Source organism: Gastrolobium bilobum, unplaced genomic scaffold, assembly GCF_033153095.1.
Source record: "Gastrolobium bilobum isolate Gb01-03AN ecotype WA unplaced genomic scaffold, APGP_CSIRO_Gbil_v1 utg14709, whole genome shotgun sequence".
In the NCBI taxonomy this organism is placed as follows: Eukaryota; Viridiplantae; Streptophyta; class Magnoliopsida; order Fabales; family Fabaceae; genus Gastrolobium; species Gastrolobium bilobum.
In genome coordinates, this window is record NW_026897963.1 from 66,600 (window position 1) to 138,145 (window position 71,546).

The 71,546-nt window shown below is 33.4% G+C and overlaps 7 protein-coding genes and 1 pseudogene across 11 annotated transcripts; 4 read left to right on the forward strand and 4 right to left on the reverse strand.

The window, feature by feature from the left end:
• Positions 1 to 2,482: 2,482 nt before the first annotated feature.
• On the forward strand, positions 2,483 to 4,168 carry LOC133311814 (cyclin-D3-1). Its single transcript, XM_061512922.1, has 4 exons — positions 2,483 to 3,072; positions 3,187 to 3,388; positions 3,530 to 3,660; positions 3,831 to 4,168. Exons 1-4 carry the CDS (start codon positions 2,548 to 2,550, stop codon positions 4,113 to 4,115), a joined length of 1,143 nt encoding a protein of 380 aa, XP_061368906.1. The 5' UTR covers positions 2,483 to 2,547; the 3' UTR covers positions 4,116 to 4,168.
• A 9,382-nt stretch (positions 4,169 to 13,550) lies between these two features.
• On the reverse strand, positions 13,551 to 19,283 carry LOC133311796 (cyclase-like protein 2). 4 transcript variants are annotated; one of them, XM_061512901.1, is made up of 7 exons: positions 18,910 to 19,283; positions 18,663 to 18,707; positions 17,584 to 17,656; positions 16,900 to 16,997; positions 15,283 to 15,353; positions 14,209 to 14,338; positions 13,551 to 14,016 (listed from the first exon to the last, which is right to left on the reverse strand). In XM_061512901.1, the coding sequence occupies exons 1-6, from the start codon at positions 19,253 to 19,255 to the stop codon at positions 14,210 to 14,212; spliced, it is 762 nt and encodes a 253-aa protein (XP_061368885.1). In that variant the 5' UTR covers positions 19,256 to 19,283; the 3' UTR covers positions 13,551 to 14,016; position 14,209. The 4 variants fall into 4 exon arrangements, with proteins under 4 accessions (XP_061368885.1, XP_061368884.1, XP_061368883.1 ...); XM_061512900.1 differs by having other exon boundaries at positions 13,553 to 14,016; positions 14,192 to 14,338; XM_061512899.1 differs by having other exon boundaries at positions 13,556 to 14,019.
• Positions 19,284 to 20,439: 1,156 nt separating this feature from the next.
• Positions 20,440 to 25,980, reverse strand: LOC133311797 (cyclase-like protein 2). The gene is made up of 7 exons (XM_061512902.1): positions 25,520 to 25,980; positions 25,313 to 25,357; positions 24,224 to 24,296; positions 23,530 to 23,627; positions 22,783 to 22,853; positions 20,942 to 21,088; positions 20,440 to 20,780 (listed from the first exon to the last, which is right to left on the reverse strand). Exons 1-6 carry the CDS (start codon positions 25,869 to 25,871, stop codon positions 20,960 to 20,962), a joined length of 768 nt encoding a protein of 255 aa, XP_061368886.1. The 5' UTR covers positions 25,872 to 25,980; the 3' UTR covers positions 20,440 to 20,780; positions 20,942 to 20,959.
• Positions 25,981 to 29,903: 3,923 nt separating this feature from the next.
• LOC133311804 (uncharacterized) lies at positions 29,904 to 34,915 on the reverse strand. Its single transcript, XM_061512908.1, has 5 exons — positions 33,893 to 34,915; positions 31,336 to 31,528; positions 30,791 to 30,899; positions 30,497 to 30,638; positions 29,904 to 30,407 (listed from the first exon to the last, which is right to left on the reverse strand). The coding sequence occupies exons 1-5, from the start codon at positions 34,913 to 34,915 to the stop codon at positions 29,904 to 29,906; spliced, it is 1,971 nt and encodes a 656-aa protein (XP_061368892.1).
• A 3,661-nt stretch (positions 34,916 to 38,576) lies between these two features.
• On the reverse strand, positions 38,577 to 44,117 carry LOC133311795 (cyclase-like protein 2). Its single transcript, XM_061512897.1, has 7 exons — positions 43,691 to 44,117; positions 43,427 to 43,471; positions 42,996 to 43,068; positions 41,680 to 41,777; positions 40,344 to 40,414; positions 39,069 to 39,243; positions 38,577 to 38,963 (listed from the first exon to the last, which is right to left on the reverse strand). Exons 1-6 carry the CDS (start codon positions 44,097 to 44,099, stop codon positions 39,118 to 39,120), a joined length of 822 nt encoding a protein of 273 aa, XP_061368881.1. The 5' UTR covers positions 44,100 to 44,117; the 3' UTR covers positions 38,577 to 38,963; positions 39,069 to 39,117.
• A 7,162-nt stretch (positions 44,118 to 51,279) lies between these two features.
• On the forward strand, positions 51,280 to 52,937 carry LOC133311815 (probable inactive leucine-rich repeat receptor kinase XIAO). Its single transcript, XM_061512923.1, has one exon. It carries the CDS (start codon positions 51,747 to 51,749, stop codon positions 52,893 to 52,895), a length of 1,149 nt encoding a protein of 382 aa, XP_061368907.1. The 5' UTR covers positions 51,280 to 51,746; the 3' UTR covers positions 52,896 to 52,937.
• A 6,230-nt stretch (positions 52,938 to 59,167) lies between these two features.
• On the forward strand, positions 59,168 to 59,669 carry LOC133311821 (ethylene-responsive transcription factor RAP2-2-like; annotated as a pseudogene).
• A 4,382-nt stretch (positions 59,670 to 64,051) lies between these two features.
• LOC133311817 (uncharacterized) lies at positions 64,052 to 70,772 on the forward strand. 2 transcript variants are annotated; one of them, XM_061512925.1, is made up of 5 exons: positions 64,052 to 64,154; positions 64,239 to 64,291; positions 64,564 to 64,613; positions 70,086 to 70,234; positions 70,328 to 70,772. In XM_061512925.1, exons 1-5 carry the CDS (start codon positions 64,135 to 64,137, stop codon positions 70,527 to 70,529), a joined length of 474 nt encoding a protein of 157 aa, XP_061368909.1. In that variant the 5' UTR covers positions 64,052 to 64,134; the 3' UTR covers positions 70,530 to 70,772. The 2 variants fall into 2 exon arrangements, with proteins under 2 accessions (XP_061368909.1, XP_061368910.1); XM_061512926.1 differs by having other exon boundaries at positions 70,089 to 70,234.
• The last annotated feature ends 774 nt before the right edge of the window (positions 70,773 to 71,546 follow it).

The window sequence follows — 71,546 nt, forward strand, 5'->3', positions numbered from 1 at the left end:
AGCCGTGATGTAGTGGTAAGAGATTTGGATAAGTTGTAATAGGTTATTTGTTTAATTTTCCTTTATATCAAATAAATAAAAATAAAAAGATTAACTATTCCATACGGGAAAGGATATTGTAACAATAACGTTGTGTTATTACCAAGTTACTACCAATCAATCTCACCGTTAGATCGATTATGTTGATCTAACGATTATATTTATTTCTATTTTTGTATGATCATGATTTCTCAAATTTAATACTTTATATTTATTTTCACCTTTGTATGGTTATGATTTCTCATATTTAATGCTTTCACTTTAAATATAGGAAATCATAATCATACAAAGATGAAAATAAATATAACTGATTGGTAGTAATATAATCGATCTATCGGTGAGATTGATTCGTAGTAACATGGTAGTAACATAACTTGATTGTTACAATATCCTTCTATATTCCGTACATCGTAATAAAAAGCGTTTTTTCTTTTTTGGATAAATCACTTGTATTTTTTTTTTTTTAAGATTAAAATTTTAAATTTCACTTAAAAATAATACCGAAGAATATCGAATAGATATTCTGATCTTCTTTTCACTGGTAAAAATTGGAGGTGAGCCCAGCCCATGAAACTGAGAAAAGGGAATGATGGAAATTTAATTATTAAATAGCAGCATCCCACTAGCACTACACTACCATAGCATCCTGTAATGAAATTCAGATCAGGAATCAAAACCAAAAATGGCAGGTTAATAGATCTGACCGGAAATAAAAGTCAAACAAAAAATGGGTGAATTTTTTCAATTTATGGAAAACCAAACAAATTTGCGGTTGTAACTCTGTAAAGTTTAATCATAGTTTGATAGCACCAATTGAGCCTACACTCAAGTGCTAGCCAGTCTGTACTTCATAAAAATTGAAAATGATGCCACGGGTCTTTAAATAGGTTTAAGTGTTTTTTAACTGATTAATCGAAAATCCGATAGTATAGTTTGAGCATTATACCCTAAATCCATTTATATAGAGTTCACATAGTTATTATAACTATTAGTTGATTTCAATTATATTTAAAGCGGAGGTTATACTTATTATTTATTTTTATTATTAAATTTTAACTGTTGATTTTTATTAATATAATAATTATAATTTATTGAGTTACATTTATTAATTAATTATTAATTTTAAAAAAAATTATTACTATTAAATTAACAAAAATTAATGATTAAAATTTGATAATAAGAGATAATAATAAAAATAACCTCTCATATGTTTACAAAAAAAAATAACCTCTCATATATTTAAATATTTTAATTTATTAATCATATGCAAATGGAATCATATAGGAGCAGTTCTCTCACCACAATTTTTATGTGGGAAAGTCTCAAATTTAAAATCTTTAGTTAAAGGAGCTTGTTAATAATTAAACCAATCATTGTTGATTATTATTATTATTCTTTAATATCATGAAGCTAATCCCTTCAAATATGGAACATATGAATAAATCCTTCTTACAAATAATATTTTGAGTAAATACTCTTTTTGGTCCTCAGCAAATTTTACGATGCCCGCTTTAGTCCTTAGCAAATAAAAAAGTCCATTATGGTCTCTAAGAAATTCAAAATTGACTCATTTAGTTGAAATCGTGATTCCTTACAAATTCAAAAGAGACTCATATTAGTCTCTAAAATGACTAAAATGGATTCATTTTAAATTTTTCAGGGACCACGATAGACTTTTTTATTTGCTAAGGATTAAAGCGAATATCGTAAAATTTACTGAAGACCAAAAATAATATTTACTCTAATATTTTTAGTATATGAATATTTATCTTGTCCTCGTAACCTACTTTGCTTTTAGTATTGTACACAATATCTTATGAGTTTTATAAATTTTTTTCCCCCAAGGATGTCACATCATACTTTTAAATGAGATTAATTTCTTTCGTGGTATCAAGTGTTTACGGGCTTCAAATTGCTTCCTCTAAAATTTAAATTTAGAGATTTTTAACTCCAATAATTCATATGATCTTTGAGCACAACTCGCTTACTAACTGTGCCCTGCCACCTCTTGAAATTTTATTTAATATTTTACTATATCATTAATTTACATAAAATACTAAATTCATTAACTGCTGTTGTAAATAGAGTAAAACTTTTTTCAGAGGCATTTAATCAAAATGTGTGAAAATTAAATTCATAGGTTTATAAGAAGTAGTTTTCATGGGTCCAGCTTGAAACAAACACACCGAAAGCGCAAAGAATTCCAAATAAGCAAAGTATTATTTTTATTTTTATTATAAATATATGAAAAGACAAGCATGAAACCCACTCAGCTAAAAATCAATCTCTTTCTCCATAGCCTTCTTACCTTGCTACTTTTCTTTCTCTGCTTTCAGAGACTCTCTTTCTTCTTATTCTTCACTCTCCAATCCATCCACTCAGAGAGAAAGAGAGAAAGAGAGAGAGAGAGAGAGAGAGACAGAAAGAAAAAGGGTGATGGGTGTGAAACTGTGTGTTTTCTTTTTATAATGAACAAAGGATTAGAGACCCTCTTCTTCATTGAAGAAGATGGCAATAATGCACCATCACAATGATCATAATAATGAAAATGTTTCATCTGTTCTTGATGCCCTTTACTGTGATGAAGAAAAATGGGAAGAGGATGAAGATGAGTTATCTGATGAAAGTGATGTGACAACAAACAATGATGATGGGGTTCACTTGGACACTAGTTCTCTTTTCCCATTGCTCTTGTTGGAGCAAGATTTGTTCTGGGAAGATGAAGAACTAAACTCTCTCTTCTCCAAAGAGAAGAATCAACAAGAAACCTATAACGATCTGAAAAATGTGAATTTGGACTCTTCTCTCTCTCTGGCTCGTCTTCAAGCAGTAGAATGGATCCTTAAAGTCAATGCTCATCATGGATTCTCTGCTCTCACTGCAACACTGGCTGTTACTTACCTGGATAGGTTCCTTTTAAGCTTCCATTTTCAAAGGGAGAAGCCATGGATGATCCAGCTTGTGGCTGTCACTTGCATCTCTTTGGCAGCAAAAGTTGAAGAAACTCAAGTGCCTCTTCTCTTAGACCTTCAAGTAGGTTTAAAGACAAAAACTTTGTTCTGTGTAACTGAATCTTGAATATGTTTCCTTTTTCTCAGTTATCTTAGATATCAAATGTGTTGTTATTTTGTGTTGTATATATATCAGGTGCAAGGCACCAAATATGTGTTTGAGGCAAAGACTATTCAGAGAATGGAGTTACTAGTTCTCTCCACCCTCAAATGGAAGATGCACCCTGTGACCCCACTCTCATTTCTAGATCACATTATAAGAAGGCTTGGATTGAAAACCCATCTTCACTGGGAGTTTCTCAGGCGCTGCGAGCATCTTCTTTTATCTGTGCTTTTAGGTAAGCATTAAGAATGGCTAGCTCTCCCTCTTTCATTCAGATGCTAAAAACTATTAACTTTACCATCAGTACAAAGAATACATAAGTAAACTGTCTTGATTTTCTTAGCTTTTGATATGTGTGTGTTTTTTTTGAGTCTAGATTCAAGATTTGTTGGTTGTCTTCCTTCTGTATTGGCCACTGCAACAATGCTGCATGTTATAGATCAGATTGAGCACAATGATGGGATGAAGTACAAAAATCAGCTTCTGGGTGTTCTCAAAATTAGCAAGGTCTGTGTCTGGATGTTCATGTCTTTGTTTTAAATTTAAATAATATATATTTGTTTAATATTAATCTATGTCCATTAGAATCTTAGATTTAAATATAAATAAATGCTGCTATTAATGTACATCATAAGCACATTATTTGATCTTAATTACTTTTTCCTGCATTTTTACAGGAGAAAGTAGATGAATGCTATAATGCCATTCTCCAGCTCTCAAATGCCAATAATTATGCTTATAAGAGCCCTAGCAAGCGCAAGTATGACCAAATACCCAGCAGCCCAAGTGGCATAATTGATGCTGCTTTTAGCTCTGATGGTTCCAACGATTCGTGGACAGTGGGGTCATCATTATGTTCACCATCAGAGCCTCTGTTCAAGAGGAGTAGAATCCAAGGACAAAAAATGAAATTGTCACCATTCAACCGGGTCATTGTTGGAATTGTTGGAAGCTCCCCTTAATACCCTCAGCTTTCCCTTTCTCTGTCCTTCACAAAAGAAAGAGCCCCAAAAAAAGAAAAGAAAAAGAAAAAAGAACTACCCCAAAAAGATCTATATTTATTTACTGTGATAATTAATCTTTCCATGCATGTTGCTAAACTATATTTGCCCTTTCCTTTTTATCTCTTCATTTCCAACAATGTCCAACATTCATTTACATCTCTTGGAGAGGCATGGTGATACAGGAAGGAATGGTTTATGAGGGGAAGAGGAGGACAAAGTTGGCAATGAAGACTATCAGCACTCTATAATATGTTTCAGGCACTTTCTTTTTCTTCAATGGATCTCTTCTAGACCATACCAAATTTGGACATATTTATATCATATTTCTATAATAAATTGGGAACAATTTTGTTTATTTTGTATATGCTTTTATTCACTTCCTTGTGTGCCTTAAATCTTTGGCTGGTGGGATACTGTGTGACTTAGAGATATGCTCGTCCCAAATGGTCCACCCAAAGCTTTTTACCACAATTTTTTATTTGTTTTATTAAGGAAAAGAAAGGATTTTGGACAGATAGAGGGGTGGGATTTGTTTGCATGTGAAAGGAGAACTAGTTTGTCGGCCAGTGGGACTCAGATGAAGGGTTTTTGGTCATAGGGTAGGGGGGGCGGGTTTCTTGATTGGGGGGTTCGAGTCTTTTGACCTCGTAACAAGGGCCAACACTTGGTCTTATAATATTGAACTGACACTAATCCTCTCTATATAAACTAACCCCCTGACCTATTGAAAACACTAATTATTGCTCTCATAGATTGTAGGCTTTGCCTCAAAGTACTGCACCTCATTCATTATTAGTCCTACAACTTTTAAGTACTCTGAGAAGGGCGTGAGCAACAGCATGGTTTGTGGGGCCCTCAGTTTGATATGTTCCTAGTTAAATTATACATCTATTGTGCAGCACATAGTTGCCTTTGCCTGTCATTATTCAATAGATTATAGTAAGATAGCATTAATTGCCTATACCGTACATTGGAACCTTTTAGTTGGAAACTTCAAAAGAGTTGTTGTTGTGCTTTATTAATTGCAAGACTATTCCTTCCAAACAATCGTAGTTCTTCTCATGGAGAGAGGCACGTAAGGACGAATATACTAGCTTTATATTAATTAAATATGTTGCTTTCTGATATGAATATGATCACTGTAAATATACGGCATAATTTTATAGTTTCTGTAGTGTATTTGAAAATAAAGTCTGTAGATACACATAAAGTTATAAACCATGTTTACCAATTTTATTTTATTTTTACTATTAGCTGTCATGCTTTATCTGTTCAATTATAAAGTCTAATTGCACAACAACTTATGCAATTGCGGTCAACAGTAGGAGACAATTGATTAATCACGTTTATTAGCACTAATGACAAGCAGAGAACATACCAAAGAACATGGGGAAACACTTTTACAAATAATTCAAAGTAGTGGGATACATAGCATTAACTTTTCAATACTTGTACAACCTTTCCTTTGTTAGTCGTTTAGTTGGATTAGACTAACTATGATTAAGTGCACACTCTTTTTAAAGAAACAATAAAGGTGACGTACCCCATGTGGATAACATTCCGTAGACTTTCCCTTTCTCTATATTGCGTGGAGATTTTTTTTTTCTTTTTGTTTTTCTTCCTACCTCTTTTTCTTTTATGAATGCAAAGATTCATGATGATCATTCTATAGTGGATTGATTCACTATAGTGCATGCTTCACCTTTTGGTTGTTTTCTTTGCATTTTTTTTTCTCTGTCTTTGTTCTCGTGTGAAAATAAAAATAAAGTTCATTCTGCTTTTTTCACGTGTATAACACAGATAATTTCATAATGTATGGGAGCCAAATGGAATAAGAATACCATATATTGGTATAGTTTTTTTAGACCAATTATTATTGGAGGAGTTTAAAAGCATAATGCCTTATTTGTTTGTCTCCATTGAGTAGAGTGTGGGCTCTAAACAAGAAAATAAATAACTAGAAACAAAATGCTTTTGGTTTTGTAATAGCTTTGACAAAACACCCACTAATCCTAAATTATGATACATTGCACAAAGGCAGGGGATTTTATTATGGGGGACAAAATCTGATTTTGTAGGAGGATTGTCTCTGATATTTTTCTACCTTTAAGTTTGGTAGATTATAGATTGTACCAGATGGATGCAAGCTATCATCACTTCACGAGTGAGAGAGAGAAAAACTCAAAGAGGGAAAAATGTTTTTCCAAAAGGAAACAGCTTACACCAAGGGACCAAAGCTTATATGTGATGAGTAATGTATGCAATGCCCCCACACCAATAATTGTAGAATAATATGATGCCTTGGGGGCTTAGCTTGATGATTTTGAACTTTCTTTTTTGACCTAGTCTCATATGGTGTTTTAGATTATATTATTGTTCATAAATTCACATGGATACAAATTTGGACTAAAACCCTCCATTGTAATTTTCCTCGGTTCTTTTCTTGCTTACAGCTGTAAAGTCTAAAAGAACAATAAAAAAGAGGACCATATATGTCTGTGGACCCCTCTCTCTCATATTTTTCTGCATGGCAAAGGTTATTATGGAGTACATGGAAATGAACAGTGCATAGACTGCACAATAAAACATACTCTTTAATATATGTTTCCTTCTCTTCAGAAGAAAGCACAAAATAGCCGCTTTGTAGCTGCAGCCCTTGCCACTCTTACAGTAAACCTTCCCAAAATGCTAAAATCATCAAAACCTTTAATAATATTTTCTTCTCTGATTATACTAAGGATACTGCTATTTGTTGCAAGTAAATGTGAAAATATTATAAAAACAATTTACGGTGATTAATTGGTATGTTTGTCAAAGAATACAATAATGTAATGAAAATAACATTTATCTAAATATTTCACTCCATCTGTGACAAAATTTCTAATTGCCTAAAAATGGGAATAAAAATGTAATGTTAAGATAGTATTTAAGTGAAGACTCGTCATTTCTAACATGCCCCATGATGAACGGTGTTAATAATATTATGTTTCAAATTTGTGTTTTTCACCCAAATCAAATGAAGCAGAGAAGAATTTGAATGTTCCACGACAGAGATAATCAGGATTCGGGACAGAGGGAGGTAATCTACTCTATAATTATGTGATATGTCACATCATTATGATATAATTTACCATATTATTATGAGCTAAATCAACTAAAAGACTAGAGTCAACATTTGAAAGTAACTAAATTCTTCCACGAGTTGAAGAAAAGTTTAGAAATTCATGTCATTACCTGCTTCACTATTGAAATTCATTACCAAATCTTCTTGTTGCCTTAAGTTATTGTTTTTAATTTATAGATAGTTCATCATAGGTTAGATAATATCTAGGCTTCAACAACAGCGGTGTCTTTTATGGTAAGTTTTCAACGAGTAGTTAATAGTAAGAGGAGGTCAAATATGCAATTTTATTATATCTGAAAAGCAGAAAAAAAAATTCTGATTCTTTCCATATGACACTATGATCTTTTACAAGTTGATGTAAAGCTGCTTCTAGCAAGACAAATTAACACCCAACGTGTTGATGTGTGTGTTTCAAACTCTCAAGTATGTGAAGGAACTATCCAAGATTGATATGGTCCCAAATACCAATGGGATTCCAAGCAGTTGATGCATCACTATTTTGAATGGCCCCAAGGGATCAGAAATGGAGGCCCCAAAACCTCTGTCAACTAGCATTTCCACACCTAATCCGTGAACCAAATTATTATCACAACGTTCCTTTTTAAATTGTTACAGTTAATGTTTGCTACCAGCAATCGGCATCCAATGTGCTTGGAGTATCATCTCAATCAACTCAAGCAGAGACAAAAACACCAACACTAGAATACATATTTAGATTTGGCCATCTTATACTGAATTCGTACGAATTAGTTCATTAGGACCTATGTGTATAAATGTGTACAAACACTATGGACATCGCTACATTTTATTTTTAAATAAAACCAAATTTCAGAACTTCCAATACTATACATTGTGGTCCAAACTCCAAAGTCCAAACATTTATAACCACTATAACAATATTAGAACTATAGGATGGGAAAATCTTGTTAAGTTTTGTAACCTGGATTGGTCTAGGAAGTTCTGGCCTCATGGTTAGCAAATTAGAAAATTGAAAAACGTCTCATTGGTGAGCTGGACTGTTCTAATAAATAAGGGACTTTAGTTCAGTATGCCAAACATTAAATGAACTGAGCACAAGTTCTTTTATGGCTGTTTGGTCTTATTAACTAATTAGAATAACCATGTCCAGAATATCAATAAATTGAGCAAAGCCTTTGAGGTTACTTGTTTAGGACCTCAAATGTCTTATATGGGTTCAAATAATCTTCTTGGCGCCTCAATATAATTATATGGGCTACCCCACCATATTCTTGTAACGTCTTATATGGAAAAGAAAACGTTTATAAGTGAGAAGTAGATAAGACTAGTAGCATTGAATACCTAAACAAAAAGGCATAAACAGTAATGCATCTAGGTGGTCCTATGCAAAGACACAAGGGTTCCTTGCTAAATCTCTCTTTTCTTTTTCTTTTTCTTTTTTTTATCAAGGCAGAATTTATTGTTAAGGTCTCTTTGGTTCCTTTACAAAGTCAGAAGAAAAGGACAAGTGAAGTTTTTGATGTTTACATGGCCCAGCGATGAACCATGGCATGGCTTGTGTCCCATATCTGTGAAACTTGGCTGCAACGCTGCAAGCATGTCTGCCTTATCAGACAAAGATTTGGGTATCTTTTGACAGGCAAGAGTGACCCTAGCACTATATATCACCAGTGAATTCTTCATATATAGGTTTAAAATCTTAAGCCTTCCCTATCCTAAAAATGACCTTATATGTTGTAATCATCTTAAGCGCTTGTTTGTGGTTCAAAAACACTCTTGTTATAAAGCGACAAGTAGCGAGGACACCAACAAATACTCAAAAACAAAATACATGCATGTGTTATGTACGTACCTCATATCATAAAAAAGTCAAATTCCACGGTAGTTAAATGTTACCAAGCAAAGGATCTCCTACAGTGAATATTGTTTCTGTTGGTACATACATACAAGAGAAACAATAAATGAAAACAGTACGCACGTAGGAACAGATGATAAAGCAATTAATTAATCATACTTTGTGTGTTTTTTTTGAAATTTTATTTTTCTTTGAAGGACCTCATTCAGTGAAATAATTAAGGCTTTGGTTGTTATTCTATAAAAGCAACCAGGAATATGACAATTATTAATCTTATTTAGTGTGGAAGTTTTTGGTTTAACAATTAATCTTATTTTCATCATGTGACTAGAAAATAAGTACGTGGATGACTTCAGATATGGTCCAGTAAATTAAAGAGTCACATTGCTTGGGGCATGTCATTTCATACTAGCCTCTGCAGGTCGTATTGCTCGACCCATATGGCACATTTCATCACAGAAAGATAGAACCCGTGACTCTTTTTAATGGTACATTTTTAGCTGTTGTGCATCATGGTATGTCAGTAGAAATCACAAATCACAGCTATGATAATTGGATAAATAAATGGACAAAAAAATATGAAAAGTAATGGATTTGATTCTGGTTCAATTCTTTCCTTCCATCTTGGAATGTGAAGATAGGAACAGACAAACTAATCCTGAACAGTAGTAGGTAGAGCAGTCCTGCTTTCACTGCCAGAAACGAATTACTAATATACAGTGATCATTCTTCAATTTGACTATTGCTTTGTTAGAACTTAGAATTCAACCTGTTTATTTCTTGTCCTTTCCATCCGTTCAAAGCTTGTTAAGACCTCACCTGGTAAACAACTGAGTTACTATTACAATTTTCCGTGGTCAATTTGAAGAAAAATCTCCTATAAATTCATAAGAGGCCTTAATTAAGCCAGTGGATTCAACTGTAAATATAAAACTGAATTGTTTTGCATTGATTCAACAAGTCAGGCTTGCCAATAACTTTTTTTTTTTTCTTGAGTAAATACTATTTTCGGTTCTCAGCAAATTTTACGATACCCGTTTTAGTTCTTAGTAAATAAAAAGACTATTTGTGATCCTAAGAAATTTAAAGTGGATCCATTTTAGTCGATTCATCTTTTAGATGTTATAAAAGGGACAATTCTCCCATGACCATTTTTTCTATTTTCAGGATTTAAACACTAGACTTGTGGTTAACAAGTTACTTGTTGCAATTAATATTTGGTGGCTTGCCAATAACTTAGGCAAAGCATTCCAAAGATTTGCATGGGATTGAGTATAACTTTATTTTATATTTAGTAATTTATTTTAAGAGCCAGGTTATATTTACAAACTTTTTTGTTTACAAACTACACTATGTAGGACCGGTCCTACATTAATCACACAGTGTATGACCGGTCCTACATTAGTGTAATTGTAAAAAAAAATTGTAAACAGATCATGTCCCTTATTTTAAACAAAACATATGGATAACTCAATCACACCTGAGTATCACATCATACATAAAAAAAAAAAATAAAAAAAAAAAAGCACAGATCTCTGATATACACATTCAGCCAATTAAAATCATATTTATTATTTTCAGTAGTTCTCATCTCTTGTTATTAAAACATGCGACAAATGCTACTTGCATTATCTTTTAAGCCAAATGAATGAATCGAATAACATGATTCAATATCCCGGGCGTTCATGATGGCGGGGAGTGATTGTTAGTGTGAAAGGGTATGGGGTGAAAGGGCACAGAAAAGGAGCTGCTCCGGCTCAAAGAGTCGAAGCTTGTGGGGATACCGAAGGGAGCCAACTCGCCTCAAAGAGGTAATTAGGGTTGGGTAACTCCAAAAAAAAAAAAAAGGAGCTGCTCCTTACAGGCTTCGAGCGTGGTACATAAATAAATCGGAAAAACTCCATAGTTAAATGTTGGAGCAATTCTGGGATTAGTGATCTCGTGGGAAAGAGTGTGTGAGTGAGGATAAAGCACGTTGAAACATCACGTGTTAATATGTGGAGATTAGGGGTGTCAAAACAACACGAATTTGACACGACACTAATACATCAACACTAACACGACACGAATTTTTATTCGTATCAAAATCTTCAACACTGACACGACACAGATTTTTTGCTGGTTGACACGACACGACACGAATAACACGCAAAATAAGGGTCAAAATCATAATTGACAAAAAAATTAAAAAAAATGGTTCAAAATTAAAATAAAAAAATAAAATAATAAAATAATTAAAAAATATATGGGTCGACACGAACACGACACGGAATTTTTTACTGGTCAACCCGAACACAAATTTTCGTGTCGTGTCGCGGGTCGACCCACGTGTCATAACCTATATTGACACCCCAGTGAAGATATTCATTGATTCTTGAAGCGTTTTTTATTTTTTATTTTTTGTAACCTACCCTTGAATTTTGATCACAGAAAAAACAGCAAAAATGAGATAACTCATTGAAATCAATTACTACAATAACTTGTAAACATATGCCAGCTGCCTAGGTGTAATGATAGATCATCAATATCTAACATATTTACAATGGGAAAATTATTTATTTTTTTAAATAACACAACTTATATCTTTTCACTCTCACAAAAAGGTGGGACCTACACTTTTATATTTTTTCTGTTCATACTCTCTTCTCCTTTATTTATCTATTTCTCTCACTTAAAATAACATAACTTTACATCCTTTAAAATAATACACACTTCTCCCATTTAGAATTGACTTAAAATCGTGCATGTCTATATGTTGCTTTGGGATTTAGGCTTATCATTTTTAGTTTTTTGTTTTTATTTTAACTGTGTTTAATGCTGATTAATTTGTAATCCACCTAATTATGTCATATTCTTTCCTTGTTTTTAATATTTATGTTTATCTTTAAGAATTTTTTTATTTTTAAAATTTAAAATTAATTTAAAATGAATGATAAAAGGATGCTTAAGAACACAATTGTAAGAGTTGAATATTTTTATGTTTTGATAATTATAATTGACAAGAGGGAATTTCTCTTTTATCAATTCTAGTTCCTTCTATTTAACCACTTTTTTTTTATGTGTTTTCGGTATCAATACCCATATAAAATATTTCTGTACACAGTGAACCCAGATTTATTCCTAAAAGAAAAATCAACTTTTGTTGTTCTAAATAATTAACCAAATCTTAAAAATTAAAAAATTAAAAACCTCCTGTTTATTATGCAAATCAATTAAACACAGAATAATGTATGAAATCCACCCACACACCCACTATCCCCTCTCCCAAATATATATATATATATATATATATATATATATATATATATATATATATATATATGAGCTTATTATTTATCAAGCTGCTTGAAATAATTTTATCTCCGGCTACTAAATCATAACCGTACAAAGATAGATCAATGGTGATAAAGGAAGAGAGAGAAAAAGAAAATCATAATCATTCAAAGATAAATCAATTAATATAAGAAAATAAATAAATAAAACGACGTAGTTTTGAGGTGGCCTCAAGCTGCTTGAGAAATGCTTTTCCATATATATATATATATATATATATATATATATATATATATTGATAAATATATAGGGTAGGATATTGTAACAACCAATTAGTGTTACTACCAATCAATTTCACCGTTAGATCGGTTATGTTGATCCAACGGTTATATTTATTTCCATCTTTGTATGGTTATGATTCCCCATATTTAATATGAAAGTATTAAATATGAAAAATCATAACTATACAAAAGTGAAAATAAATATAAAACATTAAATATGGGAAATCATAACCATACAAAGATGGAAATAAATATAACCGTTGGATCAACATAATCGATCTAACGGTGAAATTGATTGGTAGTAATACTAATTGATTATTGCAATATCCTTCCCCTAAACATATTATCTAAATTCTACATTTCTCCCCATTTCAAATCCATCCATGTAGATGAAAAAATTATACAAGATATGGAATAGACCAAGCGTTGGACTGTTTGGTCAAAATAACCAAGAAGTTTCATCAGGTTTGGGTCTGTGTTGTTTAGGGATTTTTATTTTTTTTCCAATGGTTTGTGTTGTTTGATCGTGGATCAACCTCAACCTTAATAGCAAGGCTTTTCTTATACTAGATACTACCGTGCTACTTCCTGTAAAAGGTAGATTGATTGAGGGCAGAAGAGGGTACTAAGTAATTGTTTACACTTTTATATTGTTAGCCGGGGCAGTGGAATCTTGCAATGATAAGGAGGTTCAGGAATCATGGTAGAAATATTTTAGCCAGGCACTTGGACATCTACAGGGGAGTGGGGACATAGGTCCATATTGATCAGCATAACTCAATGGCATGCATGCACTAATTATAGCAATATTTGTTCAATCAATCAGGCACCCTGCAGTGCTCGGATACATGTGAATTCATGGTCAATGTATTGCAGCCTTTGCTGCCGCTAGTAGAGTTGACTAGTTGAGCACCATACCAGCCATTGTCAACTACGAACTGAGACCAAAACATGCAGTTGTTTTTGAAAACGATAATAGGAAGGAAAGGGATCACTACAGGAAAAGTAAGAGACACGGTATCCATCTACTTCGATCTAGCTGCTATGTGCAGATGATCTATATACAAACATTCTGTACTTTATCAAAATGCTTATTGAAGTGCTTATACATGTTCCTAAGTTCCTAATAAATGTAAAAACGTCACTAAAGTTGATGCACAATATTGATACTATCTTGCTCCACAAGGACACCACTGTGCCAATTTATTCGGTTCCAACATAGCTAGCATACAGAAGAAAATCACATTCAACGTAATGCTATTAAGATTGCTGCATCCTCCTTGCTCTAAACACACATACGCTTCTGGGGATCCACAACTACTACAGCATTAGACACAGCACTGTTTCCTGCTGCAATTTCAACATTGTGTTAGATTTTGACTCTGAAAAGAACCAAATTCTTTAATAGAATTCACTACAAAAACAACGATGAACAGATTAGCACATGCCCCTTTCAACAAAAAAATAAAAATAAAAATAAATAGATAAATAAATTTGCAACAGGAAGCCCAAGTTTGCCCACCTCAAACTCAAACATACCCTAATCTTTAATCAGAATGCATCGTATTGGTGATCCTTCAGCACCAGCCAACCTAAGAGGTAAGCAATGGACTGAATATACTCCTGCTGGGACATCATCAAGCTTCAGGGCTTCCACAAGAATTATTTCCTGAAGTATTTGGAGTAGTTAGTTCATGTCGTGTTGATTCTGGTTCTTATCCAAGCAACAAATGAATCATATTCAATCTACGTTTGCATAACGAAATCTGAAGACACAACTAGCAATCTCATTTCAAACTGCATCTTGTACCAACTAATCAGCAATTATCTTTCAAGCTAAAAAGTTAAATATTTTATCAGAAGAATAGAAACCAAATCGACCACAAATTGAGATTGATGATGTGACATAGAGTCAGGGTCAAATGTTAAATTGAGAAAATAGTAAGCTCATTATGAATTAATTGCTATAAATTACATTTAAAAGTAAAGATCATTGGAGCAAGAGTTAAAGCCCTCATTGAAATATGCTATGCCAAACTGTACTAATTAGGATGTCCTTTTTTAGAAACTATATGGGTATATCCAAAGGTTAGGTTCAGCTTGTCTAAAGTTGATAAGCTTAACCAACTATTAAGACTGCAGCAAAGAGAACATCAACAGCACTGGTCATTCAGTTTTAAGAACTTTCAACAATCTTCAAGAGGTCTACTGTCAGAACTAAAATACTTACTAGTTACCAGTTTGACTAGTGGATATTAAAGTTACAAATGAAAGAAAGAGAGAGACAGAGAGACAGAGAGATTAACCAGTATCTGATAACCCTCGGGGGTGGAAACACCAAATGATGTTCATGGTTACAAAGATCACAAGTAATTAAAACGAAAGCTCCCACTTGTGTACAGAACCCACCACAATGAATGATACAGAGATTGAAAATTATTTTAGTGGTACTTGTAAAGAAAAATCCCAGGCTTAGGGGCAAGTAATGTACTTTGACCCTAAATGCCTCAAGATGTAATTTGTTTTCGCTCAAAAGGGTAGGGGATAATTAGCTAACCAATAGTGAAACGTAACCCATATGAATTCTCAACCATAAAAGGAGCTTTTTCTTACCCTGTCTTTTAAAAAAACAAGGTGAGATGGAATCAAGTGATCATACGAAGCAACAGATAGGTAATCAATTCCTACATTGCACCACACACAAAAAATGTCAGGCACCATTACTGAGCAGAATAAGATAAGATAAGTATGTGAAGAGATGAACGCGAAAGAAAGGGGATGATATTTTTCAGCTAAACATACATTGAAGATGCAAAACCTAGTGCGTCACGGTGGCATATATCATAAAGGGTGTTGAAATTATAGGAATTTAGGCATAGATGGAGGTGAAAAGATAGAGAGAATAATAGAGACTGAATATTATGTGTTATGCAGTGATTGATGCGATTACCAAAGACAAAGCAATAATCCATATTTATACTAAATAGGAACTCCTAACATAAGGAAACAAAACTAATCCTAATAGATCTTCTAGAATACTCTAAACCATATTAACATATAATCTTAATAATATACAATATCATCTAGATATTCTAACACTTCCCCTCAAGTTAAAGCTTTCTAAGATTTAAGCTAGTAAGCTTTAACTTGTCACAAATTAACCCTTTGAACAAGAAAAAAAAAACACCAACCAAATAATATATATGGACTCCACAAAACATGGTTGCAGATGGATGCTGAAGACGTCAGAGACATGAAAACTGATGGAAAGGCAACTCGGCAAGATGGCCAAAATGACCATCGGCCTTTAGAGCTATTTTAAAATATTGCATGCTATGTCTCAACTAAACATACATTGAAGATGTAAAAACTAGTGCATCACAGTGATTGACCTAGATCATAAAGGGAGAGGGAGATCAAGATTCAGAGTAATCTTCTGGAACTACTTCACTTGCCATAATAATTTTACAGAAAAATGTTTCTGCAGTTACGGCATATAAGTTATCTGCATTTATTCCAAAAACGATATCGTTTTGGTATTTGAAATATTAAAAAATAATTATAAAGACTATTACAACCCTGAAATAAATTAAAATTACAAAAACACCTTGATTTCCGTCCCAAAACGACGTTGTTTTGGACTCAATGCAGATAACTTATCTACATTAACTGCAAAAAAAACAAACCCATAATTTTAATTCAATACTTACAATAAATGAAACGGTGAAACATCCTGTCACCTGTTAAGATTCAGTAAGACTTCTATAGTTTTATTGCAAACAAACTAATTGCAATGTTAAATTTCCTGTTGCGAATAAATAATGTAATAGGTAGAGGCACCATAAAGATAAGGCCACATCAAGTCCAGATCACTAGTGTCTAGTTGCTCACACAGGTAATCAAAATTAAGCCTCCCTATCTTAATTAAGAAAAGGACATAATTATAGCTGTTCAACTCATTAAAAGCCCTAACTGGTTTAGGATAAAGGAGTTGTTGATATTGATGATTCAACTCATTAAAAGACAAAAACTTGACCAAATATTTATCTTTATCTAATTATCTTACATGAAAGGTATGAAACACCTATCAAATCAGAGTCAAAGAAAACAAATAAAGTTGCAGCAGTCTATAAATGCAAAACTGGACCCAGCCACTGGAATTGGAACAAATGACAGAAAAAATGCCCATGGGAAAAAGCAGCCCAAACGTAGAAACACAATTATGCTTACCTACAAGTTTGATATCAGTGTTCTCCACTAGCCATTTTGCTCCATCCACCGTGAATGCCACATAGCTTGTGTCACATTCCTTCCGAAACATAAGCCGCCTAATAATTTAATAAGTTTTAGTTCCACATTTGGCTTCAAACGAGCTATGCAGTTCAAAGATTGTGAAAATGATATTATAGCTTGGACATTGAGGTCAAAATCTAAGGATAATATCAAGCATATATGTGGACTATCAAGGTCTACAAATCACAACTAAATATTTCTTTTGCTTATCATCCACCCCCATTTTAATAGCCTATTCATCATGGAGAATGTAGCCATTCATATAAGTACAATGAATAAAAACATAATAGGCTACTCTCAGCCTCACACATACAGAAATTAAAAAAGCAACAAAAAGTTGACAAAGTGTTAAAAAGAATTATTAAAAGATGGAAGAAGCACGTAAAAATAATCTGTTTCCCCATATGGACACCTAATGTTGCAATGATTTCAAAAACGTATTAGAGATAAACACATACTCGGCAGCTTCAGGAATGCCTTTTATTGCATTTCAAGACTGTTTTTTCAAAATCAATAAATTTAAACTATCAGCAGTACTGTTTGAACCGGTCTTGTGTTAACAAAATTTTGTAATACTCCCTACAGCACAGCAGTACTAATCTAATCATTTGTAAAGGTTACCTGTCGGTATTCAGTGTTCGGAAGAGTACACGAGTTACACCCCGAGGAATATTTAAAGACTTCATAACATCAGCTGGAAAAGAAAAGGACATATTTTCATTTGATCAACAGTTGTTAAGAACAATGAAATAGCAGCAGAAAATCTGGCGCCCGCTTATTTCCAAAACTTGAGGTAACCACCCCAAAAGCTAGTTCAAGGGGTGGGAGTGCCCAAAGCCTTATATAGGCCATATTAGTTGCCCATCCAATCAATGTGGGACTATATGTCTCAACACGCCCCCTCACGCAAGAGCCCTTTAGGCTAGAAGTGTGGAAATTGCACAGGCCCATTTTTGGTTTACCTTTTTGTGCTTTTTTTTTTTTAATTCCACATTTTAAAGCGGGGGACGGTGAGGCTCTGATACCATGTAAAGAACTTTGAGGTCACCACCCCAAAAGCTAGCTCAAGGGGTGGGAGTGCCCAAAGCCTTATATAGGCCATATTCCACTTTCAAGTGGAATTAAAATAAAAAGCACAAAAAGGTAAACCAAAAATTAGGCCTGTGCAATTCCATGCTTCTCGCCCAAAGGGCTCTTGCGTGAGGGGGCGTGTTGAGATATATAGTCCCACATTGGTTAGATGTGCAACTAATATGGAGTTTATAAGGCCTTGGGCACTCCCACCCTTTGAGCTAGCTTTTGGGGTGGTGTATCCCAAGGTTCTTTACATGGTATCAGAGCCTCACCGTCCCCCGCTTTAAAATGTGGAATTAAAAAAAAAAAAGCACAAAAAGGTAAACCAAAAATGGGCCTGTGCAATTTCCACACTTCTAGCCTAAAGGGCTCTTGCGTGAGGGGGCGTGTTGAGACATATAGTCCCACATTGATTGGATGGGCAACTAATATGGCCTATATAAGGCTTTGGGCACTCCCACCCCTTGAGCTAGCTTTTGGGGTGGTGACCTTCGGTAATCAACATATAAGAGACATGATAAAATAGGCAAATTCTTCCATAATTGCCTAAGGTATCCTATCCTTGTACACCACACGAGACAAAGAAAATAAATAAGCAAAATCACAAGTTATACATACATACATACCAGTTATGTTACTATCTCTTGGAACATCGACTAATAGAGCAGGGCCTGTATACAGAAACAAGCTTAATAAATAATCAATCATCATGACTCAACTAACGCGAGCAAACAAGTCACTCCAAAAATATAAAACAGAAAAGAAAAAGAAAATAATAATATGATATTGAAATATTCATATATTTAGATATAACAAGAACAATAAAAGCATAAAAAATAGGGATGTTGTGTTGGGGGCAGGGTGACCAATGACCATTGAGGACGTGTAAGTCAAGTGAGTCGACATCGAAGCCAGCATCGAAGTAATGGTCGAAGACATGACCAGGGGCATCGACATGGGTGCCTGTGTGAGTTGGGAGCTTCATCTCCGAGTTGTTAGCGATAGAACCGTTCTTCATGCTCTTCGGAAGCCATAGGAACTGCCCGATGCCATCCTTCGACTCAAACTCTGGCATGTCTGGATGGTATCTGTGAGTGATATCGAATATTCGGCCATTATCGTACACTTCCCGCCGAGGAGGGACAAGGTCTTCGTCGCCGCCAACACAAAGCGCGACGGCGAAGACGCACACAATCACTGATAACGCTCGATTCTTCATGCTTAAATTATTTTTAAGCTAATGTCAATTGTGTCCACTAAAATCTGCTTCTCGTATGTATATATATATATAAGCCTTCACTTTTGCTGCAAAATATCAGCCACATGCGTCTTTAACCACTTTTACTCTGATAAGTTTAGATGATTTTATGGAAATTAATGAAACAAATTTTAAATAAATTATATCAACACAACTTATTTATTTAACTTTTTTGGTTGAAATAAAGGCCAAAGGCCCAATAAAAGCAAAACTGAAACTATAACAATACTTGTCTAGTTCTATTGACAGAGGTGACAAAAACAGTAATATTTTAAAACATTATTTTAGTAATAAGTTTAAAAATTGTTATTATTTTCCTTTCAATTTTGGTTCAGATTATTTTTATTATTATTATTTTGAGATAGACGGGATATTAAAGGTTTAAAATTATCGAGATTGTTAGATAAATGTGCAAAAGAGAGAAATATTTCGTTATTTTTCAAAGAGAGGTTAATATTATTATTGGGAATGTGTATGCATGTTTAAAGACAGCATTTGATTTATTAATGGTAAGTATAATGCACAGAAAAGATATAAAGCAGCTAGGGGTGGTCGCGGTCTGGATTAGATCGGTTTTGGAAGCAAAACTCATCCGATCCAATCCCTTCGGTTTGATCATGTAATCATTCATTCGGTTTAGATTTTTTTTCAAATCCGATCCGATCCGATCCAATTTTTTTCGGTTTGGATTGGATCGGTGTTCGGTTTTTTGAATATCCTAAAATTAGTTTCATGATTATTGTGCAAATAACATCTTTTGTATATATTGGCTTTGTAAAAAAAAAAATTTGAAATACAAAAATATCAGTAAACAATACTATAGTTGATGAGATGTGACTAAGTTTTTCTTGGGTTTAGTTAACGAATTAATGAGTCTTGAGTTTAGAAATTTTTGGGTTATAATTGGGGAAATGACAAGTAGGTAGAGAATTATTAATATATTGGATAGAGAATTATTAATATATTGGATCGGTTTGGATCGGATCGATTTTCATCAACCCATCCGAAAACCGATCCAATCCAATTAAAATTTCCGGTTTTTTTTCAGTTTTTGGTTTTTCGATTTATTCGGTTATCGATTTTTCGGTTCGGTTTTCACGGTTTGAATTGATTTGGATCGGTTGATGAACATCCCTAAAAGCAGCTGCACATTCCCGTCCAAAAAGGGGGGAAATAAATACACATATAAGAGAGACACAGTATCCACATACTTCAATCTAACTGCGATGTGCAAATGACCTATATACAAGCATTTTTTTTCTTTATCAAAATGCTTATGAAAGTGCTTATACATGTTCCTAATAAATGTAAACATGTCACTAAAGTTGCTGCACAACATTGATACTATCTTGCTCCGCAAGGAGACCACTGTGCCAATTTATTCAACGTAATGCTATAAAGATTGCTGCATCCTTCTTGCTCTAAACATACATACACCACTGGTGATCCACACCTCCAATACAAGCATTCGACACAGCACTGTTTCCTGCAGCAATTTCAACATTGTGTGTTAGCTATTGACTCGGTGAAAAGAAGTACTCAATTCTTTTAATAGAATTTACTATAGAAACAACGATGAACAGATAGCACATTCCCCTTTCAACACAATAAATAAATAAATGCTACAGGAAACCCAGGTGTGCCCACCTCAAACTCAAATACACCTTAATCCTTAATCAGAATGCATCGTATTGGCGATCCCTCAGCACCAGCCAACCTAGGAGGTAAGCAATGGACTGAATATACTCCTGCTGGGACATCATCAAGCTTCAGGGCTTCCACAATAATGATTTCCTGAAGTATTTGGAGTTGTTAGTTCATGTCATGTTGATTCTGGTTCTTATCCAAGCAACAAATGAAGCATATACTCGACTCAAAAATGTAATTAAGGTTGGGATTGATGAGGAGATGTTGATTCAGGTTAAAATGTTAAATTGGGAAAATAGTAAGCTAATTATGAATTAATTGCTATACAATAGATTTAAATGTAAAGATCACTGGATCAACAGTTAAAGCCCTCATTGACATGTATTATGCAAAACTGTACTTATTAGGATAAGGAATCAACAGTGTGTTGAACCCTAAGGCTACTAAGGCTAAGTACTTTAAATTTTTTATGATAACAAAGCACCTACAAGCTCAACATGAAAGCACAACTTGGAGAATAGTGCAACAAGTCCCAAATGGTGTTGACCAAGACAACATGCAAAAGTAAAAGGACAATTCAAAATGCCAAAGTCAACCATAAAGTCAAAGGTTTCAAGTGAAGGAAAGATTCCAAAAGGTTCAAAATTGAAGATCATTGAAGTCAAGTAAAGACAAATACTTATACAGTTAGATATATAGTATTTTGAGTAGAGAAACTTAAAGAATAAGTATATTGAGCTCTATCTTGAAGAAATGCATTTATAAGTCATGAAACATGCATTATAAGAACCAACATGCTTGAATCATGCATACAATATCACATACACATAGAAAGTTTGTTAAATTGATGTTAGAAACATTCATTAATGTGTTAGAAGTGATTAGAAATTATTTAGAATTGATTTGGATCGAAAATGGAAAAAATAGGCTTGTTGTCATTGATATATCCAGATATGAAAAATCACATATCACGATACGCATATCGGATACGTGAAATCAAATATCTGGATATGCATATCCGTATACGCTTTGTTACACATCGGGATACGCATATCCGGATACAAGCCCGACAGATATCCGGATATGAGTCTATTATGATGTTAAAATTCGAAATTAAGAGTCCAACGGCTATAATCAGCTATAATCTTCATAGGACGCCTATATAAACATAATATTAAGGTTTCTAAAAAGGAATTAAGAGAGAAAAACGCATAAACACTGAAAATTCAAGAATTACCCTCATTTAAGCTTATTTTGCATACTTTGAGAGAAAAGCTCAATTCACTTCTATTCTTCATCTTTTTTATTGATTTTTTTTTGTAATTGTGAATGTAGAGAGGTTGCTCTACATCTGTTTGAAGTTGAATTGTTGTTGGATTTCGATTTGGTGGAGTGGAGTGATCCTATAGGTGTATAGGTTGAGATTGATCAAAGGTTTGATCAAGATTCTTGCGAAATTCCATTGTACATCAGTTTCTCAGGCATCGATTGGAAGTTTTGAGCATAATGGATGATGATCTACCTCAGTCTGGTTGTAGCCCTTTAATGGTTTGAGGATGAATCAAGATAAATCACGGTGTTTAATCTTCTTAACTCTTATCTCTTTATTTTTCATTATTGATTACTTGTTTATAGTGTTTATAACTCTAATTTGATACTGTTTTCGGGTTGGTAGGGGTTTGATTTCTGATCTCTCACGTTTTCTTGAGGTTTATTGTTAAAGGGGCTTGAAGAAGAAGTAACCACAATTCATCCCCCTCTTGTGGTATTTTAGCCATTCCTGTTTTACATAGTGAAACGTAAAATTATAAATTCCAACCATAAAATGAACTTTTTCTTACCCTGTTTTCTAAAAATACAAGATGAGATGGCATCAAGTGATCAAAAGAAGCAACAGATAGGTAGTCAATTCCTACATTGCATCAACAACAAAAAATGTCAGAAAACATAGCGGAGCAGAAAAGAAAAGCATGCGAAGAGTTGAACAAGAAAGAAAGGGTATGATACATCTCCGGTAAACATTCATTAAAGATGCAAAAACTAGTGCATCGCAGTGGCCTAGATCATTAAGGGAGAGGGAGATCAAGAATCGGGGTAATCTTCTGAAACTACTTCAATTGCCATAATTATTTTAATTCAATAATCACAACAAATGAAACGGTGAAACATCTTGTCATCTGTTAAGATTCAGGAAGAGACTTCTATATTTTTATTGTAAACAAACTAGTTGCGATGTTACATTTCCAGTTGCGAATAAATATAGTAATCGGTAGAGGCACCATATAGATAAGGCCACATCAAGTCCAGATCACTGGTTGCTCACACAGTACTCAAAATTATGCTGCCCTATCTCAATTAAGAAAACAAAATAGTTATAACTATTCAACTCATTAAAAGACAAAAAGTTGACCAAATATTATCTTTATCTAATTATTTTGCATGAAACGTATGAAACACCTATCAAGTCAGAGTCAGAGAAAACAGTTTTAGTTGCTGCAGTCTACTAACGCAAACTGGACCCAGCCACTGGACTTGAGACAAATGACAGAAAAAAGCAGCTCAAATATAGAAAAACAAATTATGCCTACCCACAAGTTTGATATCAGTGTTCTCCACTAGCCATTTTGCTCCACCCACCGTGAATCCCACAAAGCTCGTGTCACATTCCTTCTGGAACATAAGCCGCCTAATAATATAACAAGTTTTAGTTCCACATTTGGCTTCAAACAAGCCATGAAGTTCAAAGTTTGTGAAAATAACATATAGCATGGACAAGATCTGATCAAGTATATATGTTGGATTATCAAGTTCTATATGAACAGTAGCTATCAGGACTCATAAATCACAACTAAACGTATCTTTTGCTTAACCTCCACCGCGTTTTAAAAAGCCTATTTATCATGGAGAATATAGCCATTGATATAAGTACAATGAATAAAAACATAATTAGCTACTCTCAGCCTCACACGTACAGAAATTAAAATGAATAAAAGAGACAACAAATTCTTGACAGAGTGTTAAAAAGGAATTATTAAAATAATGAAGAAGTATATAAAAATAATCTATTTCCCACATGGAAACTTAATGTTGCATAGACTTCAAAAACATATGAGATAAACACATACTTGGTAGCTTCAGGAATGGCACGAATTGCATTTTAAGGCTGTTTCTTCAAATTCAATAAATTTTAAGTATCAGCAGTACGTTTGAATTGGTCTTATTTTAATAAAATGATGTAATACTCCCTACATCACAGCAGTACTATTCATTTGTACAAGTTACCTGTCAGTATTTAATGTTCGGAAGAGTACACGTTTGACACCCCTTGGAATGCTTAATGACTTCATAACTTCAGCTGGAAAAGAAAAGGACATATTTTCATTTTATCAACAGATGTTAAGAACAACCAAATAGCAGTAGAAAATCTGGCCCCCTCTTATTTCCAAAACAAACTTTTGGTAAATAAAAAAGAATTTCAGTGGAAACATGCTACAACCAATTCAACAATTCTACGAATAATGGAAGGAACAGTAGCGAAATTGCTTTCAAACTCAAAAACCAATACTGAAATTACACTAAAAAAAGATGAACATACACCAGAAATTGTAAAAAAGTAAAGATAGATTCAGAGGAGTTGGAGAGCCTCTGATCTCTCCTAAGCGCCCAAGTAAGAAATGTCCCAAAAGATAATACTCCAAATGCCTCCGCTCCCTCAATATAGCATTGTTCCCCATTCTTCCCACCACTTTCCTTGCTTAGCTGTTTCTCCTAACAGAAATGCGCTAAGTAAAATTACCCTCAAGCCTTGCTGAGTCAGCAATTGGGTCTAACTGACTATAGGTAGGTGATTCCCTAAAGTGCTTCCTATGGTACACTCTCATCTTAGGAGGGTTGTATCAAAACACATAAGGGCACTATATAAAAACCACTCCCCGACCAACGAGTGTAGGGGGGAGGAAATCTTTGTACGCAGCCTTACACGCTTGCATAATTGCAAAGAGATTGTTTTTTGAATTCGAACCTATGACCTTTCAGTCATGAAGGAACAGTTTTACCACTGCTCCAACTCGCCCCCTTACATAAGGGCACTATATAAAATGTGAAATTTTGCCAATAAATACGGACCACCTCCATCTGTTCTAATCATCCCATTCCCAAATAAAGTGTCTGCCGAGTGTTTTTAGAGAGGGGTAATTCCCTTATCTCAAGAGAGAGCCTTATTGTTTTGTCCATACATTTAGAGAGAGTTTATAATTCCTTCCATTATTTTGTTTTTTTCTTTTCTACCCTTGGATGTGGTTTTCTCCCTTATCAAGTGAAGGTTTTCCATGTTAAATCTTGTTTGCAAGTTATACATACATACATACATACCAGTTATGTTAGTATCTCTTGGAACATCGACTAAGAGAGCAGGACCTGCATACAGAAACAAGCATAATAATCAATCAGCATGACTCAATTAACGCGAGCAATCAAGTCAATTCAAAAATATGAAACAGTGAGAGAAGAAGAAGGAGAAAATGATATTGAAATATATAAATATTAGACATAAAAAATAGGGATGGTGTGAGGGTTGACCATTGAGGACATGTAAGTCAAGGGAGTCAACATCGAAGCCAGCATCGAAGTAATGGTCGAAGACATGACCAGGGGCATCAACATGGGTGCCTGTGTGAGCTGGCATCTTCATGCCGGATTGGTTAGCGAGAGAACCGTTTTTCATGCTTTTCGGAAGCCATAGGAACTGCCCGATGCCATCCTTCGACTGAGACACACACTCTGGCATCTCCGGTTGGTACCTGTGACTGATATCGAATATTCGACCATCATCGTACACTTCCCGCCGAGGAGGGACAAGCTCGTTGTCGCCGCCCACACAAATTGCGACGGCGAAGATAGACACAACCACTGACAAAGCTTGATACTTCATGCTTCACTTATTTTTAAGCTAATGCCAATTGTGTCCTCAAAAATCTACTACTCATGTATACATACCATACGTGTCCACTTTTGCTGCGAAGTATCAGCCATTCGCATAGTTAATCATTTATGAGAAATAATTTTCTCCACCTTAGAGAACTATCTCGTGTCATTGAGATATAGAAAAATGTGCTTATAATTTTATTTTTTTCTTTTTTTTAACTTGTATATTTTCGGTTAGTGTAAGAAAAAAAAATTTCTATGAAAAAAAGTTTTCTTCAACTGTAAGAGATAACTATCTCATGTCTTATCTATTATCACTTAGACATAAAAAGACGTGCTTATGATTTTTATCTTTTTTATTTTTCTTTAACTTGTAGGCTCTACATTTTCCTATTAGTATAAGAAAAAAAACTTCCCTCGTATTAAACGAGAGAAGTATTACCCATCATTTAGTATACTTTGTTTGGATGTTTTTATGCAATTGAACCGTACGAATAATAAGGGAACATTACCATTTTCTTTTCCCCCTTCTCTTCAAACTCATCCGTTTCTTTGATCGAACAAGTATCTGTTGACACAATTTATGTGTGTTTTTTATGTAATGGATTCGAATTTATAACCTCAATCAGTCTATCCAAATATTTTCCCACTAAAACAATTTTAATGGCTTATAATTTAGGGTTATATTTATCTTATGTTATAAAAAAATAGTTGTATCATGTTATAAAAATATAATTACAAGTGAGACTCACATGTAAGAAGAGAGAGAAAAAATAGATGTGGGATCCACTTCCATTTTTTGTATGTAAAAAACTTGTTTATTTTATATAACATAAGATAAATATAATCCTATAATTTATGTGTTTTATGTTAGTATATATATAGTAGCATGTCAAAAAGAGTCATAATTTAAAAAATTATATTAGTAACATTTAAAAAAAAAAAAAACATTATTTTCCTTTTCAATGCAGGGGTGAACCTACATAGAGCTAGAGTTGACCACCGCCCCTAAAATACGAAAAAACATATCTACGCCTCCCAAAAAAACTCATATTAAGGTGGTGTTTGTTTCTAGGTTTTTGTCAAATTTTTCTGGGGAAGTGATGCATGCATTCTAGTAACTCCATGTTTGGTTCACTGATTTCCATTTTTTTACCCATCTTTTTTTGTTGTCCATCTATCTTGCATTGTGTGTGATTTGTCTGAAAATCACTGTTACAGATTGCTTCCTAGAATGTGGTATTTTGTGTAAAAACTGGAGAAGTTAAAAAAGTGACAAAAGTGGTATAAATGGGTGAGTGTATTACCCCTCACACTGGTCAACTCTTGCTTACTACTACAACTCGTGGCTAGCGTATATGTTCGTCTATATAAGGATCAGCTCGAGATATCGAAAACAGGTTGGTCACGACTCTCTTTGGATTGGCGAGATTCATTATGAACATTCACTTTACCTCACCTCTCTCCATTACTCTATTTTTTAGCTTTTTGACTGATTTGTTCGTTGATAGAAAGTTCCACCTTGCCGCTGATTTTGGGGTTTAGCTATATCAAGTAAGGTAAGGCCACCTCTGAAGAGAACCTGCTGGAACTTGGATTGCTGAGGCTGCGTGGATATTACCGTTTGGACAATTGTTAGTATAAAGGGCAATTTTTAAAAGGATAGTTTCGTAATTTCAATTAGTTTCCCATCAATATTTTTATATTCAACCAAACACACTCTTCAGGAATTTCACTTAATTTTTCTGGTAAAATTGTACTCAATCAAACAATTTTTTTTACATTTTCGTACCAAACTCACTTTCCATCCATTTCCCTATCAATTACATTTAGTATTCAAAAAAATTCTCCTTGACCAAACACCCCGAAGGTTTTTGAGTTCCACAAACATACTGATTAAATAAAAGCTCGTCTACTACTTTCTGACCATACTTGGCTATTATTTCAGCATCATTTTCAAAAATCAAAATATCCAACATTATTAGTTCCCTTACTTAACCAAGAACAGCAAAACCATAAATCACCAAAGCCACCATATCCCTGCAACATCACTACCAATGACCCATGAATTTGACCCACAAAATATTTCAAACCCCATAACCTATAGCTACCACAAAACCCAAAAAACTACAATATTATTTCACATAGAGATCTTTATCCACGAACCACCATTTCGCCTCTAATATATAAGCAAATCCATACAGAGAATTTTATTCTGAAAATGGGTGGTTGAGAGATACAAATAGGTCTTGAACCAGCCACTTTTAAAAATGGGTTTAACTTTTACTTGTATTTAAGATAAAGCCTGGCCCTGGAGGTTAAGCTTCATGTAGAATTCTTATCTCTTTTTGACGTTGGACATGATATACTGGCATTTGAAGCCTATGCTTGTTGATGTTTCTGTACATGGATGGTTGACTTGCGCATAATACCAAATGGCTATAACTGAAAATATTGTAGATAACTTACAACTATCTTGATTATTTGCCAATCAATCAATTAGATATAAAAAAAAAAAAAAAATAACAGAGGGAAATTGAATGGAAAGAAGAATCTTTAAATTTTCATCTTGGATTGTTCCAATTTTTTGTATTATGTTTCGGTTTCTATATTTCTGCCGGTGATATACAAAGAATCTCATTGAATCCGTTGTTTAAACTTTTCAGGTTTGGAAGAACTACGAATTAGTGAGTTATCTGAATCTGGTATTTGCACCACAGTTGGCAGGGTGACTCCGGAGATTTACTTGCAGTTAGTAGCTAGCTGCAGTTAACGAAAGCTATGCATTAGAACATTATACTCCACTTTTACTTAAAGGCCTTCGGAATTGCAATTTTGTCAGGGATGCGTTCACAGGAATCATCACTTCAAGTTACTGTCCTCCATTAAACCATTACCTTAAGATTATCAATGTAGGATTGGGTCTCATCTCAGTTGGTGTCCAGCTCTGCCTTGTTCTCTGAATACTCTATGCAAACCGCCCCCAAAGGAGAGAGGTGTTTGTGAAGCTATCCTTATCAGAAATAATAAAGAACAGGTTTAACAAGAACCGCAACAGTACAAATTTATCATTGTCAAATGCAGATATTGTAGTATAGTTTGTGTACAAGTAGAAAGTTGATAAAGTAGACTATTATTATACTGTACAACCCCATATTACGGGAAGAAACAAAGTGGGAGCGAAATTCTTCTTGGGTTCGAAGAGGATAGCCAAAGCTAGTGTCCTATACATTTTGTCTATAAATAAAAAAGCAATTTGTTTTGTTTTTAGCTTTAGATGCATGGCTTACTTATTTTGTTACGATTGCTCTGACCGGTGCTTCCCTTCTAAATAATTGCCACCATATCATGTTGGATGTTAATGATCATATATTAAAAAAAAGAGTATAATTAAATCAACAAGTTCACAGTTGTCGTGGGATGAAAAAATTGCACTTATTATATTATCGAATAAGTAAGCTGCAACGTGGGTATCCAACTGTCTTCAAAGCTGTAACTTAATCCATAACAGAACCTGACATAAACTGATAATATTGGATTGAGATCAATTTATCTATATATTATGAAAAAATTTGTGACGCTGAATATAAATGAATGATTTTATTATATTTATTATTGTTTTTTAAATATAACATTTGTAGCTAAGAGATGAACAAAGGGTGATGTTGAAAGATCCATTATTGGTAAGAGTCATTTTTATATGGATTTAAATTTAACTGTGGTCGAATTAAATTAAATTAATTTAGATAATTGATGAAGGTGTAAATTTCTTTTTTTTTTTGAAATAAACCATAAATATTTTTTCGGTGTCAATCGTGTGGAAATATTCTTGGAGTTGGAGTTACCTCTCCGTGAAGAAAAACTTGTCATTCACAACCACAAATAATACGTAAGGCGACATTAAAAAAAAAAAAAAAAAAGCCACAAAACCAATCTCTGCAAAGTAAAAATTGATTCGGATATGAACTAAGTAAAAAGAACTGTTTGGCAGTTGTACAGTAAAACCAGTAACTAACTATAATACTAGTCTAAAAACTCATCAAAAAACCACACGCTTTACAAATGTTGGAATTGCCCAAACTCTGACAACACCATCAGAATAGCCACCGAACAAAGTGTTCCCATCTGCACTCCAACTCAAGCTTGTACAGTGGATAGACTCGTCATCATTCTCCTCCTCATTAATGTCGATGGGAACCTTCAAATCCTGAAGAATATCCTTACTCTTCAAATCCCATATTCTGATGCTGTGGTCAGTGGCAGCACAGAGCCAATACCTACTGGGACAGAATGTTGGGTTAAATTTTAATGAGATAAAATAGAAAATAGAAATGTGAAGAGTTTTCTGGTGAAGAGTCATACCTCCCACAACCTTGATGAAAGCAGGCCTAGAAGAGATATCCATCCACCAAGCCTTAAGATGGGGATGATCATTGATCATTGAAGCACAAGGGGTCTGCATAAAATAGTGAGTTTCAATATGGCTAAGATCAGCAAGGCTATAAAAGTCCCCAGCAAGGTACTTGGTGTTGCTCAGATTGTCCTCGTACACATCAAGCACATTATTCAGCTTCTTAACGTTAGTGTCAATCACTGACTTGTTGGGTTCTTTGCCTTCAAATTGGGATTCACATGCTTAAGCTTTTTGGTTGGACTCTCAAGCTTAGTATCAGAGGGCCTCTGTGACATTTCCTTAAGCATTGCTTTTGGGGAAACCATGGAATTATTTTCCTGCTTGGGTGATGATGTCTGGATGTTGGAACTAGCTCTTTTCCTTCAGTATAAACAAAGAAAAAGACAACATAGTTAAGTATCACCAATAAAGAATTGCCTATTACATATGTTACAAGTTGTTATAACATATCGTGAGAAACGTTCAATCAAAATCCAAATGCAAGTAATTTCCATTTTCCAAGCTAAGCTTACGTTGATTGATTTAACAAACTATAAGCTGACAACTTTGGACTTCCCATGGCAGTACCATTTTCCACAAATTCAAGCAATTGAAAAGCTTCATTGATTCTTCTTGCCTCACCTAACCCCTTCATATAACATTTAAAATAAAATTACAATGAAGCTCACACATAACAGATAATTAAAATGCGCACAACATTGAATTGTTAGATAGAGGACGAGACTATCTGTGAGACTACAAAGGTTCAGATAAAAAGGATATAGAGGGTTAATTTTTCATTTTTGGAATGGAAGTCATATAATGATTATAAACAAAATAAAATAAATATAATTGGAGGTTATATGCTAACATCTCCTTTTATTCCTTTCATTTTAAGAACATTCTCAAATAATAGATTATTTTCTTAAAATGAAAGATTTACTCTACTCCACCATCCAAAGATACCTTAGTTACAGAGTATCATTCGGTTACTTCATCATTTCTACAACCAGAATACTTATAACAAAAAAATCAACGAATATTTTGGAAAGAAAAAAGGAATTGCAAAATCACGTACATCCGAATCCCTTCAAGTGCGTAGCATATATGACAGTATCCACACCACAACCCGTGGGGTTTTTCATCTCATGGAATATCTTCAGAGTTGAATCAAGGTCAACGCAATGAACACAAGCATCCATGATCGCGTTCATCACTATCGTGTTCACCTTCCCAAAATGTTTCCTCGCAACTTCAACCTTATCCAAAATCTGAACCGAAAAAGATAAAAATATCAAGTAGCAAAGATAAAAAATGAAAGCGCATAGACGAAAATGTCATCATCCTCGATAGAAAGGATGAAGAAAATTAATGAAGGGTGGCACTCTTCAACTCCGTACACATCTGTGTGCGACTTTCGAGCAAATCTCGGCTGCCTGGGCCTGATTTAGATTTGGATAGATTGCGACTCAACTTGACCGATGATGGAGAAATAAACAAATGTTCCAACTTCATTGAAGTTTGAGAGGAGATGAATCAGTATGTAGATGCAAACGAGCTCTCTGCTGTTAGGTTTAGATAATGAAGGCTGAGGAGGAAAAAAAAACTTAAGAGAAAATAAAATAAAAGGAGGAAAATTAGAGGGTAGGATATTGTAACAAAACTAAGATTAACACCAATGTTACTACCAATCAATTTCACTGTTAGATCAATTATAATTGCTCCAACGATTATATATATGGGGAATCATAATCATACAAGATGAAAATAAATATAATCCTTAGATCAACATAATCGATCTAACGGTGAAATTGATTGGTAACACTATTTGGTTGTTACAATATCTTACCCCAAAATTAAATTAGGAAAATCTGAATTTTAAGAGAAAAATAATTTTATATTTTAGCATCAAATTTTAAGGGTGGGCACTTGCCCCCTTCTCTAACTTGGATCCACCTTTGACTGCAGACACCATAATTCTAACGTGGAAATACGCTCAGAAGATAGAATGAGAAGAAAGAAGTATATATAAAGTATATATATAAATATATTTTTAAAGTATATATATAAAGTTGCAGCCGTCATTGACAAAATAATTAAAACCTTTAAAAAAATTATATAAATTTTGGGGGGTCAAACACCCCACTAACTATATAAATTAACAAAATAATAATAATGCAAGGTGGTATTCTCAAAAAATGCCAAAATTTGTATATTTTTTTGGAGGTTTTATCAACCTCCACTAAATAACCTCCACAAATCATATAATTTTTTTTTTGTGTGACATAAATCAATCTTTTACAAAGCTGCTAAAAAAAATTAGTTGACAGAGGCAACAATTTCGACAACAACTTTACAAACAAATATTTATTTGACGAATCTGATGGACATCTATCTCACGATTCCTTTGAAGATGATGTCTGAAAAGAACTTTGGTGAAATGTATTTAGTCATGTCTCTCTTGTTAAGGCATTCCCTTATTTGAGCAATACATGTAACATTATGTTGATATTGATTTTACTATGATCATATGAAGACCATGGGCTTCTTCTACATGTTGAATCATTAATCCTTGCCATATATTCTCTATTAGCTTCATGCAATGCAATCAATTCAAGTCTTAGTATATCCAATTAAAATGAGCTTTGAATTTTTTTTATATATAAAATAATCGCATATAATGTATTTCGCGTATGAGTTTGTATTTTGTTCGAATATGTTTGCATTGCAATAACATTATATCTTGTTGACACATATATAGAAAATGTTATATCAAGTCATGTAATATTAGCAAGATACACACAAGCCCTAGATGCATTTAAATGTGATACTTCAAGACCAAGACTTTTTCATAATATTTTCGATGACAAAAATAATTTTTCGCAATGCTAGGAGATCAAAGAACCATGTTGAACACAATTGATGAGTTTCATCGATGTAAAACATTTTAATATCTTTTATATATAATTTGATTGATGAACAAATATTTCATTAGATAACTGCTTCGATCTGCAAGTCGAGACAAAATTTATTTACTCCAAAATATTTCATTCAAATTCATTCTATAAATATTTTGCAGTTTTTTCAAGCTCTTTAAGAGGTTAGAGTTTGAATTTTGATAGAGTTATTTTTATATGGAGTTAATTATGTTCGAATTAAATTAAATTATATAATTGATAAACGTGTAAAAAAATAAATAAATAAATAAATCCTTTATTAGATAAATCATAAATATTTTTCCAAATGCATCCATGTTGGAGCGAGAATATCAATATCATTTGGGATTAGCTCTTACAAAAAAAAAATTCTTCATTCAAAACCGCAAACAATAGGTAATAAGGCGACATTTTAAAATAAACAAAAAGCCACAAAATCAATAACTGCAACGTAAATATTCGGATATGAACGAAGTAAAAAAAAAACTTATTGAGAGTTGTACAGCAAAGCCAGTAACTATAATACTAGTCTAAAAACTAATCAAATAATTTTTTTGTGCATAAGATGTATTCAATTCGATATATTTTTTTTCATATTTGAAAAAAAAAATCACCACTTTTAAAAATTTCTCCCTGACACATTTAAAAAGTTTATTTTTTTGGAAAATAAATATATCGAGTTAGATATAAGTGATGCACCGAAGATTTGTCACTTTCCAAGTATGTTGGAATTGCCCAAACTCTGACAACACCATCAGAATAGCCACCGAACAAAGTGTTTCCATCTGCACTCCAACTCAAGCTTGTACAGTAGATAGACTCATCATCATTCTCCTCCTCATTAATGTCGATGGGAACCTTCAAATCCTGACGAATATCCTTACTCTTCAAATCCCATATTCTGATGCTGTGGTCAGTGGCAGCACAGAGCCAATACCTAGTGGGACAGAAGCAGAGTGCATGAACGTTGGATTCAACATCAAAAGAGAAAAGCCTCTTTCCCTCAGCCAAGTCCCATATCGGAATAACACCACCATCCCCACCACTAGCGCAAACAGACCCATCAGGTGAAACACCAATGCAGTTAACATAGCCAGTGTGGCCATCAAGGGTGTGCCTCAGCTCAAGATTATTAAACTTCAAATCCCAAACTTTAACGGTACCATACCTTGAACAAGAAACAAGACTCTCATGCCCGAACCGGACGCAGATCACCCAATCGGAGTGGCTATCTCCCTCTCCGTCTCCTTCTTCCTCTTCGTCTCCGTCTTCTTCTCTCTCTTCAACGGTGTACTTGCACTCGCCTTGAATGTTCCAGAGCTTGATCGTGCGGTCGCGAGATGCCGACGCGATCTGACGGTTGTAATCCATTGAGAACGCAACGGAAAGCACTCCCTTTTTGTGGCCGATGAAGCGGCGGAGGGAGGTGCCGTCGGCGAGGTCCCAAAGGCGGAGTTCTCCGTCACAGGAGCTGGAAAGAGCGTATTGTGCGTCGGAGGAAAGGGTGACATCCTGAACGGAGCGAGAATGGCCGGTGAGCCGGAGACAGGGGACACCGTAGTCGTCGTCGTCCTTATTGGTAAGATCCCACATGATAATCGATTTGTCTCGTGATGATGTTACTATTATCTCTGAGTTATTGATGTCCATTGGAGTAGCGATGGCTGTCACCATGTCAGTGTGACCATGCATTGTTCCGCAAAACTCAAGACCCTCTGACATTATTCTCATTCTTTTTCTTTCTTTTTCTTTCCTTTTCTTTCGCTTCTTCGCTTTCTCTCTCTCTTTCTGCACTTTTCAGGGTTTTGGAAATCTTGTCACCAAGTCTAATACTTATTTATAGTTAGAGACGAAGTTAACCATTAATAATTAAATCAACGATGATGATTGTATAATTTTTTATTTTTATTTTTATTTTCTTTCTTTTTTTACCACCATTAACTCACTCATGTATGGTTATGATTGTCCCACATAACATGATCATGTTAATTAGCACATGAGAGGATCCACTCTATTTTTTATTTTTTAGCATAATTATAGATTCCATATTTATAGAATCCTATAAGTTAGGTTACTTTGAATTGTGTTAAGACATAATCGAGCTTAATATTATATAATATCTTTTAGATTTTTTAATTTAGATTTTTTACCCTAATTATAGAATCTTGAAATTGTATTATGATTTTGAAGTTGAACACAATCTTGAGAGTTTTTTAGAATATTTTAAATTAAGGATATGATATGATATTATGTTTTCTTTTTTCTTCTCTGCCCACCATTCGATCACAACTCTTTTACCCTTTCTCTCTCCTCCCACTTTCACCCTTTTACTTTTTATTTTCTAATTTATAGTTCAATTCCACATTTTTGTCCAGGAGATCACGAAAACATTCATACTTGACATGAGTAAATTATTTCTATTGCAGTGCAGATCAACAGAGGAAATTGGATGAAAAGAACCTCTGAATTTTGATCTGAATTGTTCCAATTTTTTGTATTATATATGTTCCAGTTTCTATTTCTTCCAGTGATATAGAAAGAATATCATTGAATCCGTTGTTCAAACTTTTCAAGTTTGGGAGAACTATGAATGTGAGTTATCTGAATTTGGTATTTGCTCCACAGTTGGCATGGTGACTCCAGATATTTACTTGCAGTTAGTAGCTGGTTTAACGGAAGCTATACAATAAAATAAGGGTTATATTTATCTCATTTTACATGAGATAAAAAATTTTCCTACTCACAAAAGAGGATGGGTCCCACCACTTTTTTTTTTCTCCTCTTACATGTGGGTCCCACTTGTAATTTATTTCTACAAGATGAATTAACTACTTTCCCTTCAAACAAATATACTCCACTTTTACTTAAGGGTGTGTTTGGTACAAGAGAAATTTTTTGGTGATCGGGAATCATGATTAATGGAAATTCAGTAAAAATTGAGTTTACTTGGAATCTTACGAAAGAGGTGTTTGGTTCGCCAAAATATTACCGAGAATATTGGGTAAAAATTACTGATTCCATATTTGGTTTAAAACGAAATATGACTTGGAATATGAGGTTATTTTACAAAAATAACCCCAAACTATTTTTACTTTTGTAATTGATAGATTGGGTCTAGATTTTTATGTGTATTGAGGTATTTTTGTCTCAAAATTTATTATTGTGCTTTCCCTTTACTTGGTATTCTGATTGGTATTCCGAATTATCATATTATTTTTGGTAATCTGAATAGTGACTTTTCTTTATAAATCAAATTACCGATAATCTTTGGATATCCGGAAATCGTAATTTGTTCCTTCTACCAAACGTGATAATTACATTTACCAAAAAAGGATTACCGATAATCCTCTTCAAAAACTTGAAACAAACACCCCTAAAGTCCTTGGAAATTGCAATTTTGTCGGGAATGCGTTCAGAGCAATCACTTCAAGTTACTTTCCTCCATTAAACCGTTACCTTAACATTATCAATGTAGGATCGGGTCTTATTTCAGTTTGTGTCCTATACTCTATGCAAACCGCCCCCAAATAGGAGAATTGTTTGTGAATCTATCAACGGCGAAAAAATTAAAGTAATGCATTTAAATTAAATAATTACGCATTTAATGTTATTTTGTAAAAAATTACACATCTATTACATAATGAAACGTCCCCTTTGGGCGTCACATGTGACGCCCCAGTGAGGCGTGATCTCAGTGATACATTGGTTGTCTGGAAGACTTAACTTCTGCCGAATTCTCTGATGCAGTTCGTCAATGGTTGTGTTGTGCTGGATACGTGTCGGCCTTTTTTCACCTTCAAAGATGATACATCGTCGACCTTCTACCTTCCTACCATTGTAATATAACACAACACGAACAGAATCAGGATTTGAGCTCATTTTTAAATAGAATAAGAAATAAAATTCAAATACTAAATTAAAGATAAAAGAATGTTGGTGGAGAAGAAAGATATGAAGAGTGAGAGAAGAGGTGTGAATTGATTGGAAGGAGTGAGGAAATATACAGAGCACACATGTGAAGCCACTTTTGGACGTCACTTGTGACGCCCCAAAGTGGCGTCACATTGTGCAGTAGATGTGTAATTTTTTATAAAACAGCATTAAATACGTAATTATTTAATTTAAATACATTATTTTAATTTTTTTGCCATCTATCAACATGCTTCAATTATTTTTAAGCTAATGTCAATTGTGACCTCAAAAATCTGCTTCTCGTGTATATATACGTCTCCACTTTTGCTGCGAAGTATCAGCCATTTGCATACTTAATCATTTATACTTTGTTTGGATGTTTTTATGCAACTGAACCGTACGAATAAAAAGGAAGGAAATTAAGGGAACATAACTACCATTTTCTTTTTCCCCTTCTCTTCAAACTCATCCGTTTCTTTGATCAAACATAAGTATTTGTTGACACAATTTATGTGTTTTTTATGTAATGGATTCGAACGTATAATCTCAAACAGTCTATGCAAATATTTCACCACTGAACCAATTTTAATGGATTACAATTTGTGTTCTATGTCAATATATTATATAGTAACATGGTAAAAAGAGTAATAATTTAAAAAATTATTTTAAAACATTATACTAGTAACATTTAAAAAAAACATTATTCTCCTTCTATCATCTATGTCAATATGCTAATGGTTTAAAAAATTTGAAATTGTTAGATAAATGCACGTGAGAGAAATATTTCATTATTTTTCGAAGAGAAGTTCATATAATTATTATTGAGAATGTACATGCATAAGTCATATTTCTAAAGGACTAATTTTTTTTTAAACCTAAGTCGCATAAGTAATATATGACTAATTACAAAAATTTACTTTTTAATATATTTTTGTAACATTATATTTAAATATATTCTTTATAAATAAGTTATGTACTTACGCAAGTCATATTTCCTTATACAACCAATATTTAAAAAAAAATGTATTTATTAACTATAAGTTTTTTTAAAAAACACATATATATATATATATATATATATATATATATATATATATACATATAAGTCATATTTCTTAAATATGAATGATTAAATATTTTTTGTTTTCTTATGTTATTTGATGTAACCATAGTTTTCTTATTTTATTTTGAAGTCTCTAAAATTTTTCAGTATTCAAAATGTTTTATAGAGTAAAATCAGTACTTAAAAAATTAAGTGAGCATTTAGTACGATTAACATAGAAAGTAAGAAAATGTGTACACGCTGTAGTTTCGTAGCTCTCCAATCAAGGCCTTAGGCCTTTTCATTCATTAATCCGCCACCACAATCCGCAATCAGTGCAGAGTCTAATTCATGGTGATCTTGAAAAATCAATAAATATATGTACATTGATTTTATTTTTTTTATGTCCCACTTGACACCAGATTGCTTAAGCATGTCAACCACGAATGAAAAATGAACGTGGTATTATTTAGTTACATTGCTTGTTTCGATTTAAAAAATTACATGGCAACTCAGGTTATTATCCACATTTACACTACTGGTTCCTTTTCTTATTCCATAACCATTCAGAAAGGACTCACCGGTAAGTACTGAGAGCACTAGTTTAATATAGGGTCCATATAGGTGGACCCGCAAGTCCACAACCGAAGTTTAATCACAATAATTGATCAATGCGGACATTAGACGAGCCATCTAGTACTTTACAACCTAAGCACGTAAAAGAAGACTATTCAACATATTACTATCATACTACTCCCTGTGGACACCACCAATTACCTTCGGGGCTACGTTGTTTCCTGCGGCAGTTTCACCCTTCTGCACCAGCATTTGACTTATTAAAGATAATGCACTCAGAAACCCCCCACCCCCAAAATAAATACACATTTGAAAGGTTGATAGCATGAATAAGATCGAACATACCGTGCAACTGTAAACCAGGTTTGAGCGCCACAAACTCAAGTGGACCATACTATGTGATCAGAATGCATCGAATTGGTGATGCCTCAGAACCAACCAACCTAAGAGGCAAGCAGTGGAGAGAATATATTCCAGCTGGAACATCATCAAGCTTTAGGCCTTCCACAAGAATGATTTCCTGATGCATTTGAACTTTGTTAGTGCATTGCTTATTGATGCTAGCTCTTATCCAAGTCACAAATGACAAAATTTTTACTTTTGTTCAAACAAGGAAATCAAAAGACACATGCTAGCATCCTCTTTTTTTATCCAACCGCATCTTCTACTGACTAAAACTACAATTATCTTTCCAAAATAAAATAAACATTATTTGTCTAGAGGTGACGACAGCCTCTCAGATTAGAATGCTAATGCAAATGCACCACAAATCTGGATTAGTTCATCAACCTGCAGCTGAACCCGAACAACCGGATTAAGGCTATAACATTGAGTAAAGATGAATCAAATGAAGTAACCATTATGAATGAGCACAAAGGATGGGTTGAGCTATGAAACTGTAAGTTCTCAGCTGATAACAAGAATAACGAATAGAGGAAATTAGCAATAGTCATACCTAATTTTCATAAATTTTATAAATTATCAAGAGGTCTGAGGTCAGACATAAATAGTATATCAATTTGACAAGTGGAAGTACATAAGCAATCTAATATAAATAATTATTTTCCCTTAACAAGACATCAAATGATACAGATGTTGCTCAAGCCAACATCCTACCTTGGCAAGACCCAGTGTGGATCAAAATCATATTGAACCATGGTACTTGGGCCAGTAAAAGAAAGTAGAAAGAGTTGTGTTCTGACTAACAGCTATAGAGCTTTTAGCCTAGTGATAAGCGCTCGATCCAACACTTGGTACCACAGCCAAGGTCATAGGTTTGATTCATGATAGGTGTTGGGAGAGGATTGTTAGTGAAGCCAATATCCTACCTCGGAGTCAAATCAAACCATGGCGCTTGGGTTAATAAGGGTAAGTAAAGAGTACCAAAATCCACACTTAAGTATACAACCCCCGTTACCAATACTACAAGTTTGGAAGTTCCGAGAAGGGAGAATAATGACATGCTTTAGGCACTAATTAATATACTTTGGCCCAATAGATCTTATTTGTAATATTTATAGTTTTTTCAACTCAAAATAGTAGGAATAATTAGTTTATTGTTAGTGAGGACAGGGGAGTAACACTGCATAAATTAACACCATAAGACAAATTATTTCTTACCCTGCTTTCCAGAAAAACAAGATGAGATGGAACCGAGTGATCATAAGCAGCAGCAGATAAGTAATCAATCCCTACCATTTACATCACCGGGAATTGAATTAGCGGTATAATAACTTTCACAATAAAGAAAAAATGGAAATATGACTACCATAAATTAGAACAGCAAAAGAATTCCACTTTGTACAAGATATTAACATTGAAGTTTAAATATGCAGTGGGTGTCATGTAGTGCATTCCAATCTGCTATTTTCATATTTTGAAATAAAAGTGTTGAACTTCAAGAGGAATGAAAAGAAAAGAAGACAAAAAGGGAAAATTGTCCTGTCACTAACACATTCAACCCTTAATCATTTCCTAACTTTGATATCTGGAACATACATAAACACATGCACAGACACACACCTAGTCTTTAGTTATGTGGGACAAAAAAAGGCTACAAGTATAACATAGCCACATTGAATTATTGTTCAAGGTAATTCACAAATAGAACACACAAAAAACCTGAAGGAAATTATAACCTTTCTATGAAAAAAATAAAAATAAAATAAAAATTGGGAGGGTCTGAGGTAGCTAGGTTACGTAGCATTTGTCTGGGAATTTTGATGCTGCCGCAAAAAAGGGCTTTTTGATTGTCTATGTAGGTATTGAGGGATAAGAGGACGTAGACAGCTGAACTAACCAATCTAGGTAAAAGAATTGATAAATTGTAGGCCTCATATGATTACTACGGTGTATATTAGGAGAGATAATTATCCAACACTGCAGGTGAAAAAGCTGATGCAAAGAGGGGGGGAAAGTCCATACATGACTTTTAAAGGGGAGAGTGAGGTCAGTAATTCAAAATAATCATCTGCATTCCGAATTTTGTGCATTTGCTATTATTTATTAATCCATAACCACAAAGAACGGAATCAATTGACATTAAGTCATTTAGGTTGACTCCTACATTGCAAATTTGCAAATAAACACTATTAACTTCTATAGACTGAGTCGAAAATAAAATTATGCATTCGGCACCACAAAGATAAATGACATGCTTAAAAATGGTTGTCCTTTGAGCAGAAAAAAAAATTGATAAGATAGGAATACTCAAGACAAAAGAAATGGCCCGAACAAAAAGTATGTTTAAAAATGTGACGAGGAAACCTATATAAGTAAATGACCCCACATTATTAGATGAAGTGATTAGACGACCGATTTAAAAGAGAAATATGACTGAAACAAATTCAGAATGCAGACCTAGACAAGGAACCCAACCATTTGAGTTGAAAAAGGGACAGAGGAAAAGCTTTCGAGAAGAACCAACCCAAATCTTAAAAAGTTATTTATATCTCACCAACAAGTTTGATATCAGTGTTCTCCACAAGCCATTTTGCTCCATCCTCCTTGAATCCCACATAGCTTGTGTCAAATTCCTTCTTAAACATAAGCCGCCTAACATTTCAACAAAAATTTAGCTCACATGTAGCTTCAAATAAACAAGTAAATATCACTAGGTAAATTTAACTCACATGTAGCTTCAAAGGCTGAAATTGCAAGGTTAAAAATATATTATGTTTTATGAATCATCAAGGTTAAAATTGCAAGATCAAATCAAACATATTCAGGGGTATGTTGGGATGGAGAGAAATGAAGGAGAAGGGAAAGTTTAACTACAAACCATTTCATTTAAATTCTTTCCACTCAAAAACTTCCCCTCCCTCCCATTTCCAGCATTCTCCTCCATTGAAACATACCATAAACTTTGGTAAATGACGTTTATCAAACGACAATAACTGGATAACAACTCAAAAATCTCCTACATTTTCTTCTAAGTTTATGTTTCATAATTTTTATTTTCTACCATAAAGCTCACTCATTAGAGCCATAGATCTTTTTATTCTCTTCCTCTCTCTCTCTCTCTCTCTATTTTGATTTTGTTTAATTATAATTTAAAGTTTATAGTGACTTACAAAAAAATTTAACATTAATAGCTAGAAACACAGTTTTCAACTTTCCAAACTCCCCTTAAGAGGCATACATATATCCTAGGTACTTAGCCAATCTTGTTACTAAGTATAACCTCTGCCTACCACCACCCGCTCTCCATTCTTCAGTAGCCTATTCATCAGTCATCACAGACCATAAAATAAAATGAAGAAAACTACAATTACCTGTGTGCATGCTAACAGATTCAGATCTGAAGCCACATACAATGAATAAGAATGTGAAATCCAAAATCGAATCTGAGTGATTAAAAGTTACCAAAAGACTGAAGAAGTATATGAATGCAACGCAATCTGTTTCCGCACAAGGAAAAATTGTTGTTGCCTACACTTTCAAAACTATGATAAAGACTTTACTTCAGGAACAAAATATGATTCCCTTTCCAAACTGCTTTTCATATTTACAATTATGTGTTAACGTTGCACATTACTGTTTAATTTGATCTTGTATTAGATTCACAGAGACAATTCTCGAGATTAATTTTGTAATAATCTCAAAAATAATGCTAAACAAAACGCATCTCATGTGTATGCAAGAAGTATGAAGCTACCTTAGGGAAGCACTTTCGAAGCAAGCATGAAGGAAATTTTTAAAACTCACTTTGTTATAAGAAAACCAAAAGAAAATGCTACAGTAGTCATGCTGCATGTAATTTATACAACTGACCTGTCAGTATTTAAGGTTCTAAAGAGCACGCGGCGTACACCTTTAGGGATAATCAAGGACTTCATAACTTCAGCTGTAAAAAGACAATTTTTTATGTTTTGATTAATTATAAAAACGACAACGGGAATAAGTTTGCATTTTCATAACAGTAATTCAATATAAAACAACTCAAGAAAACAGTTTGTATAATGGAAAGCAAAGCATCCACCCAATTTCATGCTTGAGAGCAGCACTGCTCAAACAAGTATAATGTTTTCTCAATTATTTAATGTGTTGGAAGATGAAGCATTTACATGCCTGAGAAATTGTGAATTGATAGGCAAAAAATAAAATCAGACCAATTAAAAAAAGAATACCACATTCATCCAATACACCGTATGCAGGATTTCAACAAATAAAATGATTTAACTGAGATCATCAATTATACATACCAGTAATGTTTTTATCCCGTGGAACATCAACCAAAAGTGCAAGGCCTATGAACAGAACAAGTGGTGTATCAGTTGACAGTTGTCAGCATCTAACTAATTCATAATAAACAACCACGGTATTCCAAAAATGAATAATTATTTCAGAAATTAATTGCTTAATTTTGTCAAAATATAAATCACAATTTCAATTTCAATTTCAGTTCAATAATTTCATAAATGGTAAACGTTGCACAGAGTATTCAATTTGAACAAAAAAAAAGGTACCATTGAGGACTCTTAAGTCGAGTGAGTCAACGTCAAAGCCGGCGTCGAAGTAATTGTCGTAAAAGTGGCCCGGCGCGTCAACATGGGTACCGGTGTGAACACCAAGCTTCATGGCTGAGTTATTGGCGAGTGAACCATTTTTCATGCTATACTGGAGCCACAGGAAGTGGCCGAGCCCCTCCTCCGAATCCCACACCGGCATCTCAGGTACGTACTTGTGGCTGATATCGAAGATTCGTCCGTCATCGTAGACTTCTCGGCGCGGAGGGACAAGAATACTGTCGCCGCCGATGAGCGAGCACTCACCGGGGTCGGTGCCGGGGATGGAAGGATAGGCAGTGGACGCGGCGGCGGCGACGGAGTGCAGAGAAATAGCACAGAGAAACGGTAACACTGCTAGAGACTTCATAGCTGTTGACACAATTTGTTTTTGTTTCTTCTAGAGTGTTGTTTTTATATAAGCAAACAAATTTTATTCTATCTTTTTTTGGTTTTTATTATATTATTTTGTTTAAATTAAATATTCGGCATTGTATTGTACGTATCTTATTTGAGAAAAAAAGTTTCTCAAGTTATTTTAGATAACTTTATGTAATGTTTATCGAAACGACGTCGTTTTGGGTTGAAAAATTAAAAAATTAGAGTGATAAAGACTATTATAACCCTGAAATAAATTAAAATTATAAAAATACCATGATTTTCGTCCCAAAACGACGTCGTTTTGATGAACATTAGATAAAGTTATCTAAAGTAACATCAGAAAAAACAAACCCATCTTATTTACTCTTTTTTTTTTGGAAATAACCCATCTTATTTACTAGGTAACTATTTTTTATTAAAATTTGAATGTGAAATAAATTAATCTAAATATGAATTGATTTAAATATAACTATAATTTTATAAATCACAATATAAAGATATATTGGTAGATAAAAAATTTATATATATATATATATATATTGAAATAAATAATTATATGACTTTATTTTATTTAGTTATTTATGATAGTATTTTTTATTTTTTTTTGGAAATATAATAATATTTAAGGGTTTTATTAATCTCCTTTTACATAAGATAGGTATCTTATGTTGTAGAGAGAAACTAGGTGGGTCCCACCATTACAAGAAAAAAGAAAAAGAAAAAAAAAGTGAGGTGCGGAAATCGAAGTGAGAAAAAATGAGATAAGTTACCTCATGTAAAAGGAGACTAATATTTCCCAATATTTAAATACACTTTAATTTTATGATTGAGGGATGATATACTTACAACTAAAAGTTTTACAATTTCTTACCACCTCAATTTGACCGTTAACTTTTGTCAATTTATAATTTATTAGGTCACACTTATTAATTATTATTTTTTAATAAATTATAATTATTAAATTAACGAAAATTAATGATTAAAAATTAATGTTAAGAGATTATAAAATATTTAGGTTGGAAGTATATATTTCTCATAATTTAATGAGTAAAAATATTATTATATCATTTCTGACATATTGAGCCAATTTTTCAAAGACATGAAAAGCTTTTATAAGTTATAACTGCTAATTTACATTTTTTTACAAATAATTTTATGATTCAATCTTTTATATCCTTCTCTTGAAATTTTAAATAAAATTATTTTCATATAATATGAATATTTTATCACTTGTGATAATTTTATAACTGTTTATATATAATTGATGGCTTTAATGTTTTTACAGTGTAGATAAGTTATCTATATTCACTTTCAAAATTATGTTGTTTTGGATTGAAAGATTAAAAAATTATAATGAAAAAGACTATTATAACTCTGAAATAAATTATAATTATAAAAATACCATAATTTTTTCCCCAAAACGACGTTGTTTTGGGTTTAATGTAGATAACTTATCTACACCGCAAAAAATACGAACCGGTAATTGGTAATTAAGAATGTTATTAAATATTATACAAAGCAACATATTTAAAGTTTATTAATTATACAACTCAATTTTGTTATTTGATTAATATTAGGAAAAAATTCGAAAACCTCCCGTATTGCTTTGAATAACTTATATTAGGGGTGCTAAACGAGCCAGGGGCCTTTGGCTCGGCTCGTGAAGACCTGAGCTTACATGTCTAAAATTGATTGTTGGACTCAGGCTTGGACTTGTATAAAAGCTCGTTTAATAAAAAGGCATCAGGCTCCAATTCAAAAGCTCGGCCTTAGAGCCTCTCAGGCTTGCCTAATATATTATTTATTTATTGATTTATTTATTATACTACTTGTGATAGCCCTCTCTCCCTTCTCAATTCATTTCATCCAATTTTATTAATTAAACAGATTTTTTAAATGATTTTGTTTTATATTATGCTATTTGGATATACATTAAATTTATGAATATTTATGGAATTACTAGTGCTGTTAATTGTATATTTTGTTTGGATAAATTTTTGTTGTATTATTTTTTTTAAACAGACTAACAGGCTAAACAAGGCTTTTATTTTTTATAAATGAGTCAAGCCATAGGCTGATATTATATTCGTAACAAGTAACAGGCTAAGGCCAGTCTGACACATTTGAACACAGGCTCGGCCCGTTAAGACCAAAGCTCGGCTCGGCTCGTTAACACCCCTAACTTATATCCCTATTTTTTTAAGCATTTTATCCCTTATAATTTTTTCATCCACACCCTTTCTTAACACTATTAGAAAATTAACAAAATATATATATACTACCCTTCTTAAAAGAAGAAAATAAAGTGATAAAAAAACAAGACCAAATATTATGAAAACTTAGAAACTTAATAAAAGACCAAAAGAAAGAATAGTAAAAAAAATAAATTTGTCAAAATAAAGAAAAGGAAATAAATGTATAAAAAAATAGAATAAAAACAAAAAAAAAGATGAAAAAGTAAGACAAAAGTATATTAAAAATTACAACCATGATGAAAAATATTAAAATTAAAAAAATGAAAATAGTCCAAATAAAAAAAATATACTGTATAAAAAAACTAGAAGAAAAAATAAAATAAAAAATAAATATAATAAAAAAATCACTTATGAGTTTTCAATATATATTGTCTTTTTTTTGTCTTTGGTATATTTTATTCATTTTTATTTAGATATGTTTGGTCTTTTTTCACTTTTTAATTATTTTATTCTAATTTTTTTAGCCTTGTGCATTCCCATTTACTAAAATTTTCATATAAAGAATTAATTAAAAAAAGGAATAAAATAGAGATATAAAAAAGTCTAACATATCTAAATAAAAATAATAAATAGACCAAGGACAAAAAAATCAAAAGTAAATATATTAAAAATTCATAGTTGTAATTTCTTTTTATTCTATTTTTTATCTTAATTTTTTCTTTTATTTTTTTGTTATTGTTGTGATTTTTAATATATTTGATATTATTTTTTTGTTTTTATTGTACTTTTTTATACATTTGTTTGTTTTTATTTAGACACATAATCCATTTGATTTTTTTTTTGCTATTTTTTTTTTAGTCTTTTATTAAGTGTTATAAATTTTCATAACGTTTGGTCTTATTTTCTTTTTTTTATCATTTTATTTTCTTTTTCTAAGAAGGATAGAATAGGTATATTTAGTTAATTTTCTAACAATGTTAAAGGGATGTTGATGAAAAAAATCACACAAAATTAAGTAATTAAAAAGAAGATGAAGAATATAAATAATTCAAAATAATATCACATGAAATTTTTGAACTTTTTCCATATTATTATTATAAACTATGTCCGAAATTCTATCAAATCTAATTTTGGATTTGAATTTTTTCTCACACTTCAAAAGTTATGACTATTAAATATGAAATTCTTACCCAAACCCGTTGGCTCATATGTAAGGTGTCTGAGTTCCTCTAATCAGTTGTCTCGAGTTCGAACCCTGGATATGGAATAAATGGATTGGGTAGTGCTACCCCCGTAAAGGACCAACAATGCACGGTTGAAGTTAGTCTCACCCTCAAAGGGGGTGGGGATACCCTTGAGTGTACTCAAAAAAATAAAAATGAAATTTTTTGTGTTGAGATATATAGTCTCGTATTGATTGTGTGGGCAACTAATGTGGCCTTTACAAGGCCTTGGGCACTCCCACCCTTTGAGCTAGAAGCATGGAACTGCACAGGCCCAATTTTTATTTTTATTTTGGAGTTACCCAAACCTAATTACCTCTTTGAGGCGAGTTGGCTCCCTCCGGTATCCCCACAAGTTTCGACTCTTTGAGCCGGCTATGGGACTAATCCGGAGTGCGGGGGTCAGTGATGGCTAAAGGTTCAGCCCCCTCCCCAAGAATGCATTCAGCGGGAATCGAACACATGTTCAACCCTACTAACTCAGCGCCAAGGAACACATGCCCAATTTTTAGTTTACCTTTTTGTGCTTTTTTATTTTAATTCCACTTGAAAGTGGGGGGCCGTGAGAATCGAACTTGTGACCTTATAGTCACTTAAACTCTTATACCATTGTAAAGAACCTTGGGATACACCATCCCAAAAGCTAATTCAAAGGGTGCGAGTGTCCAAGGCCTTATAAAGGCCACATTAGTTGCTCATACAACTAATGTGGGACTACATATCTCAACACTTTGAAAATAGATCCTATCATGTGCCAAAAAAACATGATATGGTCATGTGGAAAGATTACAACTATATAAATGTAAATTAACTGTTATAATTTTGTAACTACCTATTTTATTATTTTTTATCTATTCTCCTTTTTTACCATTGATTCACTTTATATGATTATAATTCTCCAGATAACATGATCACGTGAATTTTCACGTGAGAAGATCGGATGCAGAATTCTTTATCCATTGAGCATCGAGATTGCACCCGGGCGTTTATGACCTGTTGTCCAATATTAACTTTCCTTCTTTGTGGTTCTGCGCATCACTTTGGTTCTGTTATGTGGTTATTCTTTCTTTCTTTTTCTTTTTAAAAAAAAAAACAGTTACGTGGTTTGTCTTCCATTCTCTACATTTCACTAGTTATGTTGAGAGTTTGAACTCCGTGGTCTATTTAGTTTGCTACACTTAATGGAAATATTTCTTATCTTTTTTATTTAGTATTGTTTTTAATTACAAAAGTAACTTTAGAATTTAGACATAAGTCTTAACTAATGCGATTGTAATAAAAAAATGTACCTGCAATCTATCCATTGTTATTACACTTTCTATAATAATTAGTTTTACACATTATAAAATCTTTTTGTATGGATAAGATCTATCGGACACACATCGCTGCCGGTTTCATATTTATCCTTCTACTTTTAGTTAAAGACAAATACTATTGTCCGCAAAAAAGAATTGCACAAAACTAATCTACCAGTTTATAAAAAAAAAAGGAAAAACTAGTATCATATTATTGAAAAGTAGTTTTTTTAAATATTCATTGATTTTCGTATAACTAGATTTTTTTATTTTTTATAAGTGAATAAATCCCATAATTGTGTTCATTATAGGAGAAAATTTATTTCCTATAACATGAGATTAATAAAACTTTTATAAGAAGGGGTGTATATTTTGTGTTGCGTAATGGTTATTCATTACTTTTATGCGAGATTATTCATACTCATAACTCTAAGGGTGTATATGACAACTATTGTGTTCTCTGGCATTGTTTTTGAAAAGAAACTATTATTTTCTATTTCTATGCCTTGGAATAGATTCTGAGAAAAATATGTGTGTTATAACATGTTTTATTTTTATTTCGAGAATTAGAATTGAGTTTGATAATACAACAAATAATAGAACAAATATTATTCATATTATGCATATATTTTTTGGATCATCACTTTTCTTTTCGTATGGTGTGGTGTTGGTGGTTGTGGCATGGCGGCGGCGATGGTGATGGTTGTAGTAATGGCGTGGTGGTGGCGGTGGCGGTGGCGGTGGTAGTGACATTAGTGGCTACGGCGATGGTGATGATAATGGTGACGATGATGGTGGCAATGGTAGTGGTGATGGCATGGTAGTGGCGACAGCGACACTAATGGTGGCATGGTAGTGGCGGCTGGTGATGGTGCTGACAGTGGTAGTAGTGGAGGTGATGGTATGGTGGTGGTAATGGTGGCGGCAATAGTAGTGGTGATGGCATGGTAGTGGCGGTAGCGACACTAATGGTGGCATGGTGGTGGTGGTAGTGATAATGGTGTTTACGGTGGTGGTGGTGGTGGTGGTGGAGTAGTGGTGGCGTGATGGTGGTGGTGGTGGCGGCGATGGCGATGGCGATGGCAGTGGCGTGATAACGGGAGTGGTGGTGGCGGTGGTAATGGTGGCAGGGTGGTGGCGACGACAGTGGTAGTGGTTGGTGACGGGGGTGGTGGTAATGGTAGTGATAATAATGGTGACGATAATGGTAGTGGTGGTAATGATAGTGGTGATGATGATGTGGAGGTGGTGCTGATGGTGACGACATGGTTGGTGGTATAACAATGGTGGCGATGGTTGTGTCAAAATAGTGGTGGTGCTGATGATGGTAATAGTGGAGAGTAATTAAGAGAGATAAGTGTTTCTCATTTTGTACCGAGAACAAAAAAACAAAAAAAAATTGATTCTTTTTTCTGTTTCATAGCACAAAAATTAAACTGGTTTATCCCGAAAATAAAAAAAATAAACTGATTTTACCAAACAAATTTTCTATCAATTTCTTTTTCTAGAAACATACATTAAAAAAAAAATCGAAAAGATTGTCAGGCGCATCAAACCTGCCTAACCCAACGCCATACTTTCTAAAAAAAACGAACTCCAAGTGAGAGGAGTTTTCTTTTCCAGAAAATCATTTATGCATTTGTTTTTTGGAAAAGTATTTATCCTTTTAAATAATAAAATTTGTGTCATTTTATTTTCACAATGAATTAAAACTTACATCTTTATATTTTTTGTTCACTCTCTCTCCTCTTTTATCCATCTCTTTCTTTCACTTAAAATGACACAACTTTACATCATTTAAAATGATATATATTTTTACCTTTATTTTTTTGCCACAGGCACAAATAATTGAGAGAAAGAAATCATAAAAAGAGAGAGAAATACCCCAATATGAAGATTACTCTTATTTTGTATCTGTGATAGAAAACACAGAAGCAGAAATGATTTGTCCTTTATTTTAACATAAAATTAAAAAATTTACAACTAAGCTTTTTAATTGGAGATCTACAATGATTTTATTACATTTCGGGTCTTATAAAGGCCTATTTATTTAACCAAGAAAAAAGAAAAAAAAATACCTACTTATGTAACACTTTTACAAATTAAAAAGTAAAACTCCATATTACCCGCCTTCGGTCTAGTATTTTTTTATTTTTTTTTGGGTGTTTTGGGGGGCGAGGGGAAGAGAATATTGTCATCAATGTGTAATAATGAGTTTCAAAATCAAACATTTTTTATGGGATATATTTTTAGCCATAGCTCGAATTTTAAACATTTTACACAAAGTTTTACTCCCTGCGCTTCTACTCAAGTTAAGCCCAAACCTATATACTCGTTAATTGTATTAACTAAGGTATAAGCTGTTAATAATCTTTATGTTGGTTTAATTTTTATATCACGTGATATATTTTAATTAGATTAATTACAATCACATTACCTGAAAGTTATTTGTAAGGTTGTATCCGAAAGAGAAAAAGTATGAGAGATTTCACATTTGAAGTTTCTCATCTTTCACATCGAGAGCTAGTGGCTAGCAGGTGCAGTGCACATCTAATCTAGCGCACCAACTATTTCCACCAATTTTGGTCAACTTTCTCCCCATTCTTTTTTTTTTGTTTAAAGCTCTCACCCCGTAAGACAAGGCAGTTTTCTCCCTCCTCATTTCTCTTTCCCTCGTTCCAATTCCTTTTGCAGCATCTACAGCCTCTCATTTTTTCACCGTGTATTTTCTTCCTTTTGATTACTGAAAATATCAGAAATTGCAACAGAAAAATTGGGCCTCTTCCTTAAAATAGTACAAACTACTCAACGCATCTGTCACTCCCAACCGACAATGCTGCAAAGTAGCTTGTGAAGGATTAGCAAGATAGAACATTTTTGCATCTCCAAGTCAGAGAGATACACAAAATCCAAAGGTTCAAATATGCAAAACCTCCTTTTTCTTTGCCTAACAATTATTTGCCTCTCCCTGTTTCACTTTCACACAAACAATATCCTTGTTCAAGCCCTCACTTCAGCCTCAGACATTGCAACACTCAAAGCCTTCAAAGCCTCAATCAAACCCTCTTCCATAACACCCTGGTCATGTCTAGCATCTTGGAACTTCACCATTGATCCCTGCTCAGTCCCTCGCCGCACATACTTCATCTGCGGCTTCACCTGCACACATGACTCAACCCGGATCAACCAAATCACACTCGACCCAGCAGGCTACTCAGGCTCACTCACCCCACTTATCTCTCAACTCACCAACCTTACCACACTAGACCTTTCCGATAACTCCTTCTATGGCCCAATCCCCTCTTCACTTTCTTCCCTTTCCAACCTCCAAACCTTAACCCTCCGATCCAATTCCTTCACAGGTTCTATCCCTCTCTCCATAACCACCATCAAGTCCCTCGAATCTTTGGACCTTTCACACAATTCCTTATCTGGGTCTCTCCCAAATTCCATGAATTCCCTCAGCAACCTTCGCAGAATCGATCTGAGTTTCAACAAATTAACTGGTTCACTCCCCAAACTGCCACCCAACTTGCTAGAACTTGCACTCAAGGCCAATTCTTTATCTGGGACTCTCCAAAAATCAAGCTTCGAGGGGTTGAACCAATTGGAAGTGGTGGAACTCAGCGAGAACGCACTCGCCGGGAAGCTTGAATCTTGGTTCTTCCTCTTGCCCTCGCTGCAGCAAGTGGATTTGGCCAACAACAGCTTCACGGGCATTCAGATCTCGAGACCCGTCGGTTATGGAGGAAGTAACCTCGTGGCACTGAACCTCGGATTTAACAAAATCCAAGATTACGCGCCCGCGAATCTCGCTGCGTATCCGATGCTGTCGTTCCTGTCGATTCGTTACAACTTGCTACGTGGCACGATCCCATTGGAGTACGGCCAGAGCAAGTCCCTGAAGAAGTTGTTCTTGGATGGGAACTTCCTCATCGGGAAGCCGCCGGCAGGGTTGTTCGCTGCCGGCGCGACGGTTTCCGGCAGCTTGGGGGACAATTGCCTGCAGGGTTGTCCAGTGTCCTCACAGCTGTGCACGCCTGCACAGAAACCCAGCTCTTTTTGCAAGTAAGGCCATAGTGTGTCGGTGTAAGAATATATATAAATTTCCACTTTTATATATTTTAAAGGATCTTCATAAAATTACATTAATATTATTTGTTTGTCATTAGCCGAATAAAAAATATCTGTGTAAATTATACAATGGGAATGATATAATGATATTTATTCTGGATTAATATTTTTTTATGTTATAGGAAATAAAAGGGGAATGATATTGTGACAACCAAGTTGTGTGACTACCAAGTGACTACCAATCAATCTTACCGTTAGATCGATTATATTGATCCAACGGTTATATTTATTTTCATCTTTGTATGGTCATGATTCTCCAAATTTAATACTTTATATTTATTTTCATCTTTGTATGGTTATGATTTCTCATATTTAATGCTTTCACTTTAAATATGAGGAATCATGACCATACAAAGATAGAAATAAATATAACCGTTGGATCAACATAATTGATCTAACGGTGAGATTGATTGGTAGTCACTTGATAGTAACTCAACTTGGTTGTCACAATATCCTTCTCCTTATCTTTATGCTGTTAATGTTAATTTTTTATTTATTTATTTTGAATAATTGAAGTTACAGCTATACCCTACAGGGGTGTTTGGTGTAAAGATTTTGAAAGAATCTTTAGGAAAGTGGAATGGGGAAAAAATGTATACCATGTTTGGTACGAGATATATTGAATAATACCAGGCTAGAGTGTCTCCCATGAGAAAAAAATTGAACTAGACATTGGCAAGTTTAAATGCAATTCTAGAACTGAGAATCTTGATATGCATATAAATAGCACATTGTTCTTTTATAAAGAAGTGACCTGTAAGCTATATCCCACACTGTCCTTTTACAAAAAAAATGTTGTCAACAAATTTTCAAACAACATGGTAATTTCGTAATTTTATTTCATATTCTCACTTATATTTCACAGCTAACCAAACATAGTATTATAAAAATAACTCAATATTTTTGGCAAAAATTTTGGTATACCAAACACCTTTTTTAACTTGCCTAGGATAAAAAAAATCATGTCATATTCTCGGTAACTTTTTTTTCGGTTAAAAAAAATATCTCTCGTATCAAACGTCTCCTACATGTGTAGTTATTATATGATATATTTTTATGGCTTTGAAAATGAGGTCTCCCGGTCCGGTAATCGTCCACAATTGAACAAAGTCCATATCTCTCCTTCTTGTTAGGCATAGATGGGGAACAAAAGGGATTTTCCAAATCCGATGAAAAATAAATACTTTTTTTTTAGTAACAAAAAATAAATACTTTAAATATTTGCTGTCGAATACTCACTATTTAGCAATCTTTTTTATAATGAGTATATTACGAATATTATTTTAAATTTTAAATAGAATGCGAATATTGGGTTGATTTTTATCACAAAGTACACATTTTCAAGGCGAAATTCGATGCTTTTGGGGATAATCCTCTCACGGATAGGTGTTCATGTTTCGAATTAAATCGATTTTGAAATAAAAAATATTTGATCCAATCTCTTTGGTTTAATTATTTAATTATTTATTTGGTTTGATTTTTTTCAAATCTAATTCAATTCAATCCAATTTTATTTAATTTGAATTGGATAGATTTTTAATTTTTCAAAAAGTTTAAAATTTCAGTTATACAAATCGTAATAAAGTCATACAAAGTTACAAATCATTGAAAAATTCAAGTCTTCAAACTAAAATAAGTCTTAAAACTCATGAAGAGTTAAAATAGAGTAATAAATAATAAAAAACTTAAAAAATAGTTTATTCAAGAGATTTCAAGTCTATAAAACAACACGATTCCAAGTCATCATCTTTCTCTTCCATACTTCACTCTTTTAGTTTGCTCAATGTTCATTTTGTGGTTTTCAAAACAACCAGCAAGACAACAACTTTAATGAAAATAAGAGATTAAGAGAGAAAAGGGCATTAGCGAAATTTCAAAAATGATAAATACATAATACATTGGATCGGTTTGGATTGGATCTGTTTTCACGAACAAAATCCAACTATCCGATCCAATTAAAATATACGAGTTTTTTTTCAATTTTTGATTTTTCGATTAATTCGGTTATCGATTTTTCAATTCGGTCACTGCGGTCTGAATCAATTTGGATCGATTGTTAAACATCTCTACTACTCACAGGTTGCAACAATGAGGTAATAGAGAATTAAAAGAAATGGAAATTTTAAGATATTGTTAACCATATCAATTAATTACGTAAAAGAAAATTTAACGAAAATTTGTCCATATTATGCGACGGTGACTAATTAAATAATAATTAAATTTGAATCATTTTCTTTGACACCAATGTATGAATTAACTTTATCTTAATTCCACCAATCAAGAAGTCAACATGTACAAGTACACAATATAAGTGATACATAAAATTTATGTGAAAAACTCAATTAGGAAAAACAATGGGTAAGGGTATGGAAGATTTTCATTAAGTGAAAAAAATTACGACATTCTCTAAAATATAAAGAGGAAATAATATTTATCTCTCTTATATTAGGAGAATACATATTGTTCTGTCTGATTGACAGAAGTGCTAGTCAAAGACTAATAAATTTATATGGGATCTGGTACTCTCTCAAAGGTATCTACGAGTGAGAATAACTTGAGATGTCATATCACTGCACACAGGTGTAAACGGCGTTTGCCAAAGAGATGGTGTATGTGCATAGTGACAACATAACATTATATAAGAAAAATTCGTCCATACCTATAGGCTTTACATAGGAGTGTTCGCGGTCTGAATTGGATCGGTTTTGAGGCAAAAATCATCATATCCAATCTCTTCGGTTTGATTATTTAATCATCCATTCGATTTGAATTTTTTAAATATTTGATCCAATCTAATCCAATTTTATTCTATTTGGATTGGATTGGTTTTGAATTTTCGAAAAGCCTAAAATTTCAGCACTACAAATCACTAGCTATATCAAAATAAAGGCATACAAAGTTACAAACTACTAGAAAATTCAATTCTTCAAACTAAAACAAGTCTTAAAACTCATGAAGAGTTAAAATAGATTAATAGACAATAAAAAAACTAAAATAAGATAGTTTGCTATCAATAACATCCAAGATCCAAGTCTACAAAACAACAAGATTCTAAGCCACCATCTTTCAAAAGTAATAAATACATAATATATTGAATCGGTTTGGATTGGATCAGTCTTCACCAACCAAATCGAAAATCGATTCAATCCAATTAAAATATGCGATTTTTTTTTTCGATTTTTGGTTTTTTGATTTTCGGTTCGGTCATCGCGGTTTGAATCGATTGATGAACACTCCTAGTTATATCTCTTCTTTATAGAGTTTACCTGCGGATGATAAAGTTCTGAACCTTTGATGATCTATCCAAGAGCCCAATATCTGATTGAATAGTTGTCGTGATAGGATTCTCATTAATAACATATTTTTTCCTAATTAATATAATTTTCCTTTTATATTATCCTTTATTGAGCCTTCACGTATATGAGCTTACATAGGTTTATACCACACATCATTTAAAATGAATCTCAAAAGATACCGAGTAATTTGTTTCTCAATTTTAGGATGATAGAAACCAATTAGCAAGTATTATATTTATAGGCATAGGTGCTGCACAATTTGGACAATGTTTTTCCATTCCACAACTCGTAAAATGTGAAAATAACTTTGGAGGCTTCATTTCAATATTGATCCACCGAAAATGGCTTTAACTATGTCATGGCTGTGACAAACTGGATAATCTCTCCTGCTTTGCTTTTAATCCAACTAAAAATAAGTCAACTTATAATTTCATTTTTAAAAATGATTGATAATCTCAATTCATCATACCTCGACCTTCAATTCCATAAAAAATAAACCAACTTATCTTGTGCCTCCTCCAATTTTTTCCTTAACTCATCAACATTATAAGCTCAAATTCATAGTAAATTTTACATGTGACAATATATTATAAAAAATAGATATAATAAATATTAATATGAATATTATATAATAATATAGCTTCGAGTACATTGTATCAAAACTCTTGGAGAATGAACTGTTGTTTAGTACTTTAGTATCTCAATAAACAAAAGCTATCCAGTTTGAATTTGTAATAATATATTCCTAACAATAGAGAATATTTTAAGGTCTTAATATACTACAAAACCTTCCGAACTAATTTTTGGTGCCTTGCAATAAATGGTACTTTCTCGATTTCAACTATGTAATTGGTTATAACACGTACTAATCCAACCAATTCTATTTATTTATTTTTGTTGGTTTCAAAAAGTAAATAATATTGCTTACTGAAAAAATGTAAATAACATCCAGTTAGTAGGCATCAATAGTCATTAACTAAGTGAATGAATGATTGTTTAGCTGTATTCTTAGGTGTACAGATGTATTGCATTGCAAACAAATACAAACACTGTGGAGAATGCATAATGTTTTCTTTCTTTCTAATAGCTGTATATGTGAACTGTTTTTGTGATGGAAATGAGTTTGTTTCTTTCAATGGGTGTAGTATATTAATATAACAATAGTTTATAAGGCATGGATATGAATCTAAACTCAATGGAAAGTCATTGTGAGTGAGTGTCTCCGGTGAAGTTGAGAATCAGGAGAAAGTGTTACACACGACGATTTTGAAATGTGATATTTCTATAGCATAAAAAGTAGAGGTTTATTAATCTCATGTTACATGAGATAGTACTCTCATGTAGGTAATACAAATATGTGAGATCCACAATTTAAAAAGAAAATAAAAAATTGGCACAAAATTCTATGGGTGTATGATATGAGATAGGTATCTTATGTAGCACGAGACTATCATTTCCCTAAAAAGTATATGTCAAAGACTCAAAGGTGCCTCTTTAAATGACAAAAAATAGGTATATAAGAGTGAAGAAGATTCTTTAATTATGAGAGAGGAAGCTATAATAATCCCACGAAAATCTAATGAGATAAGTACTCTTATCTCGCATGTGAGGAGAACATCTTCCATACGAGCTGATTTTGTGTGCTCCCGGCCCAAGAAAAAATTAGTTAGGCAGAGACGAGAGAAAGACAGAAAAGGTTGAGAAAAGAGGAAGGAGGAAAAAAAATTTCACATGTCAATTTCTTAGCGGAAGGACTATGATGGTCCTGAATCATATTAAAAAATTCTCTTTCATACAATTTTAGTAGGTAACTCTTCCATTCAGCAACTGACATTTAGATAAAAAAAATATTACTCTCTTTTATATACTCAGATACCTCGACACGCAAAATTTTAGAAAATATGCGTGTCGGACACCAACACGTTCCAATAAGTTTCGACACGCGATCAATATTTTGGGACACGCGGTCAACTCTTTGACACGTTTTTCCGACACAAAGTCAATTTTTTCTGACACGCGTTCAACGTTCCGACACGCATCCGACACGTTTTTTTTTTTTACTCTTAATTTTATTTTACTAACTAAACATAAAAAAATAATTTATAAACCAATTTTTTTGTGTTATGAAATTTGACATTAAAAGTTAACAAGGTACCAAAAATTATTTTTATTTTTATTTATATTATTAAATTTAAATATTTGATTGGTTATATGACTTATTGTGGATTGTTATATGTATTAAATATAAATTATATTTTATATATTAAAAATATTATTTAATATCAAAACGTGTCCAAACGTGTCGAAATATGACATTTTTTAGAATTAACGTGTCGACGTGTCGTATCTCGTGTCCCATGTCAGTATCCGTGCATCATGATTTATATATACAAATATCACAATCATTCATAGATTTCTATTAGCTAATCGCACCAAACAATAGGTGGGCAGTAGCATATTAAATATTTCCGTATGTGAGATGTGCTGTGGTTAGAGAGCGAAATTTTCTATCATAAGGCCTAAACTCTAAATATCTTATTTTAGGGATACCGGATATAATTCTTTATATGAATTTTACCAATTGGCACAATAAACCGGTCGGTATGACTAGTCAGATTAAACAAAACAATAATGACATGTTTGGTCAGAGGATTTTGACGAGATAGATAGGAAAATGAAGAAGTGGGATTGTATGATCACCTTGTTTGGTTGAAGGGTTTCACAAATTTGTCTACCTAAAGGATTGTTCCAGCTAAACCCATTTGCATGTGTTTTTGATCAAAATAGCCTGCCATTTTATCCGAATTGAGAGGTGGTACTGCAAGTTATCTACCTAGTGGTTTCACTGTGCAAGGTAGAGATGACGAGCGTACCCTCCGAATTGAGCGCGCGAAAGTGAAAAGTGGTTCCACCGATGGATATGGTGGAACAGAAACCCCTGGTTAACCAGTTTGCTAACATGGGCTCCTTCGCTGGCAGTGGAAATGAAATCACATCTCTTGCTTCGTCTGATGATGTGACCTTCTACTTTGGTTCAGATCAGGGGAGTAATTCATTTGATTATTCAAAACTTGGGTGGGGTGAACGGGGCCCAAAGACTCCTGAGATCTCATCCATGCTTTCTGCTCCTTTGGAAGGAGAATCTCATTTTGTGCAAGATGACAACCAGCAGAAAAACCTGTAGTCGAACTCTCAAGATGTGATATCTGTGCCAGATAATTCTGCTAAGACACTGTCTGAGGAGCTTGCTGATATTGAATCCGAGTTGAATTTCTTTCAGATGCCTTATCTTGAAGGGAACTGGGACGATACTTCATTGGAATCATTGCTATCACTATCAGGAGACATAATTCAGGATGGCGGAAACCTGATGAACCTTTGAAGACATTCCTTCCATGGCTGGAGGAGTATTCTGAGCAAAAGTTAAAACATGGTTATTTTCGTAATAGTAACTTTTTTTACCATCTATATTTTACTTACCGTCAAACATAGACTTTATAAATGTTACCTAATTTCTCCGGTAAATTTTTTTCAACCAAACAACTTTTTTTTATATTTTTCTACCAAATTCACTTCCCAACCATTTCTCTGTCAATGACATTTCCCTATTTTTCATAAAATTTGTCCTCAACCAAACACCCTAGTGTTTCACAAATACAAAACACTGATTGATTAGTAGCTGATTTAGTTCAGAGGTTATTATTGACAAAAATGTCAGAAACCATATCTTGCTGAATTTTTTTTGGATTTTATAAGAGTTATGTTGTAGAAAAAGTGATTATGTAATGTTATAGAGATTCGTTTTGCGTGCCTTAATTTTTATTTTTACTTTTTGCTTTAAAAAGTGCTGGCTCACAAATTATAGATGCAAATCCCATTAATTTTACCATAAATTAAGAAATATATAACTGTTGAAGATTTTTCCCGACAAAGAAACATTTTATAACAACTCGTGATGTTATTGTCAAAGCACATTTGAATAGGATCCAACTAATAGCATCCATTGAAATATTTTTGGTTTAATTTTTATTAGTAGTAATTTATTAGTTCATCATATATGATTAGGATTATATTTATCTCATTTTACATGATATAAATAATTTTCTTACACACACAAAAGAGGGGTGAGACTCACCACTCTTTTCTCTCTCTCCTCTTACCTGTGAATTCCACTTGTAATTTTATTTCTATAACATGAGATAATTACTTTCCTACAATATAAGAAAAGTATTTTCATATGATTATCACTATAATATTTTTATTGAAGCTACACATGTCCTGAAATTAAAATATATTGCATTGACGCTTTCAAATGAGAGGCTTACGTATGGTCTTTTTAATGATTTATATTATTATCTAACATATTTCTTCGTGCAAGAGACGTTTAAGCTTAAAACGTAAATATTGCATATGCTTAATTTTTTTTTTTACTTTGTACTTATTTAATTTCACTTGAAAGTGGTGGACAATAAAGATTGAACTCATGATCTTATGGTCAAAGAAGCTCTAGTACCATGTAAAGAATTATTTCAACCTAAAACCTTAAGGTATTAGATGCATAGATCCTTCCATTTATATGGAGCTCACTTAGTCCATTCATAACCAACGTAAAACTTCACCCACTCACCCTTGGATTAGTCTTGGTATTAGGTTAACATTATATGAAGCATTAGTCTTGGTTCTTGCTGTAGGGCTCTGTGTAAATAATGGTTAATGAATAAAAAAGAAGACGTTGTTTTAAGCTCCGATTATGAGGATTTATTTAAAAAAACAGATATAACTATAAATTTTACATTTCATATTGAAAAAATTTCAGATGTGTGAAAATTTCAAATGTTAACAAGAGTTTGTTCAACCGGTAGAATAAAACAGTTTCGATAAGTCATTTGCAAATATTATTATAAACTCTCCATCAGACCTATATCACACATTGACTTAGAAAAAATGCAATTTCCTCTCCTGCTAATTTTTTAAATATCAAAACATGATATAAATACAACAATAAGATTACAGAGCTGTATCTTATAAGCACAAGTTGCAAGGATATCTTTTAATTTATAATCCATAAGATACTTATAATATGTTTGGATGGACAAATAGAATTATTAACAAGGAAATGGAGTCTGTAAAAACGACTCAACTCATTATTTAGTAGGTTTATACACAAATGTAGTGGACTGGTCAAGAAGAAAAACCCAAACCACTCCCTTCAATCCAAACCTTCAAATTTTCACATCTCAGTTTTGGGTTTTAGAATGAAGCATTTATCTATTTTTTTTTAAATAAATTCTTATTTGTATTTTTAATTGTCTTATCTCTTCTCAAGTGTGTGTGGAAAAGTTATGTTACATCATGTAACATAACATTTGATTTGCCCCTTTTTTATTCTAATGTTTTTCTCAAAGTATTCTTTTACTTTTCTTGCCCTGTACAAGAGCAGAATTAATTTGTTGCAATTAGATATTCTTTTCATTACTTTATTTGTAGAACTGAATGAACAATTTTACAACTGCTCGGTGAAAGACAATATCACTTGCATAAATAATAGTGTTGTTAAATGGTTTATTACAAGAAATAAGTGTTTTTGTAATATTATGATTATTATTATTATTATAATAATAATTATGATGGTAATAATGATAATGACGAAAGTTAATATTTAAAGTTAAATAATATTTTTATAAAAGGAATATTACATGTAAATTGTGGGATCATAAAAAATTAATAAACACAATTCAAAAATCAAGAGTCGTTGGATTAAAACTGCATGTTGTGTAAATATTTTTCTAACTGCATACATCCAAAGTTGTGAGTCACAGCCATAACTTGTATATGTAATACTGCTTTATCCTAAAAAAATTTACCCATACATTTTAACATAAAAAACTCGAGTTAAATGAATATATATCTTTTCATTTGATCTTCAAAAAATATAAGTGTCATCGAATTAATTATATATATATATTAAGTATATTAAGTTGGTCATTTAATATTAAATTATGCCATAAAATCAAATTCAACCAATCATTTAAAAAAATTAAATCACTAGTTTGATGTCACCCGTAGATAAATGATTAATATATATAAGATCAAAATAGACTTCTTCTTTTTTGGTAAAAATCAAAATAGACTTTTTGTTTTATATAAGAAAAGATAACAATTGTTACAAATAATAGATAATATTATAAAATTTAAAAATACTAAAGATATAATTAGTTTGCCTCATTTTAAAAAAAAATTAGTTAATTTTGTGTGTGCAAATTTAACAATTAAATTATCAATCTATATAGAAATTTAAATTTAAAAAATATAAGACAACAATAAATTAATTTAACATTTGTTACAAATTTCATTTTATATTTATTAACATTTTAAAAACTAATGAAATTACTGAAATCACAAAAAATTTAAAATTTAAAAACAAATTATGTATTGTTATAACTTTAGTTTAATTATTATTTTTATTTTAAAGATATTTGACTTGAACTTAACAAAAAAAATTAATATGACATTCTTTTCAATTTGAATAAATTCTGTCATGATTTGATCAAGGTGTATATAACATAATAATGTTTCCAAAAATAGTTTTCTCTATTTTTATTTTTTTTAAAATAAATAATTAAAAATTAGATTTGATATAAACGGTTTATTTTTTCGTTTCAGGAAATGAACCAATAGAGCATAAGCATAAAATAAAATAAATTTTTTTAGCTTCTTTCTTTCCGAATATAGAAATAGAAAAAAAATGATTTATTTTCAAAAGTAAATCCAAAGAGAAAATTATTTTCATGGACACCCTTAATAATTATGTTTGGATTAGTTCAATTTGGTATTTAAATAAAACATATAAATTTAAAATTATGTATATATAATTCTTGAAATTTTAAAAGCAAGAAACTAAAATTATAGAATTTTTTTCTTGTACAAAAAGTTAATATAGAAGTATTATTTGCAAAAGATACTAATTTATGTCAAAAAGTTTTATAATTTGTTATTATTCAAAAAAATCAATTTATTAAATACCCACCGTATCTGTTAGGTTAGACTTCAAGTGACACACAACTTACACAAGTAAACAAATACATTACTACAAAAAAATAATAAAATAAAAAGGGATAGATATTGTGACACACAAATAATGTTACGATCACATCTTAATAGTTGATTTCTGCCAATCAACGGTTATCATTTATTGCGAATTAATAATTAATTAATGAGCTTGATTTGAAAAATGACAACCGTTGATTGACGGAAATCAACGGTTAAGATGTGATCGTAACATTGTGCGTAACATTATTTGTGTATCACAATATCTTATCCCAAATAAAAAATAAACAAATACACATTAGAGACTTAAGGGTGTGTTAGGTAGAGGAGAATTTATTTATTTTTTCGGAAATCTCAGTTTTCAGAAATATGATGAAAATAATCAGTTTACAATAATATTCAAAAATTAAAAATTTAAAAAAATTTAATTTTCTAATAATACTACAAAATATCTTGTACCAAACCTCCGTACGAGTGTTATAGTGCAAAAAATAAAATTTGGAGAGCCATTTCAATAGGGGAAATGATACTCTCATGTTACATGAGATTACACCATTTTGCTACACAAATTCGTTTTCCGTGTCAATTAATTTTTCTTTTATTTTTTAATATAAAATATGGGACCCACATTTAACTTCTCTCTACTTTTTTTCTCTCCTACAATCCTACAACATAAGAAAAGTTAAACCCTTTCAATAGATAGTAATTAGTATTCGAATTAGATTAATACGATAATCGACGGTTAAAAACAAACACACATGTTTTGGAGTTCCTCCTGTTGAGAGCGACAAAACCCTAAATTTTGGCTCTCCTCAAACCCTAAATTTTGCAGCAATGGGCAAGACAAGTACAAGGTCAATGTCTTCCCTCTTCCTTTACAGTTCCGAAAAGTAAAAGTTACTTCTGACCTGATTGCTGTTTCTTTCTCATTTGTGCAGGTCTGATTCAAAGTCCAACAACAAGTTCGAAAAGAAGCTTCAATTTTATTCCAGTCAGTCTTAGGATCAGTTTTCCTTGTCTTCAATTAGAAAATTATATTTTCGAGTTTTTGCTTTTCGTAATGACTTGGTGCATTCCCTAGTTTTTAACACAAAACAAAACATTTGAATCTATTGGGAAAAAAATATATATAATAAAATTGCTTACGTGCTAGTTTTTTTGTTATGACTTATATGGAGTTTTACCATTGTTGGTGGCTTGGTCGATGTTACCTGTCAAACTTGTCTAGATTTTAACTCCTTTCAATCCCTGATGTTATTGCAGAGGTGAAAGATGCCGTGGCTTCCTTGAGTGCCCAAAAGTCTATTACTAAGGTGAGAATCTTTTTTCAACAGTATTATTGCTCTTAAGATAGATTGATTGAACTATGGAAGAGCTTCAGTAGGTTTATAATAGGTTGAATTTAATTACTAATTAACTTTATTATGCTTGATGTTACAAATCATTTGTTGATAATTGGTTTAAACTATACGGACATGTTGAAGACTTCTCAGGTGCTTTCTTGTTCGTCATGTAGTTTGATAAGTGCGATGATGAATTAAAAGTTATTTCACATTGTGAAGTGTTGTTGTCCTCATTTAAATTTTACCTTCTCTTTTTTGAATAAGAAAAATTTGCAGAAAGTAATTCACCAAGAATAACGGAGAGAGATATTCAACAGTGGTTTAGTTATTTGTTGCATTATTATCCTTCTTTTTTTCATCAAATAAGTAAGGGACAAGTTGAGTGAATCAGGAGATATTTGGAAAGAAATGATACATTTTATGTAGTCATTTGGTGGCGGACTTAGGAGAATTTTTAAAGAGATGGGAGAGTTAAGAGTGCTACAGAAAGTAACTGGAGGCAGAAGTGGGGAGGACATATTAAGTAGCTTAGTTTTGAACATCTTTGCTCTGGTATCTATGTGATATGATGATACGACACCAGTCCTTAAAGAGTATTGTAGGAAGCATAGCATATTCTCATATCTCAATGCTGACTCAGCAAGCTAGTTAGTTAGTAGAGAATATTCTAGAAGTGGGTATGGATTATAAATAGAGAGGTATGTGAAGGGTGAGGGGGATCTGGAAATTGGAAGCATCTTGGGCCCTTTTGGGATTGGGAGAGAGTGGAACCTCTCATATGTGTTCCACAACTATCTTTACTATTTTGCATTGTTAATTTCTATTGGAATTCTGTATTGTCTTTCATGTTAAACAAATTCTGTTCTGTATGTAATGTTTGCTGAGAATTATATGAATGAGGAAGATTCAGTATTATTTCTTTGAGTAAATCCTGTTCTTAGTTTGAATTCTGGTTGGTCCTTAACAATTCAGTATTATAATGTGGGCATGGTGGCAACAAGAAGCATGGAAACCAGAATGAAGGTTGTGGAAGACGGGCTGCGCAGGAAAGATGATTGTCAGGACGAGGTGATTCGAAGGCTGAACGCTAACGCTGCTCGACACGAAGAAGTCTTATTACGGATGGACGCTAACGAAAGGGGAATCGCAGAAATCATCCGGAGGTTGGACGAGATGGAGGGGAGAAGGAAGAGACGTTCTCGTAGAGAAGAAGAAGATCTGGATGACAACATCTCAGATTCGTACAGAGCTCTGTGCTCGCTCAAACAATGGGGGAGTCTTTCTGAATTTCGAGCAGAATTCAAACAAATGGTGGAAGCTCTTCGTGTCGAGGATGAAGACCAACTCAAGCAAGCATGGTTGAACGGAGTGCGCAACAATATCCGGGAGGAACTTCTGATGTACCCAAATCTCAGTCTGAGGGAGATGATGAAATTGTCGCTCAAAATTGAACGGAGAAACGTTGCGTGGAAGGAGGAGGGATGGGGACCAATGACTAAAGCTTGGGCCCAGGGTTCCCAACTATCTTTTGGCTCACAAACTTTTTCAGGCCCAAATGAGACAAAGGGATGGAGTAATACCACAGTGGGCCAAACAAGTGTACATGGCCCAATTCGCAACTCAGCCTTGAACATGGGTAGCCCTAATAATGGTCAGGGCACAACGAAGGGTGGAACGAACGAAAATATCAGGGATGGGGCTGCGACGAAACTTTCTGGGTCAACGACCGGCAAACGCTCGTCGGAAAGCCACGTGACCCAGGGACAACGGCTGTCTCAAGCTGAGCTCCGTCATCGACAGCCATGTGGGCTGTGCTTCAAGTCTGATGAGTGCTGGAAGCCCGACCACAGATACCAGGTCCGTCGACTGCATCCTTTGTTGGTGGACATGGACGACGTGGAAGAAAGAGAGGGGAAGATCGAAGAAGAAGGGGTGGTTTCGGTGTCACGACTGACGGAGAATCAGGCCAGCGACGGCCATCAACGACGGGAAGTTGACTCCTTGCTATTTACTCGGGATAGAAGTGTTTGCATTAATCTTGCTACTGCTGATATTGTCATTCCTTATGATAGTGGCTGGAACCCAAAAGCTAACTTGCAAGTGCAGGACCGTGCTTATAGGATTTGTCAAAAGAAAAAAGCTCAAGTTGTCCGAGTTGGCAATAAGTATACGTTTGAGGAAAAATTCATAAAGCAAGAGACGTCATTGATAAATGACAAAGGCGTGGGAGTGGCTACGACTCCACAACCACCAGTGTTAGTGGTAGACCCACCCTTGCCTAAGCCGCCGGACTTGGTCCTTGATAACGAGGCAAAGGAGTTTTTGGAGAGCAGAGAAAAACAAAGTCAGTGGCCACAACGATGGCGTAATCAACAGGAAGTGGCTAGGTTAGGGAGTGGATTGGTGGTATTGGGCCATTTAATTTACCTAAAGGGTCAGGCCCAAGTTATTAATTATTTCCAAATCCAGCCTAGCAGTGTCACTATTTCATACAAAAATTGGGCTTGTGAGCCTGATACGGACCCAATTCAGAAGGTATATACACGTCAGAGGCATAAGGCCCAAGTTGTTAGCCATGCTGAGTCAGCAATTAGTTGAAGGAGTCAGTTACGGAGGGACAACAGAATGCAGTTGGGGATTGGGTGCGGAAGGCACTGCATAAGAGGAGATAATGAGGTGGGGGAAAGGCATCTGGAATCTTTGGAATTGCTTGGGCCCTTTTATTGATACGGACCCAATTCAGAAGGTATATACACGTCAGAGGCATAAGGCCCAAGTTGTTAGCCATGCTGAGTCAGCAATTAGTTGAAGGAGTCAGTTACGGAGGGACAACAGAATGCAGTTGGGGATTGGGTGCGAAAGGCACTGCATAAGAGGAGATAATGAGGTGGGGGAAAGGCATCTGGAATCTTTGGAATTGCTTGGGCCCTTTTGGGATTGGGAGAGAGTGGAACCTCTCATATGTGTTCCACACTATCTTACTTTTCTTGCATTGTGAATTCTTTTCTGTCATTGTAATTTCCTAATTTCTACAAGAGTGGTTGTTACTAGTCTCTGTTTGTAATAGTTGTTATTTCATTATATATAAAAGTATAAGATTCAGATCCAAAAGTCTGCATTATTTCCTTTCATTCTGTGGATTATTGGTTGGTCTGTATCAGAGCCCAAAATCATGCTTGGACCCAATTGTCCCCAAACATTTGGGTGCTGTCCAGCAAGCCAAGAAAGGCGAGAATTCACGATGGAGGAGAGCAGAATTTACGTTTCAAGGTTGAAGCTCCAATTTGATGATTTTCAAGCAAGACCAAATTCATTTGAAGTGTACCCAGGTCCTGTTTGTTATTTGGAAGTGAGTATTAGTTCTAGCAAAGAAGCATTTATTTTTTATTTTGGCAAGGACTTCAATATTGCAGAAGGATTTATATATTCAAGGAGGGTTGAGACAGATGTCCTAATAGCTGTAGTTGGATGTGGGGAAGATATTTGGGCAAATGATGAAAAGAAACTTGCACAAATTCAAACAGATTTAAAAAAAGATGGAACTACTGCAGATGAGCAATGGGATCCTGGTAGAGGTTATATTGCCTCATGCATTAGTTGGCCATTATATTTCAAGCAATGGGACCCCGGAAAACGATCATCACCTTGAGGACAAGGTGATTGTTAGGGGGGGAGTATTGATACGACACCAGTCCTTAAAGAGTATTGTAGGAAGCATAGCATATTCTCATATCTCAATGCTGACTCAGCAAGCTAGTTAGTTAGTAGAGAATATTCTAGAAGTGGGTATGGATTATAAATAGAGAGGTATGTGAAGGGTGAGGGGGATCTGGAAATTGGAAGCATCTTGGGCCCTTTTGGGATTGGGAGAGAGTGGAACCTCTCATGTGTTCCACAACTATCTTTACTATTTTGCATTGTTAATTTCTATTGGAATTCTGTATTGTCTTTCATGTTAAACAAATTCTGTTCTGTATGTAATGTTTGCTGAGAATTATATGAATGAGGAAGATTCAGTATTATTTCTTTGAGTAAATCCTGTTCTTAGTTTGAATTCTGGTTGGTCCTTAACATATGAACACCTGAAAGTGTAGGTGGGTTAAGAAGTGAGAGTAAAAATAAGGTCTCTGTATATGCATTGTGTCTATTTGGGCAGTGCTTGCTTGGAATTTGCTGATATAACTTTAATGATTGTGAAATGCGTTTATAGGAAAATAATTATCTTTCAAGTGTTTATCTGCTGAAATTATAGAAGCAGGTTGAAGGATTTTTATCTGAAATGTTTACAGTAAACTGGTCCCGGTAACTTAGCAACATGTATCTACTAGACCACCAAGATACAACCCTAATTGAAATACTCAGTCTTGTTCTAATTTTCAAGGACTAGAATCAGATATCATTGTATCTTAATTGTTTGTTGCTTTATGATCTGACAGAGTTATACCCATACTATTGAAAATTCCTTGCAGTTTTCCTCATTGAAATGTTTGATACAGAAACGGTAACAGCTCTATGCACAAAACCTTTGGAATTTTCAAATTGAGCATTTGATATAACTGGTTATGAAAGTCATCATGTTAACTTCGTTCTCTAACATTACTAATTGTGGAAAGTAATGGCAACGGAAGCATAATCATCCTGTTGTGTTTGTAGCAGATGTAGATTCATTAATATATGCTTTGAATGGATTGATGCAGGGCTTAATTAATTAATTCTTCCGTTTTCTACTCTGTTTCTGAATGTCACAGCAGTTATACTTATACTAATACTTGTCTATCGGTATTCTATTCCTTCGCACAAACCATGAGTAACATATTACTAATTTTGAAGAGATTTTTAGTTTATAGCCTGCTAATGTTCTGTCTCTCTCTCTCTCTGTATGTCTCTCTTGTTGGGTGACAAAAAGCATAAGATTTTTTTTGTGGTAATTATAGCTTTTAATGAAAAGGGTGAGCATGGAATAATGATAAAATTGTTCCTTTGTGACAAAAAGCAGCTTTGCAAATATACAAGGGTAAGGCTATATACAAGGATTGCCCTCACCCCTACCCTCAACAACTTCAGATGGGGACAGGGCATTCTGTCACATTGAATGTACATGCCTGCTCTGATAGTCATTTTGGGTAATCTAGTGAATTTTTTGCTGACAGAAATATTGTAAGGAGAATTCATAGTTACATTTTGAAAAGTATGTATGTGCTTCAACAGTAATGTAGCAAACCTGTAATGTTATCTTGGACTGAAGCATTATTTTTATATATTTACAAGTTATCTTAAATATTTTGTACACAAATTTTTATTTAGGATGCCCTGATGATATGATTGCTGCTTGTTGTACTGACTGAATCAAGATTTTTTAGAGATATATGCCACTCAACTTTATAAGTAAAACTTGAGTGTTCTTGGTTTTCTGAAGGCTGAAGATGTTTTGTCTTCTGTCAGAAGAAGAACAAACAACAAAGGCGTCAGAACAAATTGAAAGCATATAACCTCTCTTCACTCTTAGAATCCCTTCCTGAGTTTAAGGAGTCACGAAAACCAGGTCGTGAGGATGACTTCAAGCTTAATTGTAAATCTAGGAAGAAGTTAATGTGAGTGCTTTCCATCGTATTTCAATATTATATTACCAACTTTACATTTGATATGTAACATTGTATTTTTAACCTTTTGTCCATCTTCATCAGATTGAATGAAGGAGAACGGTTGTCTGCTATTCTTAAGGATCATCACTTCCAAGCAGATCCCCTTTCTGCCATTCATCAACACTTACAGAACACACAACCGGTTGTAAAGGAACAACCCAAGAAAAAAGTGAACAAAAATGGATCCAAGAAGAAGAAATCAGAGGCTTCAACCAGACTACAGTCTATGTCTATGGATATTTAATGTCCGTGCAGCTGCTATAATGTTCTGCTTTTTTCAAGGTCTTTCCATAATTCCATTACTCTTGGAAAACATTAGATTACTCTAATTGTAAATTAAAATATCTTGAATTTCTAAACTAGTGTCAATGGTTATGTCTATGGTAGTTGATCACTAATTGTGATATTAGTATCCATTGAACAGGCGTGACTGACTTTGTGCTGAGCATAGCAATTCCATATAGTAACATATGAAACCACCTCATATATAACCAATTTCTGGTTAACGTTTCAGGGTTCTTAAATAAATAAATAAAAGAAAAGAAAGTTCCTGAAAGATAGAATTGCGTGACTAAGGATTAACTTCAATCGTGGTATCTGTGGCTTTAAATTCTTTTTTTGCCACTACTCTCATATATTGATGTTTTTTACATAAGGTTTAGAAAGTATTTCTTTTTCTAGTACAAGAAAATGACCAAGTTTAAATTGGGAAGAATCTGTGAGGGGAAGTCATTCGTGTTGTGTATAGTTGTGGGTAATATTTGTTAAGGAATTTGGGCAGATCCATATGTCGTGCTTTGTGGTTGGAAATGAATCAAATGATATTCAGTAGCCAATCAAGACCTTGATAGAGAGTCCTTGGCCTGATATGGCAAAAATGCACTGAATGTAGCTTGAGGGACGAATTCGCTAGAAATAAATGTTTTGGGGGGAGAAAATAGGAATGGATATATGGAAATACAGTAAAGCTAACCCTTACCAGCTACGATGACTCAGTGAATCTGAGCCAAGTTTATAGGCAACTTCAGTAACATTCATGGCATTTGGGAGGTCCTGCTTATTTGCAAAGACAAGAACTATAGCTTAGTTCAAACTGCAAAAGTACACGAAGCAAATCAACTCTTGGTCATAATAAGGTAGTGTTCAAGTATTAGTTCCATTTAGAACGTAATAAGGACATCAAGAGAGTGATTGAATGTAGTATAATGGGTCATTTGAGTGGATCTCATTGTCAATAGGAACAGATTATATGGTATATACT

Coding starts and splice junctions, on each gene's coding strand:
- LOC133311817 (XM_061512925.1), top strand. CDS start 64,135: ATGGGCAAGACAAGTACAAG. Junction 64,155..64,238: donor ATGGGCAAGACAAGTACAAG/GTCAATGTCTTC, acceptor TCATTTGTGCAG/GTCTGATTCAAAGTCCAACA. Junction 64,292..64,563: donor GAAGCTTCAATTTTATTCCA/GTCAGTCTTAGG, acceptor ATGTTATTGCAG/AGGTGAAAGATGCCGTGGCT.
- LOC133311815 (XM_061512923.1), top strand. CDS start 51,747: ATGCAAAACCTCCTTTTTCTTTGCCTAACAATTATTTGCCTCTCCCTG.
- LOC133311795 (XM_061512897.1), bottom strand. CDS start 44,099: ATGAAGTCTCTAGCAGTGTTACCGTTTCTCTGTGCTATTTCTCTGCAC. Junction 41,778..42,995: donor AGAACCTTAAATACTGACAG/GTCAGTTGTATA, acceptor TTGAAATGTTAG/GCGGCTTATGTTTAAGAAGG. Junction 40,415..41,679: donor CACTGATATCAAACTTGTTG/GTGAGATATAAA, acceptor TGTAAATGGTAG/GGATTGATTACTTATCTGCT.
- LOC133311796 (XM_061512901.1), bottom strand. CDS start 19,255: ATGAAGAATCGAGCGTTATCAGTGATTGTGTGCGTCTTCGCCGTCGCG. Junction 18,708..18,909: donor TGACTTACACGTCCTCAATG/GTCATTGGTCAC, acceptor TTCTGTATACAG/GCCCTGCTCTATTAGTCGAT. Junction 17,657..18,662: donor AAGAGATAGTAACATAACTG/GTATGTATGTAT, acceptor TTTCTTTTCCAG/CTGATGTTATGAAGTCTTTA.
- LOC133311804 (XM_061512908.1), bottom strand. CDS start 34,915: ATGTCAGAGGGTCTTGAGTTTTGCGGAACAATGCATGGTCACACTGAC. Junction 30,900..31,335: donor GCACTTGAAGGGATTCGGAT/GTACGTGATTTT, acceptor TGAAGGGGTTAG/GTGAGGCAAGAAGAATCAAT. Junction 30,408..30,496: donor CAACCAAAAAGCTTAAGCAT/GTGAATCCCAAT, acceptor GATGTGTACGAG/GACAATCTGAGCAACACCAA.
- LOC133311797 (XM_061512902.1), bottom strand. CDS start 25,871: ATGAAGTATCAAGCTTTGTCAGTGGTTGTGTCTATCTTCGCCGTCGCA. Junction 24,297..25,312: donor AAGAGATACTAACATAACTG/GTATGTATGTAT, acceptor TTTCTTTTCCAG/CTGAAGTTATGAAGTCATTA. Junction 22,854..23,529: donor CACTGATATCAAACTTGTGG/GTAGGCATAATT, acceptor GATGCAATGTAG/GAATTGACTACCTATCTGTT.
- LOC133311814 (XM_061512922.1), top strand. CDS start 2,548: ATGGCAATAATGCACCATCACAATGATCATAATAATGAAAATGTTTCA. Junction 3,389..3,529: donor TCTTTTATCTGTGCTTTTAG/GTAAGCATTAAG, acceptor TTTTGAGTCTAG/ATTCAAGATTTGTTGGTTGT. Junction 3,661..3,830: donor GTGTTCTCAAAATTAGCAAG/GTCTGTGTCTGG, acceptor GCATTTTTACAG/GAGAAAGTAGATGAATGCTA.